At 40.0% G+C, this 72089-nt stretch overlaps 1 protein-coding gene across 1 annotated transcript; it reads left to right on the top strand.

Annotated features, from left to right (window-relative positions):
• Positions 1-31585: 31585 nt before the first annotated feature.
• RAB12 (RAB12, member RAS oncogene family) lies at positions 31586-57217 on the top strand. Its single transcript, XM_030489117.1, has 6 exons — positions 31586-32061; positions 45362-45422; positions 52882-53020; positions 53559-53648; positions 54586-54690; positions 55214-57217. Exons 1-6 carry the CDS (start codon positions 31818-31820, stop codon positions 55325-55327), a joined length of 753 nt encoding a protein of 250 aa, XP_030344977.1. The 5' UTR covers positions 31586-31817; the 3' UTR covers positions 55328-57217.
• Positions 57218-72089: the final 14872 nt, after the last annotated feature.

Consider the following 72089-nt stretch of genomic DNA (forward strand, 5'->3'; position numbering starts at 1 on the left):
TACGAGCCTACTTGTCATGAAATAAATAGGATTGCTTAGGTGCTTAAAATGAAAAACATTATCTATGATGTTATTAAAAGCACATTTTTAAAATAAACCTAAATAGACAGAGGCAGACTGACTCACTCAAAGTGATAAAAACATGGAATTAAATTCTGTGTGGCAGAAAATTTGGGGCAGATACTTGGCCTTCTCTGTATCTGAATTCAGTCAATTGTAGGTGTTGTCTATAACCAGTAGTTACTACACCAAGAAAAAAAATCTCTGCTACTGTTTTTGCTATGCCATGAATGAATGTTACAGGTGCAGCAGAGCTCTGCTTGAGAGCTTTCAGACCTGCACAACTCTACATGCTCTACAAGGAGGTAGCATTTCACTCTGATGAGTTGCTCCCTCAGAAGGCAGAACACCATGCTGGATCACATACTTAATACTCATATTACACATCAGGTTAATGATTGCAGCCTCTGAAAAGATTCTGGGATGCATCCAGTCTTGCTACTCTCTGTATTTGTAACCTTTAGAAGTTGAGCTGAACGCACAGAGAATTACTCTGCTGTTGCGTCCCCTTGAAATTCTGATTTATACGGTATATAAAAATCAGCCTATAATATAGAGCATTTGGGGGTTGAAAAGTCTTCAGAATGAAATATAGTTACTGCCTTGCCACATGAGAAGTGGGATGAAATTTGATGTTGGTCCTTGAAGACTTCATTATCTGCTCATCTGCGTGTTCTCCAGTCTACGTAGTTTGATGGGAATGCCTGTGAAACTCTCGCACAGCCAGGCTTAAGGAGAGTAACCTTTGTTGGCCATGTACAGGAATTTAATCAATATTATACACCACATAAAAAAATGTAACTTTGCTGTTACAGGGGATCAGCACAGCTTCAGCCACGCTGGTGGACTGCAGCATTGTATTTTGGAACAATTAGTCTCCATCTGAAAACACCAGCTTTTGAGCAAATCTACAGAGATAGCATTGCTAAAAAAAACATCTGTTGATGGCTTGCAACTCTTTTGCTTCATGATATTCTGTTGTGTATACACTGACTTTCTCTTGATAGGGTATAAGCAAAATACAAGCCATCCTCCAAACATGACATTCTTTGTATCGTGCACATCTAACCTGCCTGTACCTATCTCTGTCGAGACCTAGCAAGAAGACAGCACATGCACAAATCTCTACCTTTTTCAGTGGCAATAAATAAATGAACTGCTATCAGTCTGCCTTCTGCCTTCTTTAGGCTGCCGAGTGTGGAGCTACACCTCAGCCTGACAGCCAAAAGGGTCGGTAAGTGAGTGCTGTTGTAACTGATTTTAATAAAAGCTTTTGCTGTATTAAACTGTACTGTCTTTCTATCAGACGACAAAGCCTGACGACGAGCTTTACTCTCCTATTGGCACTTCCCTACTCCCTCCCCTCTGCCAACATCCCCTCTTGCCAAATCACACTGACCCACATTCTGAATCTCTGACTACACTTCAAGGATTAGTCTGTGGTCATTCTGCGTCTGTTTTGACAGGCGGCATTGCCAAACACATTTTCTCCAGTGAAGGATCTCATTCATGCTGACAGCATTGCGCTCCTGTCTGCCATCCCACCACATCTGTCAGCACACAGCCTGGGGCAGAGCATTGTCTGCTGAGGGTGGGCAGAGTTTTACTGTCTTGGGTGGTGTTTACCTTCCATGTTTTTAAATAGAGCATTCTCTCCTATCCCAAAACCTCTGCTGAGAACACTCTCTTTCAACACATGCGCTTGTTGCATGGGGTTTCCATTTAGCTGAGACTCTGGAAGAATTAGACACCCTCCCTAACTGGTACTGCTGGTACAACCGCAAATTCATTTGTTACACTTCATCTGGACTACAGAGATATAATTTAGTCCAACCTTGCACATAAAGCTACTAAACACTTTTTGTAACCAAGTAGACAGAACAATATTGCAATGCAATTTTCCACAATCAGCTGTGTCAAATGTACCGCGGTTATGGTGGTTACCTTCCAGAGGCGGTCAGGCAAGAGCAGCGTCTTCCCATTACAACTGATAAATGGCTACATGATTTGGCACCAGATTATTCAAGCAGACAAATTAACTTCAAATATTAATACATTCAGCAGCCAGTCAGACAAATTGCTTGTTCTACAAGTGCCAGAGTGGTCAGGGGGGATTTTCCTTCTGCTATCAGGAAACATAACCTTCAGAGCAGTGGTCGGCCAGACCAGCAAACCCATCCATCAGCTAATGAAGTTGGCAGCAGTTAAACAGATACTCATTTCTCTCTGGAAAAGGGGAGAGGGGAAGAAAAAAATGACTTGGCTGACTTGGCCAATTTGGCCATTGTCCACCAGGATTGTCAGAAAGCTGTATTTCAAATGAAACTCACATGCCAAGGCTCTGACTCAGTCATTAAATCATGGCCACCTGACCAAGGGCCCTGCTAGAAGTGTGCCTGCCCCAAGACTGTTTTCCCATGGAGACAGAGGTGGCCACAGAGTAAGTCGTCCTTCAGGGGGCCCACCTGTCTTCACAGGCTGATGTAGATGGCGTACAGGTAACAAGAGCCACCATCACCTCTCCTCTCCTCTTGTATATTTTACACCTAAATCCTTTCAGGAAGAATGAACCTGCTGGTTAAAGAAATTTGCTGTATGATAATATAACTTAAACAACTGAAGAAATGGAGGTTTATGCATATATATGATTATAGCAGGAGAGTCTGAAATGCTCTTATCAGTTAATGAGAATGAAAAATCCCTGGATCAATTTAACTCTTTCCAGTTTTCAAGCTTTTTTAATGGATTTTTTTAACAATTATGTTCTCTTAAAACTGATGGTAACTAAGTTGAATATGGACTTGGAAACCCGTCTATCGGTGTGGCATATCACTAGACAAATAAACAAAAAAGAAGAAAGATATTGCCACACATGATATGATACTGGCTATGTGAAATAATTACTGTGCCGTTTGTACTCTACTTAATTGTCTGGTTGTAGAGCTCCAAACCCCACTTCTAGTAAGGGAATATTTGAAGAAAGCCTTCAGAGGCAAAAACAAAAGCCAAGCTGACTGTTGCAACACAACCAAGATAAGATTACAAATATAAACTCTGTGTTCAACAGGCAGAAAATGTGTTTATAATTTTATCATTGTACTCAAGGCTTCCTTACAATTTATATCTTCATTGAGTATAAATACATTTTCTATACAACATATGGCACTGAACTGAGCCAATCAGGAGGCACTGTTTGTGCTCTGAGCGCTAAAGCAATTTCATAAATTATGCAATATATTTTGTCAGTAAATGTATAGATGGGAAAGTCATTAAGATCACAAATCACACCTTATTGCTGTATATGTTAGCATATTTTTTACTGTAACTCACAGGTGTGAAGCTCTAAATACACTTCACATGGTGATGAGGTAAGCGCATCCAATTTAGTTTGGCTTCAAGAAGACATTTAACAGTACCAACCCGTGGGGATGGGATTGTGCCACCACTGGACTTGGAATTAGTGGCATTGCTGTTCCAGGCCCAGCAGAAACCTTAATCTAACCAAGCTCTGCTACCCATGTGGTACATTTGCATTACTGAAAGGGGCTTGGCAGTGCCAACACATCCAAGCCATGAATGTGCCTATAAACCTCAACCCTCCTGCATTCATCCCTACACTGAACAAATACAGCTAAGTCCTTTGGGACGAGCGATGTTTAACTACTCCAGACTTGGTCTCCACAATTTAATTTAGATGCGAACAGCAATAATGTAGCTTTAATTTAAACAAAGGCTTTTTATATCCCTAACAGCAGGGATATAGTGTAAAAAATCCTTTATCAGTATCACATGGGCAATGTGTGTGTTTAACTTGATTAAAGAGATTGTGTTCCCTTAGAAGAGACCACAGAATAAAACCTCCATGAATCGTCCTGATTGCTTGAGATTGAAGAGCAGTTTTGGTGCCTCAAGCCTTCATGGCTCCTTTGCTCTCCCCCTGACAAGCCCAGTTTCCCACCTGGAGAAGGCTGTCCAGAAGGACACACAGAGGCAAGCTAGTGCAAACAGCAACTCACAAACACCTCCAGCCTTGCTGAAGTTGGTACACGGAGCAGTAAGAACCGTAGCCTTTTTAGCATATCTTTCCAGACAGATCTGGCTGTTAGTTTATTACCGGACAGACCTTTCATAAGCCAACCCTGCACCGCAGGCTCAGGCACAGTAAGCATAGGACATGGTGTGCTGCTCCACAGGCACCTCCTCTGAGCCCCGCGGCTGCAGCCCTGGCACAGTCCCCTGCCAGAAGAGTGGTGCTATAAAATGGGCAGCAAAAAGTCAAGAGAAGCTGTGGGTCTTCTCGAGGCTGTTAGTCATTAATGGGAGGAGGCTTCCAGCAGCCAGGCCAGCACATGAAACCCACCTTCTGCCTGCTGACCCCAGGCTGCGCTTCTCGCCTGAGGAAAGCGGAGAGATGAAGCCAAGCTGTGCTGCATGCAGTGCTGGACTTCGTTTTCCCTTTGTGGGGTTCATGCCATCACTGCTGTTCTTCTTGGCTCCTTTCTAACTTACTTTCCCAACGGCTGTGTGGATGTTTTACAGAAAGGAGGCATAGCATACAAATTAAGTTCTGTCTCTCTCTGAAAGGTACCACAAGTCACCCTCATCTTCTTGTTTACATTAGACTGTGTGATGCTACCATTTGGGGGTTAAGTTCTTTAAAGGCAGTTCGTTTACCCTGAGTACATCCACATATATCTATATCTGTTTAGATAAGGATTTTTTGCTTACGGAAAAGGGCAACTCCCTAGGAATAGTTTAGCTCATTTGTATTACTTGCTGCCCAGATAACTCTTCATAGATTTGTACAAAAAACAAATCGTAGTGATTTCATTTTTCTTCAAAAAGAAATTATTTTTCACTATAATGTTTCCACTCTACATCCCTCCCCCCTCCCCCCCCCAAACTATTGTAGCCCATGAGCAACTTTTTATTTCTGTTTTTGAAGGAGAACCCACCACCACACTGCGGGCAATGAGAAGGGCTCAGCATTTAGCCTGAAAGCAAAGGCAGTGGGGGAAAACCCATTCAAAATGCAATTGTCAGACCTGGGACAAACTCACATTTCTGATTTCTCTTCCAGGAAGCTGGTGCTAAGCAGCAGCACCAACTTGCTCTTGTATGCAAAACCCAGTCCCATCAATATGTTTCTAACAGATATTCACTGTATTAAACAGTTTTCAAGAGATACCAATCTTCAAAGCCCAGCTTTCATCAGTAAAATGCATTTACAGAAGTAGCCTCTTCTCTGATTCCCTGTCTCGTGGGTTAAGTAGCTTTGAGCCTTGAGTTGAGGTAGAGGAAGAGGGAGGTTAAAACTACCCAACTTCATAAGGACACTTTCCTTCTCTGTATGGCAGAGTGTTTGTAGTTGATGCCAGCCTACTCAGCTGGAACAGCATCACTCATGTGAGCATCGTGCTCCCATTTGTAAGAACTTGTCAGAGTATCTGACAGCAGCAAAGCAACTGGCTCCTCAGCGCCACCCCGCTTCCCAGAGGCACCTGGCTGCAGAGGGCTTCGGTTCCTGCCATGGAGACCCAAACAGCAGGACCTCGTCAGCCACTCAGCCTAAAACAGCTGCAGTGGGTACATGGTGCAAACAACAGCACTGCCACACAAGTGTCCTGGGGTTAATGACTTCACTAATGATGCATCCTTCTGGAGAGCTGCTGGTGCTGGCTGGCACCTACTGCCCTCTGCCACCTGTATCTCACCCTGTGCTGTGGGATGAGGGGAAAAGTTTCCCCTCTTGTGTGCAGCCATGCAGGAAACACTTCTGCCTCTCTGAAGGATGGCTCTGAATGATGAACGGTATAAGCCAAGAATCTTGGCAAATTAAAAACTTTAATTTATGATCCTGCATAATTCTAGCTGCTTAGCAGGTGTGACGTTACTTGCTTATTTGAAAGCCAAAAGAGGTAAATTAGATGAAAATGTGTTTTGTAGGAGGCTGTTAATCAGAAAGGACCACTGGCTCCTTCAATCCCCAGGTGTTTCCACCCACTGCACTGTGCCACCAGCAGAGACCTCCAAACCTCACAGGTTCACGGCTGCCTATGAGGGCTGCTCGCCTTGCTGGTTTTGGCAGCAGCTGACAGGTCTTTAACAAGGCAGCTTTCCCTCAGAAAGGCTCAGCTCCTACCGCCTCTTCCCCCAGCACAAGAGCTGATTCTCAGCAGGAACTGGCACGGCTCCTTGGCTTATTCAGTACCCTACAAATGGCTGCTGAGCAAAGCAATTCTGGAGAAAGAGAGAGAATAACAGTCTGGAACCATTCCCACCCAGTGTCATAGCAAAGTTCATCAGCCAGAAGATTTCTTTTGTTTCCAAAAAGAATAACATTAATCTCTGTAACAGAAGAAAATTAGTCTCTCTGTGTGGCAAGGTTTTACTATCGCTCACAGTTGCTACTACACTTGCTCAAAAATCTAAAAAAAACTGAAAAAATGAATTGCTGAAGGTCCAAGACCTTCAGAATAAAAATTGCTACAATACGTATAAAGGAATAAAAGGCACTTTTCAGGTCTACAAGTGGTTTCAGACAGCCACATTTGGGAGGAAATGTTAATATTATGGAGGAGGAAGGGAATTAAATGGTTATAAGAAGTGAGAAAAATATTGATGTTGGCACTCAGTTGTAAGGCAGCAGAGGCTCAGGGCTCTTTTCTGGGCTATGACAGAACAAGCTGGTCCTTTAGCTTGGTTGTGTCACCTCTCATTTCTCCAGATGTAGGACACAAAGAAAAAGAAGACCATATCTACCCTATTATTTAGTAATTCCTTGGAAGCTGCTAGTATAGATGTCAAGTGCACAGCCATGAGACATCTTTAATTCAGTAGCAGTGAATACAGGAGAAGGAAAAGCAAAGCGACCTTTTATGTGGTGTGACATAGAAACTGTTACGCACTCCCATTCCCTGGCACCAAGCAGGTCAGGGTGCTGCTACCTTGCCTGGTTCATCTGAGGATGTGGGTTACCTGTCTGCTTGTTTTCAAGACATAATCTTTTCAAAAGCTGCAGCTTACCTGAGAGGTGGGAAAAAGATGCTATATATTATTGAAGAGGCATAGAAATGGGAGTAAAAGTACAGCAATGCTGTATTTGAAGCTCAATTTCATCAGCACTCTGCAGACACGGTGACATGGTATGAAACATACCTGTGACATGGCATGAAACATTCCTGCATACTCCTTAAAATACCCTTATTCTGTCCTATATGAGTCAGATTGCTAATTTTTGTTCTCTTCAATTCCCATCTCTATAGGTCTCCGCTGGCTTCTCAGCTTCCCAAGAAGAGCACAGCTGTCAGACAAAGCAAGCTGTGAGAGAAAAGCAACACCCACAGCCTGGAGGGTCCCCAGCTGGACAGTAAGGTGGGTTAGACCAGCAGTCAGCCAGTCAAGAGGTCTCCTTTCATTTTCTGCACCAAGGTCTGTGCCAACCTCACCATGCCACTCCTTCCAGGCACACATTTCAGTCCTGCCGTGTTTCCTTCCCCTTCTCCCAGTGTATTAGGTTTGGTTTTGGTTTTTACAGAGTGTCAGGGGGTTGGGGGGATGGAGGACGTTGTTGCTGAATTAATCTAAGGCTGAGGGGAAATTCACCTTTCTACAAATTCCTGCTCATATTTCTAACTCAGTTGAATCTTCTAATTTACTGCCACCTCCACCTCGCATAACAGCTCCCTAACAGGGCATGAAATACCAGTGAAATGAACACCAGATTTCAGAGAGCCCAGAGCAAATACCTCCTTCTGGTTTGTCATTGTCATTTATTTTCGAACTGTCTTTCCCTCCCCTTAAGTCCTTGATTCAATCCTGAGCTCTTACGGCAGTTTCTTTGCAGCTCAGATGGCTACTCATTTTTCACACCAGATTTTGTGACACACTATATCAAATACCTTACTGAAAGCTCAGAACTGCTTAATCAATTTAACTCCCATCATCCATTAATTTAGTAATTCTATCAAAAAATAATCTAGCTTGGGTGGTATGATTTGTTCTTTGTAAACCTGCACAAATTTTTTTCTGGGGGGTTTCCATCTCCCAGACATGTATGGAGCTCTTTTCCCCTTAGTATTCCATTACTGAATGACAGGCTGATACCAGACTCACCAGACACGCTCTGACAGCCACGGCACGTAGAAAGAGGTTGCAGGATCCTTCCAGCCATTTTACCACAGTATGGTGGGGATCAGTAGACTAGATTTCAAGACAAGTGATGTCCTACAACACATAGGGAATACGGTAGGCTCAGCCCTATCACTGCAAGAGTTCTGATTACTGCTAACCCTCCCAACAGTTTTATATTTAAGTCCCCCTGAAGGTTTTCACCATCTCCTGAAATCCCATGTGTTACAAAGCCTTTGTTTTTAATCCTATAGACTAACACTTGGTGTTCCCAAGCCTGTTTGTATCTCAATCAAACTATCAGCAGACAGCAGTTTTTAAGAGAAACATTTTTAAGAAGAATTATTTCTTGTTTCCTCCCACTGAGAACTGGAGTATACTGGGACAGGATAAACACAGTAAACTTGCAAACAAAGTAGATATTCTTACACATGCTGGTCAAGCAATTTCTTCAGCTTTATCTTCTCAGTAAGTAAAGCACTATAATGCCAGATGGTGCAACTAAACAATGAACTGCTCACAGGCTGTCATTTTCAGTTCATCATATGGGAACCTTTTCTGACCCTGGACTCTTCATTTCTTAGCCATGGCATAAGGCATTAAGCAGCTGGGTTGTTTGACATTCAAGCTTTAACTGGTGTTCACCTGTTGTGATTGCATGGACTGTCCCTCAGCGCTGACCACTGGGCAAGCTAACCTGCAGTGGATGGTTGCTGAGCATGGACAAAGATTTCTTTTCTTCTGGGAGCCCCCAGAGAAGCCACAGGGGATGTATAATTTTCAAGGCCATTTATTCAAGTGGCAGGTTTGAAAAGCAGTTATTGAAGGCTGAAGGTTGTGGTTTACATTGGCATTAAAAAACAGGAGTTGATCACCACCTTTGCTTGTGCGGAAAAAAGCAAGCCCAGGGCTTGGATCTTGCTCTGAACTCTGCTGGGTATGACGTGAGAAAACTGAGGGACTCTCTGAAGTTTTCTTTAATTTTGTCAAAAAGACGACTAGAAAAAATTGGCACTGAGTTAATCCACCAGCTAAAAAAGCAGGACATGACTATTAAGGACGCTTTACCAACTCACTCTCAGGACAGGACAGACTTCAGGAGACTGTGATCATTTTTCCTCTTGAAATACAAGAAGAAAAGAGGTCCTACACATTCTTTGGAGTCACTACCTTTGGATTATTTTTCAGCAGATTCTTTGAGGTGTAGATAAGTAACCCACTCTTAGAGGGAGATTCCTACAGCTCATCCTGATCTTGAATATGTCTGGAAACAGGTGCCACAGGGCAGTGTGGACTTACCAGCTCATATCAGTGTTGTCTTGGGGACCGCCATGCTCCAGTCTCAGGAGCTTTACTTGCCTTATTTCCCTTCCCTGTTATATTTTTCACTGAATATTCCGACAATTTAATTGCCATATGGTTTGCATTAGCTACATTTCTGCTTTACAGAGCCATCTTTAGTCTCTGTTAGTGTGGATAATCAGGAATTGATTGCATGATGCCGTGGGGGACAGAAAAGTTTGAAAACAAATGGTCTGTAACACATACCTTACCCCATCCTTTCCATTTGCCATTTTCTGGTCCCAGTCCAGAAGCTTTTTCCTAGATGTTGTTGGAAACTAGTCAGCTCCAAAAGAGTACCTCAGGCACAGCAGCTAGTGACTGGAAGAGAAAGAGAGCTGAAAGAAGGAGGGAGAGGGAGAAGCAAGTACATGTACTTCTCAACTCTTCTAATAACTGAAAGAAGCTGGGCAAAAGGGTAGAAACTTCACTTGAAATGCTCTGTTAACTTTTTTTTTTTTTCCGAAGGCAAGTTTCCTCTATATCTTACTATAAGATCAGTTATGGTTCATATGTACCACAGAGTCTGTGATCGCAAATCACGTTCACACTGAACAACCATTTTGATTTCAATAGCTGTCTCCTTGTCATACAGAGACACTATCAACACCTGCATGCAGACCATGGACCTCAGCCCAGCAGGAATTCCAGAGATGTTAACAAATCTCATTTAACCTCCACAGTCTCTGCTAGGAAGCTGTGATTTTCAGTGTAAATAACAAAATGGCCTGTACACACTATTTCTGAAATCTGAGTACACCGAGACCACAGAACTGGCTGATGCTTGGCCTGATGTTTGCTACGACTTTCTGTAAAAGATCCACATTGGAAAGAGACTCAGAGTTCTCTTCCTGGGAGGGAGCCATCACAAACACCACACTTGCTTCTTCCTGCCAGAACTTGCTTTCTGAAGCTCCTGAACAGCACCGCTTTGCTTAATTGCACAGCTCATCGCACACCATGACAAGAGGTGCTACCTACCGTTTATATGTCTGCTTCCCCTGAACCTCCTCAGTTAGGTTAAAGCATGTCTCAGAGGCAACAGAAGCAATCTCCTGAGCCTTGTGAGGGTCCCTACAGGGACAAAGAACATTTCCAGGCTATGCTGAACTTACTTTATTATTCCCTCTGCCCCATCTTATCCAGGCCATGACCTGCACAGGGCTTTGCTCCCAAAGACCGTTTTTCTCAGGAAGGTGCAGACAGCAATGCCTGGATTTTCCCATTTTATGTCAGAATGGCTCAGGGCTTGAAATGATTAAAGGTTATTAGTATGACCACTAAGGCATTTACCACAAGCTTGCCAACTGGATCCCATCTGATTTTGGTCAAGAAAAACAAAGCAAACCACCATTTCAGTGACTCAGAATGAGATGCTGATTTATACTTATTTCAGTAGAAAATTTAAGCCTTTACGAAGAGGATAAAGTTCCACTGAGACTGAGTGACAGATCCTAACATAAGAAGCTTTCACATTTTATTAATTTAAAAGAGTGTATTTGTATTCACTGTAATGCATGACAATTCCAAATAACAATCTTTTTTTAATGTGCTTTTACTGAAATAGAAGAAATATGTTAACAGAAGCCTGTGTTCAGAAATCCAGTATTTGCAACATATTTTATGCAAATAGCTATCCTTCAAGGTTACTGTCTGCTCTCTAAAGGTGGGGAGAGAGGTCTTTTACAGTCTTGTGAGACACTGAACCTGCAACCAGCAGAAAAAGGGGGGTTAAATCCTCATTTCACCTTGGTCTAGCTGATACATTGATCTGATGCATTGACCTCAGTGCTGAGAGCCTAACTCAGGTTTAACTAGGTCTGCTGATGTTAAAAAGTGTTTTCCTTGCAGCTGTACTAACATTACCCCTCTCCAGGCTTGCACTGTGCCTCCTGCTCCAGCTCTGCTCTACATTTCCTCCCGCTTTTCTGGTAGCTGTGCTATGGTTTATGACTGAATGAATACAAGGGACAAGTGTGAAAGCCTAATATCCATCATCCAGATCTTCAGAGGTGAAAAGCTAATGTACTAACCAGCATCGCCATGGAGTAGAAGCATCTTGAGAAAAATGAACAGAAAACAAGAGAAACCCAACATTTTGAAAAATTACCTATAACTTCACAAGAGCGTTAATCCCTCTACAGATAAATGTACTGAGGTTAAAGAACACTGGGGATGGGTAATGATTCAGTGGCAGAAATTTCAAGGGTCAAAATGGCAGTAATTGCCCCACTGACATTCATATTTATTGTTGTTGGGGTTTTTTATTATTATTATTATTATTATTATTATTATTGTTTCAAAATTTCCCCTGCAGTTCCTAAAGGGGATGATGACAGACACTACAGGAAAGCTTAAAATAGGTATTTTAACTATAAGGATGTGGAAAAAGAGAAATAGGAGCCAAGTGCAGAAAACCAGCTACATCATCTTTTTTTTTTTGTCTTAGATGCTGAGTTAGATCTCCAGACTAAATGTCTCCAAAAGTTGACCGGAGGATGACATTTCTGTTTTGTGGCTGCTCTTCAGGTTGTGACATTTATTGTTGCTGCTGTGTTTTTTACTCCTTACAAGGAGAAAAACAACCCTTTTCCATTGTTTGCACAAAATGGGGCTGTGCTGAAGCGCCAGTTTTCAGTATCCGATGCCTGCGCCTGTGACTCCTGGCAATGACAGGGCTGCCTTAGGGCACGGGGCTCTTCTCTCTTGCTTTCCAAGGCTTCAGAAAAAGCCTTGCTGAAACGGACACCATCCTGTAAAACATCTGACTGGTGAAGCAGCCTATTTCCTGTATGATAAATGAACAGCACGTACTAACCAGCTCTAATGGGCAGGATACGGGTGAGTGGCTTGAAATTGGTATAAGAATAGGAACAAATGGAATGGACTGAGGGATAGGAAAAATGCCCATTTTCAGTGCATTTCTTGTCACAAGAATAAAGATGGATTTCTCTAAGCACGGTGATATCCCCTCTTGCCCCACTAGTAGCATTTTTGAAGAGGCTGCTGCTGCCCCTGCAGTCTCTGATTCAAATGGGAATAGAATTAAAATGACACCAAGCATATTTAAAATTCACATCCCAAATATTTTTTCTTTGCATATTTACACTCTTGATTGGCATTAGCATGCAGTCTGGTACCAGATGAAAGCACAGACTAAGTTCATCAAAGATAACAAGTAATTCTGAGTAATGACTAAATGGCATTCCCAGGTATCTACTTTTAAAAAAGGAAACGAATAGTTCTGGTTGTAATTACCAACTCGGATTCCATGTACAAAGCTAGCATTTATGAATATCGAACTAGGCTCTATTTGACTATGTTAGGTATGTGTCAGTTTACTTTCCTAATGCAAAAAAAAAATTAGTCATTATCACTAGAACTGTTTGTTAAAGTTGAAAGGACATAAATCATTAATAGGGATGTCATTTATTCATTACAGCTAAAATATATATATCCACTTGTCACTTGGATGAATCTAGTTTCTTGTCTCATCTCAGATTATTGACATCGTAGATGAAAAGAGCTTCCTTACTGCATTCCTGTTGGAGCTTAAGGCCTTTACAATGGTTTATTGATGAACTAGTATTTTGAAAATCAAGACTGCTGAGGCTTAAGATTGTAGAGACAATTACATGGTGTTTCACTGCAAAGCTAACAATTTGCATGGGATTGATGATAGCTTGATATTAAGCAAATAAAGTATTATTATTGTAATTTGGTACAGAGTTTTGTAGAAAACACTGCCTTGGACCAATGCACAAATGTCTACTACAGTGCTATGGTATCTCTTTCATGCAAAAAATTTAACTACTTAAATACCATTCAACTTGGCATCTGTAACTGCACAATGCAAATACAGAACTGCCAAGTCCTGTACGCACTAAGGCATGTGAGTAACTCCTTCAAGTGGATTAGTTCTGCTGCAGATTATTTATCTGTATGAAAGAACTCGTGCACCCCCATGCTTAGAGGACTGACCCTGGAAGACCTGCTATGAGTGTATGTGGTAGCATACCAGCTTGTTGCTAGATGAAGAGATTTTTCATATTCTTTTAACCTATTTATTGCTGCCTCTGCAGCGTCTTAACCTATTTATTGATGCCTCTGTTCATTCAGTGTATCCCCTGAGCGAACATCTTCATCAACATTAGCTCTGAATTATACCTTCCAGTTAAAACTGGGCATGTGCTGGTGGCACTCCTCAGCTTTAATAATGAGAAAAGAAAGGTCTCTGGTGCCCTGCCAGCTGTCTAGGAACACAAACTCCCCCCATGGAGGGGGGAAATAATGTTGCCTCTTCTAATGCTGATTAGCATTAGACATCTTCCCAGGGACTGCCAGATCTAAGAAAATATTGTACACTTTGATAAACCACATGCACCTACATAACCTAGTATCGCATTGGGGGCATGTATAGATTAATGATACAGATCTCACAAGATGAAATACATTGGCTGATGCTTTAATACCCTGAGAATATTATTCACTGCTGACTCGATCGATAGATTATTTTTTTTAAGAAGTGAGTGTTTTTCTCAAACAAGTATCTGCCCTTCCCATCCCCACATTGTCTCCGAAAGCAGTGAGGACATCTCCATAATCTTCCTTCCTGATGTTCCCTATTGTGGCTTTATTTGTTAAGTCCACGTTGATACAATTTCTGTGTTCTCTATGAGCCACTGTTTCGTGCTTTATCACTGAAGACTTTCAAGTATCATTACTTGAGTCACAGACTGTAAATTTCACAACATAGCAGTCCTACATTTGAACACCACAGTTTAAATTTATTGTGTTTTATTTTCATTTATATGGAATTCACTCAAACTGCTGACTGTAGAGCATGCACAGAGTATACTGTTACACTTTGATTTACAAGGCATTGCTATTGTTTTCATTATTAATATTCTATAGCTTAATAATAATAAAGAAATTTTTCCTACACTTACATCTACAAAGATTTGTGAATTTTAACCCAGAACAAGATCATGAGATTTCTACTGTGTTGTACCTTTTTCCAGTTGTCTCCATGATACACCACCTGTAATAATAATTTGTCCTGTGCATCCCAAAACATCACTTGCCAAAGAGCAATACAGCAGATTGCACGTTGCACGGCTGGCACTGCTGGACTGGCAGTGTTTTCATTGCTGTACCATCTAGTTCAGTTCTGACCCCGGTAAGCAGGAATAGATCCTGATTTTCCAGTGTTTCCCCTGCATCCTCTTGGGCAGAAGCTGCTAGGTGAGAAAGCCATGCTAAGTCCCTAAGCCCAAACGAAAGGAGAAGCTGACAAACTCAGCACAGTCTGTCTTGCAAAGGGCTGGTGGAGCTGCTCTTCTCTGTGCTTGCCAAAGTATTTTCAGCAGGTACACGGCTATGACAGGTAGGTGTACAAAGGGTGGAAGTATAGAGTCTGTCTGATCGTTCAAAGATAGGGTTAGAAAAGCCAAAGTTGACTTGGACTTCAGTCTGGCAAGGGATACGAAAGACAACAAGAAGGGATTCTACAAGTTCATAAACAGCAAAAAGATGACCATCGAAAATGTGGGCCTGCTGCTGAATGCAGCAAGGGAACTGGTGACAAATGATATGGAGAAGGCTGAGGTACTCAGTGCCTTCTTTGACTCATTCTTTACAAGGAAAACCATCCTTCAGGAATCCCAGGCACGTGAGAACAGTGGGAAACTGTTGGACAAGGAAGACTCAACGTGGTGGAGGAGGAACAGTTCAGGGAGCGCTTAAACAAACTGGATGTACATGGGGCCTGACAGGCTGCACTCCTGAGTGATTAGGGAGCTGACTGATATTGCAAAGACATTTTTTATTATCTTTGAATAGTTGTAGTAACTAAGAGAGGCTCCTGAAGACTGGAAGAGAGGAAATAACATTCCTATGTTCAAGAAGGCAAGAACAAATCCAGGGTACTACAAGCCAGTCAGTCTCACTTCAGTCTCTGGGAGATGATGTAGGAAATCTTTCTGGAAATCATTTTCGAATACATGGAAACCAGAAGAGACAAGAAGGTGATAGAGAGAGGTCAGCAAGGATTTACAAAGGCAAGAACATGCTTGACCAATCTAATAGCCTTCTACAATGATATGACTAGATTGGTGGACAAGCAGAGAGCAGTCAACACTGTTTACCTTGACTTTAGTAAAGCTTTTGATATCAACTCCTGTAACATCATCATAGACAAGCTGACAAAATATGGGTTAGAAAAGTGGCCAGTGAGATGGATTAAAAGTTAGCTAAATGACCAAGTCCAAAGGGTTGTGATCTGTGGCCTAAAGTCCAGTTGGAGTCAAGTCACTGGTGGCACAAGCCACAGGGCTCAATGCTGGGGCCAATACTGTTCAACATCTTTACTAATGACCTTGATGATGGAATGGAGTGCACCCTCAGCAAGTTCACAGACAATACAAAACAGGAAGGAGTGACTGATAGACCAGATGGTTGTTCTCCTGCTCTCCACTTGTCCACCAACCTAGTCATATCATTAGCAGGAGTGTTGCCAGCAGATAAGGTGATCTCTCGTATGTATTCAGCACCGATGAGATCACACCTGGAGTGCTGAGTCCACTTCTGGGCTTCCTAGTGCAAGACAGATATGGACTTCCTGGAGCAAATCCACCTAAGGGCCATTAAGATGATGAAGGGACTGCAGCATGTCTCATATGAGGAAAGGCTGAGAGAGCTGGGACTGCTGAGCCTGGAGAAGGGAAGGATGAGGGGATCTTATCAATTTATATAATTAACTTATGGAAAAGAGTAAAGAAGGCACAGGCAGGTCCCTATCAGTGGTGCTCAGTAATAGGACAAGAGGCAAAGGACACAAATTACAGCATATGAAATTCCATCTGAACACAGGAAAGCACTTTTCTACTGTGAGGGTGGTCAAACACTAGAGCGGGTTGCCCAAAGAAGTTGTGGCATCTCAATCTGTGGAGCTATTACCCCCACTGGACATGGTCCTGGGAAACCTGCTCTAGGTGGCCCTGCTTGAGCAATGGGGTTGGACCAGACAGTCCCTTCTAACTTCAGCTGTTCTGTGATTCTGTAACAATGGATATAGTCTGACCGGTCCAACCCACAGATCTAGGGATCTTTTTTTTTGTTCCAGTATCACCTAAAATGGGCCATTTTCATCAGATTAAGTTTTGCAACAGATCGTAACTGGAGGTTACCCTTCCAATGAAGAGTGATCAGGGTCTTATAAGAGTAGTAGGGAAGGAATCAGCCATGACTTCCAGTTTAATCCAGCCATTTCAGTGTGTAATACATCTTCTCACTTGGTGTCATTCAATAGACTCAGTCTACGCCATGATTTCACATGGGCAATCAAACAATGGTCCCATGATAACAAATTAGAACTCTGCTAGCATTGTCTGTAACCTTAGCTCACCCCTATGAAAGATGATTTACCTGAAGGGCAGTAACAAAAGAGGCCATCATCTCAGCAACAAGAGCCCTTTATGAGAAACCTGGACAGGGGTAGGGTTGAGGAACTGCAAGGCAGAACTTTTATCACAGTAAATCTGTTGGACTGCTCCACAGTGAGCTGTAGGGAGTGCAAGGGCGCCTCAGAGAGTAGATGCTCCAGGATCTGTAAGTTCATAAATACTTTCCCTGAACCAAAGTCCCCATTCAGAATGCCACTAAACTTTAGCAAAGTCTGGATCCCATTTTATGCAGCTTAGGACCATTTCTTATTAGAGCTGGGAAGACTAGATATAAATCTTTGTCCAAAACAGTAATCCTCTTATATTTCATTACTAGCACCACAAGCCTCTGTGAAGTGGTCTCTATCAGAACCATAATAACAATGGGCTCCAGCTAAGCTCTCTATCCCAAGTTCAGTCACAGCAAACCCACTAACACATTAAATCTGTGCCTGCCTTTGATTTATTACTACTCCCTAAGCCTTTCCACAGTCAGGTATGGGTCTGAGGCAGCAGCTAGCAGCTGAGGGGGAAGGAAAAGAGATTCTAGCATCACATCTCTGCTATGCCTGCCTATGGGAGCACTTCATTTCAGGACATGGTATCTTAACAAGCTACTGAAGATAGTTCAAACTAATCTGTTATTTTGCCTTGCTATGAATACACTATGGATAGTGTATAACTTAGCTGAGAGCTGGTGACTACAAGGGCTCTTCTGCTCCACCTAGGGGAAAATTCAAACAGGTGAATTTTAACTAATCTGATTTTTGTCTTCACATGGAACAGAAGTGCTCACGTGGACAATTACAGAATTACAGCTATCAGCCAAGACTAACTAATGAGCAGCAGTTAAAGACAATTTCTGACTTTCTCCTCTCAGTTCCACATGTCTGGTTTGCTCAGCAAGAATGGGGAACTAAGTCTTAGATGCTGACCCCATTTCTTCCACTATGTTGTTAATTCATACTTAAGTTTCAAGGGGAGTTCAAATGCACTAAACTGGTCAATTTAGACTAGTCTCTTTATCTTGTGGGTGTCCAGGACATGAAGTGTCCTGTTCTGGGACTGTGTAGACCTACCCAATAACTCCAAAAGTGGATGGATGATGCCTTTAAAAGAGCTGAAGTTTGGTTTAGCTTTTCCTCTAGGCAGGGAAACTCTGCTTTTTGACTGTAACCTACGAGATGAAGGACAAAAATACAAAAGATTGGTCCTTCATCTCCAGCAAAGTCAGTGCATACTTCCTGGGAGATGGTCTTTCCTAGTAGTCACTTCTGACTGTACCTGTTTAAGACTATTACTGCATACAAGTTGCGGTTGATACTTTTATTGGGTATGTATTTTCCACATGCATATTCCCTCACCACACTTTTGCATCCAAATCTTTGTTTCCAACAAGCAAACCTGTACACTGGTCAAATAATAGCTATGTACGTACTTTTGTAAAGAAACGGAAGTTTGGGACATGCTTCTCTTCCTTTCAATAGGACAGTAAAGAACAAAATAGCACAAAATAAGAACAAATGCTTCACTTATTCACTCAAAATTGGGTATAAATTATTTTGAAATTATTCTCCAGCTAAAAATGCCATCAAGTTCTTGTGCAATTGCACTCAGCAGCCACTTAACTAATACACCGTTAACTTGTCACAGGTGGGCATGGCTATTTACTGCTGAACCATTAAGCGAGTGCTATTATATTTCACTTGCTTCCTGTGAGCAAATAAAACCATGCAGGAAAAAAACAAGGATGCATGTGGTATTGTCCAGGTGGTTAAACTCTTTCTCTTCAGCTCCACAGGTCTGTGCCAGTGAACTTGATCGCCAGTCAGATCTCAACAACTATTTTTAGCACCAGCTCTGGATTTTGTGACTATTTTTGTTGTTAGACAGCCATCTTGTGGTGCACCTTATTAACAATAAAGAATAAAAACCAGTCTACTACACTTCAGAAATTGTGGTCCACAAAGACTCTGGTGGTTTTGATCTTCCATGGATCTGGTCTTCTCAAAGCTTCTTTTGAAATGGAAATAACCTAATCTCAAATTGCACTTCTGAGTCATAGCAATATTTGTTAGGGGCTGGGGAAGAGGACATATTTCTCTATGCTTTTTTAAAAAACTGAATTGAAAGGGTTTGGAGTGCAAACAAATAGCTACAATTTACAGCACAGTTTTATCCCTTCCCTAACAACTGATGTATTGATCAAGGTAGGAAGCAGGTGGTCTAGCTTTATTAATGTGATATATATAGTTTTTTGCACACACAAGATTTACAAAATATTCTGGAAACCATTTAAATTCAATGGTTGTTGTTACTGGGTTATATCTTTAAAAATACCAAAAGTACATGTTGAAGTGTTGTTTGGGATGCTTGAAGATAGTGACAGTTTTCCAGTGGCAAGGACATTTTACATCACACTTAAAATTCCTGTGTTCAAATCTGTAGTTAACTGAAAAAGACAGACACGCATGAACTAACAGTTCATAAAACAATTCAGAAACTGCTTTAAATTTTGCTAGGTTTCCCTTTCCATAAGATGCAAATCCTCACACTGTGTTAAGTAACAAAATAATGCAGTGTGCAAAATATTACCGAGTCTCTGAAGAACCAGTGTTTAGCAAACAAAACGAAAACCAAGTCTTTCCATAAAACAGAATGCCTCTATGCATTGAAAGTTTTCCCTCTGCAGCTTTGAATGAGACCCTAACATTTTTTTTCTGTATGTATAGAACTGTTCTCTTGTCCATTAATAAGCTGTAATTATCTATTGTCCTTTCCTTGAAAGGAAAAAAGCATTATGTAGCCAAAGATCATTACTGGTCCACCCTCTGCTATTAGAGAAGTCAATGAAAATGAAAAGGTAATTATAGAGGATCTTTATAATAGTATACAATAATTAACATCTTTTCTAAAAAATTCAGGTTTAAATTTTCAAAAACACAGTCTTATGCAACTGCCTCTGCAGAACTTACTTAGCTAATCTCTTTTGCTCATCTTGTCTGACATTTGCTCTAGGTGGGCAACAAGCTTTCATAAAAAGATCACAAGATAAAAACGATTTAGGAATCAAATGGGGAGAGGAAAGCCCAAGGAGAGAAGACCAACTATGGGTTGAACCCTGAAGAACAGACTAAATGAGCCTTGGCAAAAATCTTTCAGTTGGAAGGGACCTACAATGATCATCTAGTACAACTGGGTAGAGAGGAACTGCTTCAGGACACAAACTGGAGAGCAGACAGATGTGATTCTAAGAACAATGCTGAATACTTGTAGCTCAGACTTTTTCTAAGCCAGCAATGAGCAGTCCACACAAGTGAAGCTGTGAACATAAGCCGCTGGTGGACAGGCATTCTGCTTTCTTTCAAAGTCCCCAAAAGTTAGAAGCCAACAGTCCAAGCTGAGACTTATACAGACCTCATCACGACATTGCTTTGTAACCTTCCATATCTTTCAACTCTATCTCCCCGAAGACAGTATTCTAGTAATGCTGTTACTGTTGATACATGTAACGGCAAAGTCTCCTTCCTGTTTCCCTTTGCTCCTTCTTCCTAAAATGTAGCATTAATATTTGATTTTGAGGTGATCACCTGCAGTGAACTGTCAGCTCTTCTTAGAGTCACTCATCTATCAAGAGAGTTAGCAAGCCTGCGCAATGGAATAGACATATCTGAGGTGGCCCAGAAAGAGTTAATTTGAATAGGAAAGACAGCATAGCCAAAACCACATGCCAAGACTAACTAGTCCTGCTGAAGAGTGCTCAGTGCTGTCTCAGATTTTGCTGTGCCCTGTAATGACACCCTAGTTATAGATGAGGCTTTTCTGAATCATAGTTCTTTGGACTGGGTAATTGCATTTAATTAGGTAACTAAGTCCTCTCTGTAAAGCAACTCGTATTCATCATCTACTTCCTGGTCAATCTTTATGTCATCTTTAAACCATTCAGGCAAAGATTCTGTACCATCATCTACACAATTGATTTTAAAAAGAGCGTTGAAGTACTTTAATGACCCCTTTGGAACCTGCTGGAGACACCCAGCTCTGTCAGTCTGGTGTCAGTTGCATTTCAAGGCCTCTCAGTAATCTAGTTTTACATCTGTGCACACTGGTTGTCCCACATGAATCACATCTTTTATTCAGAATGTGCAGTATTATATCAAACCCACCGGAAAAATCCAATACAACTGCCTTGTTCCATCAGATCCACAACTGACTGTAAAATAAATGAGTTTTGAAAGAAAGATCTACTTTCCACAAATGATGCTGATCGACAGTTTATAATTTTATTTTCAACAAAATTAACTGTTTTGTAACTTTGCATGGGATTCAAGCAAATAAGTAGATCCCTGAGTTTCCTTCACTTTCTCTAGCATAATGCTGGAAATCCTCACTGGAATGTCTTCAGGTTTCAAGATAATTTGAAAATTATGGTTTTTTAGTATTATTCCAAGAACAACTTTAACAGCACATGAATTATTGATATAAATATATTTAATTTTAAAGATGCTACCAGATATTCTTCTTTCTACTTTTCTTAGCTAAAGTAAACATTCTGTTCTATCCAGAAAATGAGACGTTTGTTACAGTGATCTTGTCATTTCTGTCATAAAGAAGCCAGTTTCATTGTAACTTGGGCAACTGCGTAATCAGGCACAAGCCGGCATTTATACACTAATTTCTGAACAGTGACACTCACTAAGCATGTCCTTTGGTCAAGCTTGCCATGTGTAACTGAAAATAACACTGTTAAATAGCTGATAGGTTTTCAGGAATCTGGCATTTAAAGTTTTGACACTACACAGCTGGTCACTGCTCACTGGGGCAGGCTCTGCCACCAGTACCTCTTAGTACCCCAGACATGATTTAAATCTGTTTTTCTGGGTGACCTCCTGGAGAAGGGAACAATGCAAACAACTGGAGTCTTCCCTGAATCATGCTCATTTTTACTGCTGAGAAACAAAATGTGCACTACAATAAAGTAGCGACAAGGACCAGATGAGCTCAATTGTTCCCACCTCCAGTACATACCATTTTAGTTTTGACCACATTTGTATAAACCTCACACAGTGCTGCCAGTATGAATAGTTGATGGCAAATCTCGTGTTCTGCAAAGGGAGAGAACATGTGCAACAGAGAGCACTGTGACTGTATGGTCCCAAACCTGGCAGTGGCTGTGGAAAACAAGGGTTTCAGAAACATGGATGGGAATGTTGTGCCTGTTCCACACAACTTGGTAGCAGCCTGCACTTCCCAGCCATTGCTTAACATATACCAACAGGCAAAGCACTGATGGGTGAGGCCTCACTATACTGAAATTGGAGGTGAAAAAATAACCTCCCACTAGCTTAAATGGAATTGGGATTTCCCAGTGACAGATATAACATTGAGTGTGTTTTGATTCACATTACATTTTCTGGACCATAACATCATTCTGGTTTATGTAATTTGTACCTTTCAATTAAAGAGAGGGGAAATCAAAAGCTGAACATGCAGGGTTTTATGGTTTCTAAACTTTGCTTCAGAGTCTTACCATCAGCTTGCTCCCACGGGCACTCTGTCACCTTACTACATATCCTCTTAAGACTATCTTTACAAGAGCTATTAACAGCCAGATATTTTACTGAAGTGATTAATCTCTTGACCTAGGTTACTAATTTACTATATTTTATTATTTACTTGAGCATTATTATTTTTTCCCAGGTTTTGAAAATAATGTGGGTACAGCTTCATTCTTAGGATAATTTTACTGTTAGGGAGAGAAGAACTGTTCTCTTGCAATTTTTTATCTAAATCTTTGCAGAAAATTTTGATAATGCTTAGTCTGCCTTTCAAAATTAGTTTCACATCTCTGTCATTCTTCCTACTGAAAAAAAAAAGTCTATTTGAGTCAAAGGAAGAATGAAATGTCATCTCTTCTTCACTAGAAAAGAGAACAGTGGTAACAAACACACATATCAGCAATAACCCTGCTTTATTCATACTGCACATTTTATTTCAATGTTTCACGTATTATAATATACTAATATAGACACACTATCCATGCACTTTACTTCAATTTCTTGTGCCATGTTTATTTTCAAGCCAGTCAATCTTCTAGAAGATAGGAATACAGATGTGCTAAGCACAGCAAAATCACGAAGGTTTCCAAGCCATTTCATGCAGCCACAAGCTTCCATTTGTCTGTGGGTAGGTGACTCACATGTTGTGATTTCTGTTGGCATTTCACTCCTAAGCATACTTACAACTATCATGGACAGGCTGTTTAAAGCCAGAGATATGTATTATTTCTTTCTATTGTAACCATGCAGAAAAACTTTCTTCTTCCTTTCCTATCTGTCCTCAATCTGCAGTTGCATGTACAGAATTAGCCGGTAATGAAATACATTACGAAGGATTAAGCCCAGCTCTCCATATGTGATTTAAAAAACAATAGATGTCACATTTAAGATTAGAATGGGCATCAGAGCTAAAATGAGATTAGAGACTTTTAAGTGAACCTAAACTACATTTTTCAATTTTTAGTAATTGCTGACAGTAAATCCCTCCTATGCCAGTCAGACCAGAATACAAGGACTTTTTGAGTCTTCCTTTCTTAAAACATTGGAAAGGCTTTTTGCAGGATTTTCTTGACACCTTTTATTCATCATGTCAGTAATTGAGGGCTCAAAACTAACTGGCCATGGAAATGCTTTTCCTAACTACATAACATAAGCCCTCCCTCTACCATATTTTTAGCTTTATTCTCAGTTGTTCAGATTATACTCAAATTCAGTTTGCTACTATGAGTAATTCACCTATTTCCTCTCACTCACTGTAAGACTGTAAGATTTGCTGCAGTGAATAGGCAGCACCTAGTGGTCTTGAAATGCATAAACAGTTCAAGTTCTTAACAGTTTCAAGTTCCTGAAATAAACATTTCATGTACTAAAATCAAGTATTGGTTTTCATACGTGTTAGCATGCACAAGTGTGTGTGTATGCGTTTGCATGGGACAGAAAACATTCAGTTTCTGACTTGCTCTGAGATCTAGATCTTCATCTGGAGGGAATTTATCCTTTAGAATTTCACAGACAAATACAAGGAAGAAAACAAACTAAAACTCTTGAGTTTTTAAAAGCCATTGGTTACAATGGAGCCAACCCATACAAAGCCCCCATGTTTTACAAAAATTCTGATATTCTTTATAGTGAATAAAGTATTTTAATGTGTCCATCTAATTGTAACCCTTCAATTTTAAATTCAAAGCCCCCCCAAGTTAGTCATAATAATTATCAATATTGATTATCAAACCTCAGAGTCTATTTCTGTTGAAATGAATCAAAAATTTGAAAGCTATCGGACAAATAACTCTCCGGAATTGCTAGGAAGAGCATAGCATTAAAAGTAAGGAGGAAACTTGGTCAGTTAAGCTCATTATAACAACCTGAGCTCCATAAGATTGCACACGTTGAAGGTAAGTTTCATGTTTTATCATATTACAGCAGTCAGAGATTATTGGATCATTAGCTTTAATTTTATTCTAAGAATTTGTTTGTAGATCTATTTATCTGCAGGATTTGTTTTTGCTCTCCACTGAGCTTCTCACTTCAAAAGCAAATATATCTAAGACTATTTGAAGCATTGCTAGAAACAGGACTCAGGTAAATATACTTGCATCAGCAAAACCACTTTCTGCATTTTTTAGTGTTCTTCCAAACTTTATTGGAAACTTCAATCCAAGGAAAATAAAAGTATTCCATATGCACCAGTTTGATTCCATAGAAGTCAATGAACAGTTTGTTTCCATTTTTGGGTATCACGAAAGGCCATGACATGGGTCGAACGAGAGAAGAGTGGGAATTGTTTCAAACACTGCTAACCAGAAACTGCAACAACTACCCAAGCCACTTACTGCCCATGCCTGGACTTCTCTGTTTCCCCTCACTACATCCAACAGTTCACCTGGAATAAGCAAGCTTTACCTAGATGGATGGATGGATGGATGGATGGATGGATGGATGGATGGATGGATGGATGGATGGAATGAATTTTGTGTTTCTTATAGATGTAATGAAGCTTTCAAAACTGCCGCCATCTTTTACAATGAATCTCCTGTTACATTTAAAACAAATAAAGAAAGAACTGCAAAGCTGAATATAAAGCATGACTACAGAACTAAGGCCAAATCTGAAGCCACTGTGTAGCTATGAACCCACCCCACTAAAGTCAATGGTGAGAAAGATGTTGCTCTTTTGTGATAATAATTTTCTGTGAACCAAGGAATTTAGAAAAATATAATTCTGAGACCCTTTCATTGGGGATGAGGAGCTGCTTGCCTTCACAGAACAGACCAGAGTTCCTGTGGTAGACCACACAAATCCATGGCAATAGCTAAAGGGTATTAGATGTTCTGTATCTCCAAATTTGTTAAAAAATGAGGGCTAAGCAAGTGCCTGTTTCTCCTGCTTATTTCCTTTCAGTCCTCCCAAGGTTCTCTGCATATATAAAAATCAATCCTGCTTCCAGAAAGATGTGGAAAGCTGTTCACTCCTGCATGAAGAAAGGTACGGATTACATGCTGTCATGCTTTAAGCCCAGCCAGTAACTCAGAACCACGCAGCCACTCGCTCACCCCCATTCTTTCCGCCCACTCCCTGCTCCCTGCTCAGGGGGGGAGAATCAAAAGAATGTAAACGCCACAGATTGAGATAAGAACAGTCCAATAACTAAAGTATAATACAAAACTACGACTACTACTACTACTGATAAGGAAAATAACAAGGGGAAAGAATATAAAACTAAAAAAGGAAGGGGAAAAAAACCCCAACAAACAGCAGTGATGCACAATACAATTGCTCACCACTCGCTGACCAATACCCAGCCTGACCCAAGCAGTGATCTGGGGCTTCCGGGTAACTCCCCCCAGTTTATACACTGGGCATGATGTGCTGTGGTATGGAATACCCCTTTGGCTAGTTTGGGTCAGGTGTCCTGTCTCTGCTTACTCCTGGCTTCTTGCACACCTCCTCACTGACAGAGCATGAGAGACTGAAAAGTCCTTGATCAGGGTTAGCACTACTTAGCAACAACTAAAACATTGGTGTGTAATCAGCATTGTTCTCAGACTAAAGGTGAAACACAGCACTGCACCAGCTACTAGGGAAAAAAATAACTGTTACGGCTGAACCCAGGGACACACGCATACACTCTTCTCTATGTGCACGATCTGCATGATGTGTCAAAGGAAAACTTATTCAGAAGTGACAGTGATCAGAGTACAGCCCATTAGCTCTCACCCTAATGGTACTAGTAAAAAGTCCCTCCCTCACATAAAATCATTTTATTGTCTTTGTACAAATTTTAAGGTACAATGAGGAGTCCATCTTATACTATTGATTTTTCCCAACTCCACACTGAAATCAATAAGGAGACCTGCTTAAAATCAATAGTAAAATAAAGAATCTGCAGAGCTGCTTACAATAGGACTTTCTCTAATTTTTGTTTGTTTTCTTCTTTTAGTTGATCATACTCAATCTGACATGTTGATACTGGATGATAAATAACCCACACGTGTATGGGATTTGTCAAAAATGAGAACAATATGGATACAATAATGTTAATATTGAATTTTCAGGGGGAACAAATATATTAAGGAACTGAAAACAGCGTGTGGTATCACTTAAAATTGTTAACCTTTCAAATCCCAGAATGGGTTCTGATGGCCTAGGAAAAAGGTTCCTTCACAAGGTAAATAAAATATTCAAGTCTGGAGAGGAAAAAGCAAATTAAAAGGGGGGTTTACTGCCCAGATTAAAAGCAGTTTAGAAAGTGTATCTAAAATTCACATGGGAAGCTCAGCTGACCACCCTGAAAAAAGAGGGGAAAATATTCAGAGCTGAATATTTCAGAAGTTTCTGAAAACAAGGCAAAAAAGGTAGCTGCTTATTTACACCAAATAAAAAAGTTTCATACAGATCCAGAGTGTTGATCTTTTCACAAATACAGAGAGTAGAAAAAAGAGCGATGAAGCTAACAGAACCCACCAAGTTCATTTATATTTGAGAAGAGATTGTCTTTGGATATTGATCTGGGAGGGAGAATCTACATTCTGCTATGCACCTTGAAGAGGCTGTATAAAACTTTGAACTCTGTGGAGAAGAGAGATGTTAGCTGTACCCCTGTGCTTTGCATTTTTGACAGAAGTAGCTCAAGACCACTATTTCTCAGACTGCTCTTCTGAGGTGCTAGAACTTTTCCGATGTACAATAGCATAAGCCTTGAAATCTGGCTTTTAGACTACTCTGGCAGTGTGTGCATGTAAGCTTGCAGTCCCTATTTTGTGTTCTTTTTGACTGCTATTGTTTTAAAAATTATTTTACCGTTTTGCCACCCTTTCCAAAGCAGCAATTCTAACCAGTTTATGAAGGAAAACCTCAAGATTTAACACATGTAATAACCACCTATAATTTTTCAAATCAGTCTAAAACAGTACGCAGCCAAAACTATCAGGGCCTCAGTTTCCCATCTGTAATATGGGCATAATGGTATTCATTTAGATGTGTACTGAAAAGATAAATCAATTACAACAGTAACATAGTTCAGATGTTATGGTATAAGTATTGCAGAACACACTGTGAGAAAGATTGGTTAAAGAGACATGTAAATTAACTATACTACTGTACTCAATTCAGTAGCACAAGTTCCTTCCGCTAGAACCATAGCCGGTCTGTCAATATTCCATCAATATCCTTTAAGCTTAGAGACTGGGTTTGACAGCCATGGAGGCTGATCTAGCCAATCAACACTGCTCTCCCCCCTCTCTCCAAAAGAGTACTTCATGTATTTTCTTTTAAATATTTCTCTTGAAATAAATTGAACCTGGGTCAAAACTAGAGGCATACAAGGAATAGTGGAAGGCAAAAAACCGGCATGAAAATAAAAAGTTTATGCCTAGGGCACGATACACGACATATAGGGAATATATACTAAAGGCTGTGCAGCGGAAATTAATGGTACAGACACAAAGTGGCACCTCCAAGCAGCTCATCACATTGAAGCAAGCCTCCTTTCACATTTCTAAACATATACACATGCGGTAGCTGCCCTAAGAGTTCTGGGATATAGACAAGGGATGGAAATATTAACTATGATTTACCCTAAGAACACAGCTTGAAAACATATAAAAATAGTCCTTTTTTTCCCATACAACTGTTTATTAATAAAACAAGACGTTTGAGGACTTTATTTCTTTGCTTTATAAGAGGTCAGAAGCTCTTTTTCCATTTCAACCATGTTGCTGTACCAATCCTGTGAGCATTGCCCCAAGCTTTTTTCTTCTGGCCAATACCAATTTAATTTGTAATGAAAACATTGCAAGTCAGACTATACTACCTACTAGCAAATTGATTATTTTTCACTAAACAATTACAAGGAAATCAAAATCCCATCTCTTTGTCTATTCTTCCAGCTATTTTTTGGTTGGGGTTTTTTTTCTTCCATGTTGATCTTCTATTTGTGTACATAAATGCGTCGAAGTGCAGGTCAGGGTATCCATAGGAGTTGTATAGCTCTACCAAAACTTTTTTATATAGTGATATCAGCACATCCTTTGTGTGTAGGTATGAATCTACTGACACACATTCATTTTACATCACACATACCCACTCCCATTTAGGGAAAGTGTATGAACCATACCAATATAAATCTCTTTATAACAGTGAAAGCATATTCATATTATGAATGGTGACAGTATTTTAGTTTAAAAAAAACATGCCCTCAGTCAAATTGATACGTCATAACTGTGTAGTTCAGATTCCAGCCCCTTCTATCCCTGAAATCAAATACTTTTTTAAAGCAAAGTTAAAATCATCTGAGATAAATGCAACTAATTAAAATAGTATTTAATCTTAATGCAGAATAATTTGTTTATGCCACAGATCATACTTTACAGTTCCTAAATACCATCTCCATTTCCCAAATACCACTTCTTTCCAGCTGAGCCAAAGAACCCAATTTCCATGTTTTTGATAATGACTCTTCCTCTAATGATCACTTTCTGGCACGGGTAGGAGAAGAAGAAATCTAAATGAAAGCATCAATCCCAACCATCTCTCACAGCCACAGAGATTAAAATGCTAATCAGATCACTCAGAGATGGCAAGTAACACTCGCAAACTAATACCGTGCCATATCCAATTTCCTGGAAAAGGAATTACATTCCAGTCAGTGAATGATGTTGTCTGATATAAAAAAGCAAAATTCAGGAGACCATTTTGAAAGTTTATTTGAAAAACTTTCCATCAGCAGCTACTGCTGGTATTGTCTGTTTTCTAAAGAAAATCCAAGCCAAGCTATTGGGTAAATATATAAATAAATCGATAAATAAATAAATAAATATCCTGCAAGAAAAATACTTGTTTGGAGTGAAATAGTTGAGGGTATGATAAACTCATTTCTGCAGTAGCGCAGGTTGTCCACATGCTGCTTCTTCTGCCTGAGATTTGTAATTTGATTTTGACAAATAAGGACCTATTGCTCTACTGGTTGGTTTAGGTTGATGGTAAGTCTTTAGGTCTATTGGTTTGGGTAGAGTCAACAGTGTGCCCTGGCAGCCAAAAGGGCCAACTGTGTCCTGGTATGCACCAAGCACAGCACAGCCAGCTGGTTGACGGAGGCAACTGTCCCACTCTACAGTGACTGGGGTGGCCCCAAGTACTGTGTGCATTTTGGGGCACCTCAATACAAAGACATCAAACTATTAGAGTATGTCTGCAGAGGGGTGACCAAGATGGGGAAAGGCCTTGAGGGCAAGACTTTTGAGGAGCAGCTGGGGTGACTTGGTTAGTTCAGCTTGGAGAAGAGAAGGCTCTGTACTGAATTGACACTGTGACCTCATCGCAGTCTACAACTTCAGCAAGAGGGGCATCGGCGGGAGGGAGAGGTGCTGATCTCTCTCTGGTGACCAGTGGTAGGACATGAGGAAATGGAATGAAGCTGTGTCAGGGAAAGTTCAGCGTGGACTTTAGGAAAAGGCTTTTCACTGAGAGGGCAGTCGGTCACTGGAACAGGCTCTGCAGGGAAGTGGCCACAGCACCCAGTATGTCAAGAGTTCAAGGATCATTTGGATGACTTTTAGTCATATGATTTAGTTTTAGGTAGTCCTGCGAGGAGCAGAGAGTTGGACTTGATGATCCTTATGGGAAGAGCTGATCCCTAGGAAAAGCTGATAGGTCTTGAGGATCTATCAGTGTTGCAAATGGCTCATAGCAAGTGCCCAATTTTGAAGAACATAACTCTAGAGGAACGACCTACGGGGAAACAAAACAGAACAACTCAAAACAAAAAGGTTATCTTGTTATGATCTTCTACTTGCTAGATTATTTCACTCTCAGTGATGGACTGCCCTTTCAAACACCTAATTACGGTGTTTTAGATCATCAGTAAGAGGATGGAGGGACAGTAATGCACAAGAAGTGTTGGGGTTGGTTTGTTAAGCTTTTTGGGTTTTTTCAAGGTTTAGACCATTCTACTTGTTTGAAGAATCACCAATATTTTCTGATGAAAATTAGTGACATTAAGAAAAATATTAAACTAGTTCTAGTTATCTTTTTGTTTGTTTATTATTGTTGGGTTTTAGGTTTTGTTCTTGACAACACAACCTTGCTGTAAAACTGTTTCTTGTTTCTTCAATAAAATTAGCTCTTGAGGATACATTCCAGTATGCCAATGGTTTCTTACGTGTAAAGCCCAATTTGACATTGCCTTCTGGCATTTCCTTATCTTACAAACAGTGGTGGGAATCTAGAAAATGGGACCAAATTTTTGCAAACATCCACTCTCTTTGGCTGCCCTCCCCTGTGATGTTCACAGGAATACTGCATCTACCTGTAGATCTCAGTTAAAACTGTGAATCCTTACTACCTCTGGAAGTCAGGTTTCACTGTTGCTGAAAAATCTGGATTCTGTGAACCCTTAAAATTTCCTCAAAAACCACAGTGAGGAAGGCGCATCCTGATCATTTTCCTTCACATGATTTATGACACTACTTCCTCTAATGCCATTTTTCCCTTTGCTTGGAATTTGAACAGCTAAGCCAGGCGGTTGTTAGGAAAAGCTCCATGCCCAGGACCAAGGATGTCATCCATGCGCGCAGGTACTGGGTTTGGATTTGACAGTGAAATCCACCCCAGCCGACACCAGAACCGCGAGCGCTGCTGCACGCAGGCCCTCCACCCGGGGCTGGAGTCTCTTTGACTGCCTGAAGGCAAACTTAGGGTAGACCCCACTGCCCCTGCAGGGACCGCCCGCATGGGGCTCCGAAGCGCGGCCTGACTGCGCAGGCTCCGGGCACGCCAGGCCAGAGGCCACCACAGATCACCTCACCGAAGGGGCCGAGGCAGCGCGGGGCCAGCCCCGCTCCGGGCGGCCGACGGGCCACCCTCCCTACCCCGCGCCCGGGGCGCACATTGGCGAGAGCCCGGCGGGCGGCGACGACGGGGCGGCGGGAACCCGAGGCCGGCCCAAGCCCAGCGGAAGGGCGGCGCGGGAGCGCGGCCGTTCCCCGCCCCCGGCACTGCGGCGCGGGGCCGCGGCTCCGGCGCTGTAGGGGGCGCTGCGCGGCTTGGCGAGGAGCTGGGCGCGCCGCTCCCGGCGGCGGCGCAGTTCCCGTTCCTGTCGGTGTTGGTGTTGCCGTTCCCCTCGGGTCGGGTCGGGCCAGGCGCAGGGCCGGGCGGCGGCCGCGTCTCGTCCTCGCTGCCCCCCTCCTCCCCCTGCCTCGCAGTGTCGGCGCCGGTGGCGGGGAGGGCGGGAGCGCGGGGCGCGGCGAGGGAGCGCGGCGCCAGCGCGGCGCCGCCGCATGCGTCGCTGATGGAGCCGGGCTCGGGGCTGCCGCAGCGTAGGGTGGGGGGCGGCGGGCTGGACCTCGGGGCGGGCTCGGCGGCGGGGTCGCCGGCACTCTCCGGGGGGCAGTCCCGCCGCAGGAAGCAGCCGCCGCGCCCGGCCGACTTCAAGCTGCAGGTGATCATCATCGGGTCGCGGGGGGTGGGCAAGACCAGCCTCATGGAGCGCTTCACAGACGACACCTTCTGCGAGGCCTGCAAGTCCACTGTGGGTAAGGGAGCCCGCCGGGCCGCGCCCGTCCCGTCCCGGCGGAGGGGGGTGTCCTCTCCCGGTGCCCACCCTGCCACAGGGCCCGGCCGAGGGAACGCGGGGCTCCGTGTGGCGGCCGCCTTCCCTGGACCCTCGACCGCCTTTCCGCAGGCATGGCCGTCTCTCCGACTGCCGGCCTGAGATGTCCCCTCGGGGCCTCCCAGGCCTCGTCCCCTTCAGGGTGCGTAGCGGTGGTCCCCGTTCCCTTTCCGCCCTCCGGACCGAGATTTAGTCACGCCTGCTGGGTTCCTCGAACTTCCACAGTGGGAACCTCATGGGCTGTGTGGGAAGGGAGCCCTTGGTGCCAAACTTCCCATCTCTTGTCAGGAAGATCATGGATGTCCTAGTTATCATTGCACGCTTTGAGAAGGTGTTGGGTATCCTGTTTCAGCCTTACTAAAGACAAAGAGCACAGGTTAAAAAAAATAGTAAAGTAGGGGTGGTTGGTAAAACGAGGTTTTGTGCTTAAGTCTTAGTTGTTGCGTATAGGGAAACAGAAGTATTTTGGGAGTTGAAAAGTTGCACAGTGTGCATTCAGCATAGTCGATGGGACTTCAAACACTCTTCCAAACCATAGTCTGATTAACTCCAGATTGCTGTTAAGCCTTCATCAAGAAACCCCCGCCATGATGTTAGGTCTGAGGAAGTTAATGTTTTGCTTCTTGAAGAGTAGTACCTCCTGAGCACACAGTGTGTTTTGCTCTTCACGCAGCTAACTGGAGAGCAACTTCCTAGTTCTGTAGTATGCTGTCTTATTCATAGTTTAGTCATCTGTATGAATCTTGGGGGTAATTTAATGCCTGCTGTCTTTTAATGATACACAAACGGGTAAAAGGAGGAAAATAAGCAAGTTAGTCTGCGTTGTTGTTAGAGTCCTATGCTTGGAGTTGAACTCTGAGTGTTGCAGCAAGGTGCTTGTTAAGTCTGTGTCACTGGAAAGTATGTATGCTTAGATTAATTGTAGCTTAGAATGTGAGGAAGCTTACAGCATCTGATGGAAAGTGATTGTATTGCATTTTAGAAGCCGAATTATTACTCTTCAAAACTGTCTTCCTGTGTCAAAACAGTATACAGTTACTCTCACTTTAGTTTTACGTGTATTTTATCAGTTATTTCACTCTTTCTTAGGTCCTCTAAAAATCAACATCTGGTAGTGCAGATTAGCACGGTTAGTGTCAATATATTTTTGTTTTGAAGTTGGTGACTTTGTAGAAGTTAGAAAGACAATGGTAGTGTATCAGAAGCATTAATCCTCAAGTGATACGTTGCAGTTAATAAATACTGGTGACTTCTGTAGATGGACAGATTTCATTAAAGATATGGTACAGCTGAGGAGGTAGAGCTAATAGTGAAATATGTTATTTATAAATTCTCCAGGTCTGTATGTTGTTTTGAACTCACATGCATCTTCTTTAGATTGACCAGCATTAAGGGTTCCTTTAAGGTCAGGCTGCTGTCTGTAGCTAGGGTTAGTTTCCTGATACAAATCTTGAGAAGTGAGAGGAGGTGCTCTAGACCCCAGTCCAGACTTCCAGGCTGGTGCCTTGTAAGCAAAACTGATTTACTAGATAACTCAGACAGTGATTGAAGCAGAGAAGCTTCCTTATTTTAGAAAAGAAACAGGAAAGAAATGTGGTATGCTGCTAGACAGAGGATTACATAATGTTTGATGTACAACGTGTGCCAACATAAAGCACCATAGGGAAACAACTTCTACCAAAATACATCTAGAAAGACCTGCAGTAACGGCATTCTTTCAAGATCCTCTGACTGAATTTGAGAGCTGTTGAGATTCCCCCAGATCCTTTGACTGCCAAATCAAGAGCTTTTCACAGTCATCTTGCACCTTACTTTTTTGCACTACAGAGTAAGAAAAAGTAACCTCTGCTATTAACATTTCATGTAAATTGAAAATAACCCACACTCCAAAAGGACCTGAGGTCAGACTTTGATACACAGTTGAAATCATAAAGCTCTTTCTTTGCCACCACTTGCTGCAGTGGTTTTCAAGAATTACAAGTGGAGAATGTGTTTTGAAATGTTATTGAAAACCCTGTGACTGATCTGATTCCAGGGGAAGCTTCGTAAACCGAGTATACCTCAGCATTAAATTTGAAAAGGCGATGTAACCAAACAAACAACTAAAATTTGTTGTATCTACCTTATATTAGTGAAGCTGTATTTTAAGTGCCATGCTAGAATACATATTTACTCTCTTACCTTGATCATGGTTTCCCCCTTTTCTGATTTAATTCTAAACCCGTGGAAGTGTAGGCCAAACAGAACAACTTTCAACACTTAACCTTTTGTATGAAAGTGTACAGGCTACTCGAAGGTCTCTGACAGTGGAAGAAATACAAATGTCTAAAATCTTTGGCCATCTCCTGCCCCTAAGTGCTGTTTAGGATAAGAATGGTGTGTCTTTGAAAAGTGGAGTGTATCTGCTGAAAAGGGGAGGTGTGGATTCAATTGAGAAAGATACAAAATTTTAGTGCTAGTTTAAGATGACTACATTGCCAGATTGGTAAAGTAAATTCTGTAATAAAAACACATCAACATGTCTTCAGTCTTGTCTCAAATACTGAAGTTCTTTGAAAGTGTTCAAAAATAGCTTGGCAGATTTCAGCACATTATTCGTAACGGCACACAATGTGCTGTTGATCTAAAATTCTTTTGATGTATTTATTTTGGGCATTAAATTAGTTGCATAGAATATTGTGTCTACTTAATCTGCTGTTTACATAGTACTGAGAATACTCAATATGCTCAAATGTTTACTGATTTTTGCATGTGCTTGTCAGAAATAATGTTGCTGTTTCCAATTTTATGTGCTAGGTCTGAATGTTTGTTCTTACTACTAGGTTATAACTATTTTTATTAATGGTTTGTGGTTTTTAGATATGTTCCTCTGTATTTGCAGTGATGTAAAATTACTCTCTTCTTGCCAGTGTTAAATCCAGAGGAGTTATGGGAACTTCTTTTCTATAATGGAATAATGCTTGTGCAAGGGTAATATTGGCATCATGTTAGCTTTGTCAGCAAACACAAATATACATCTTTTTATTAAATACAGTTTGTTCTCTGTTTATGATTTGTTACCTGACCCCCATGCACCTGCATTATTCATACAGGAGCAGAACCCAAAACTGTCACTTGGAGGTTTTTCAGACTTGACAATTAAAAATAGGAATGACGAATTTGGCATGAAAAAGGATGATCTTTCCAAAAGTAGTGGATAAATACTCACTGCCGCATTTGTGAAAAGATTCAAGGATGGGTAGTGAAGGAAGAATGCTTACCTTTGCTTCTTCCCACTCCTTACCCTACCCCAAGTAGTTCTTATTCTGAAAGAAATTAATCTTAATTCAGATCTCCATAGTGGTGATGTTATAATTTATCTATTAATTTTTTTAAATGGTGCTGTCTCACCCTCTTTTTCATCAGAATCCCTTTATTTAATAGTCAAAGTTCTCTGTTCTCTTCCCAGCATCTGTCCAAGTCTCACAGTTGTCTGTCTTACCTGCGTACACCAAATCTTAGCTCATTCCCAATCTCTCTCCTCTCTTTTTCTTCTATGACAGATCTAAAAATTCCTGTACTCAGCAGTATTTCCTGTCTACCTAATTTTGCCGTGGGCACTACCCTTCTCTCTGGGTTTTAATCTCTGACCCTGAGGTTCCTGCTCACCCAAACCTGAGGCCTTGCACTGACTCACCTCTCAGACAGCTGGCTCTCCCACTTCCTCAAATAAAGTTGAGCTTCTTGGCTTTTCTTTTACATGCTGGCTTAATATGTGAAGTTTCTGAGGCCTAGTTGTATCCTTCGGCTCTTTTCCACCAAGTCTGAAAGCATCCCAGGAAAGAGGCCTTGTCCTTGGTAATGTCAGAGCTATTCACAGGAAACTACAGTTGGACTTGTAAACACTAAAGGTTTCTTCGGTTCTGGTTTACAAGCAAAATCACAGGTGGAGCTACTCAGCTAAGTTTGTAATGGAAAGATTTGTTGTGGATCAGGATGGAAATGTGGCAACCTGTGATCTGTTTTGGACTAATTGTAGCCTGTTGGATCCAGATCAGTGGCATGTAAATGCACTGCAGTGTAAGACTCATTTGACTCACAGAAATACTCTTTGACCTTGTTTCACCTTACTTTGATGTTAGTGTGAGATGGTATGTAAGTTGGGAACTCATTAGGCTTACAGCACTCCGTAGCGTTTTTCTTTCAAGCAGTCTTCTCTCTATCAGTTCTTTTTTAAATACCCATGTCCATGCAAAATGCCTAGTGTCCATCAAATAAACAATAGCAATAGTGAAAACTCTAGGTTTATATTTTATCAGAGTAATCTTAAAGAAGGCAGCTTCTGGTTTTAATCCATACACACATATATATGTTATACATATATATGAATATATATATGCATACATATATTTGGGGGTTCTGACACAATTCAAACCCTTTCCTCTTTCTCCTTATCCTTAAAGAATGTGGACTAACAACATAAATGTTAAGTTCCATTCCCATAGGCTTGTCATATAACATAATTATATTAACTTAAAAGTATCAGCCTATTCATTTAGAAAGTATTAATTAGTAATTTTTCAGAAATGCCCTTGAAGTTGCTCCTTAGTTTTTCAGTTACCTACTCAGTATTTATTCTCAGAAGCACTGTAAACATGGCATGTGGCTTTGAAAAATAATTTTTCTGTAAATCATAATCAAAATTGTTTTGTAAACAAGTTTAGTAACTTGATGTAGTCTGAGATGAAGAACAATCTATATAAAATTTTCAGAAAAACATTCCGTATCTGCTGAAACAGCATTTATCTGTTTGCTGTGCTTGTATGTGCCTGTGGGCTCTTTCTGATAGTTTTAATTTTTTTTTTTAAGTTTGTTTTTTCCCTTCCATAAGACAGCACTGAAAACTTAGTTGGGGTGGGGAAAGGGAAGAAAAGGTAGAAATAGGTGTCTCTTGCTTTACCACATCATGACAAAATAGCAGAAAGATGCTCTTGCTTTACACACAAAATCAGCTCTGAACTCAGACTGAGAAATTTTTGCTGTTGTACAAACAAAGGAAGAAAGTTCTGGTCAGTGATAAGTATTTCTGTGAGAATCGACCATTCTTATCCTTGCATGTCCAGGGTGTTAATACATATCTGTTCTTATATATTGGCTTTTTGGCTAGTGCGGTATAGTGTAAATAAACAATTATTTTCATTAATGGTGCTGCACTTACTTGGCAAACTGCAAATATAAGAGCAGGAGGTTGGAAACTCACACAGAAAACAATTTTGACTTACACAAAATCTTAAGATAGTTAGGGAGTATGTATGAACTTGTTTGTTTTCAGTTCTGTAACCATGAGTTTAGGAAATGCAACTTGTGGTAGAAGCCTGTGTTGCCTGGAAGCTGTGTTTTACCTTTAGGAGCAGCGTAGTCACTTGTGGTTGACATGAGAGATTACAGCAACCGAAAGCACCTGGCAAGTCATGGTTTGCCTCTTGTCAACTAAGTGTATTTTACAGCATTTGGTGTAGTCAGCAATTGTTTTCTGTGCATAATCGTTTCAATCCTCATAAGGTAACAAAACTATATTCTAGAATAAGAATATGTAGTAGGTAGGTGATGCAGATTATCAGGGTTCAGGAACAGAGTTTTGGGGAGGTATGGCGATTTTAATTAAGAAGAGCTTGCAAAGAAAAGTAAATATGAAATTGACTTTGTTTTCTTCATTTGTAAACTAGATGTTAACTTCAGTTGATAGAAATATTTAGGTACTGGGTTATATCAACACTACAGAACTGTCAGAGCACCTTCCAGACCCTAGTTAGTACATGTATGAGAATGCACAAGTAAAACAACATGCAAAATGAAGACGCCACTTGAACGGCGTTGAATGCAGAGTTTAGTTTGCAAGGAGAGTGGAATGCAGCTGTCAAACTCAGTCTCTGCTGTGAACAGCTGAGCACGTCAGTAGCAAAGGGAAGAAATACAGTCAGGCCGTATGAGTCTCGGTTATGGACTTTCTTATTTCTTTAAGGGAGCTGTGAGCTTAAATGTTCATTTAGTGAAAATAGTGCATGCACTATGCAGAATAATTGTAGTTTAGCTATACTAAAAAATGGAAGAGACAGGATTTTTAGAGTGCTTTCCATCACAAACGTGCTGAAGTCTTTGTAAACTATCTTCGCTAGGCTGTCCTTAAACAAGAGGATTAATATTTCCAGTTGTTAAGATTGCAACTGTTTAACAGCATATAGCAACACCTTTATGACTTATTTCTTCTGATATGCCAAGGATTGGGAAACTTAATACCCAAACAAAACACTACATTCAGCCTTATTTTGAAATAGATTCCACCTTTTTAAAATCTGGATAGTGCTGCTCATTAAATAAGTTTAGGGTTTTTTTCACATTCAATTTTCTGTTCAGGTCAGGTAGTGGTAGACCAGTAGCTCACTACATTTTCCTGTCTGTAATCAGAAGTTTTGAAATTAAGACTTGTTCAAGAAGACACAGAGATTCTTATTCCTTCCAAGTTCCCCTTCCACCTCATTCTGTTTATCAAAATTCTGGTGCGCACTTTGAACTTTGTGCCATAAATAGTGTCAAAAGCCTACATTTTGTGAAAGGCTGTAATTTACTGTCCACAAGAATGTAAAGAAGTGGTAACTTTTTCCATTCTCATGGAGTTTGGAAGTACTAACGATCCAGGATGTTTAGAGGCTGTATGTTGGACATGCAAAAATCACCTTAGTTTCCTAAAAACTCATTTAAATTACACCTTCAAAATTTAGTCATGACATGTATATTAATAAATTTTTTTTTCCTGTTGTTGGTTTATCTGTTCCACTCTGGTCTGTAGCACAGTTGCCAGTCGAGATATGGGTACACTTTTATTTTAGGCAAGCAGTTCTCAAATGTCTGCATGTCAATCATTCTAGAATTACATGCTGAAGCTTTATGGACAACGTGCTTTACCTGCCTCTAAAATAATACCCAAACTGGCTCGTATCTGACTAATACTTAATCTTCCAAATCTTTAAATTTGTAACACGCAGTTTGAAAGAGGTATTTCTGCTTTAGGGTATGTTAAACTTAACTGCATGTCCTACAGCTTAAGTTAAAATAAGATATAATGTGTTTGGGTTTGGTTTTTTATTGAAGCAGTTTTTGTACCTTCTTGTCTCCCCTGCCATGTACCTTTTGTTGTTGCTGGCTTCCCCCATCTCAAGCAAGATGGTACAAATCAGTATCAAAGCTATTGAGCATCTTCTCATTGACTTTGGTAGTTTCTGGATAGGTCTAAGTGTTGTACTGTATATAGTAACAGACCAGGACTAACGAAGCTGGTTCTTACCTCAAGAAGCATGTGACCTCAGTCATCAGTTGTAGCAGAAGTTAAGAAAATTTGTCTGTATAATGCTGTCAGATGTCCAAATTAAATAAACTGTTGCGGTCTTTGAATTATATGTTTGTTCTAACGGTTAATTAATATACAACCTCTGATTGTTTAAACTGATTGTGTTTCTTTAAATACAGTCTGATTACTTTTCAGTGATTGAATTGCTTTGATGCAAATCACTAGCAGGCCTCTGCAAATTTAATCTATTGGAATTGATTTTAGTTGGAGGGGGGTTTTGTGCTCTGTTTGCATCTGTTTTCCCAGTTTTTCCTTTAACTTTATTATCAGAAAATCTTGGCCTCAGAAAGGTCACTGTGTGCATTCAGCAAAACAGTTTCCACTTCCTTTTTCTGGCACTTAGTGGGGGGGGGGGAAAGGTATTGAAAACATAAATGCAAAATGCGTTGTAAGAAGTTTCTTCACTCTTTATTTCTAAACTAATTCTTTTAGCTTTAAAGAGAGAGGCTAGACCCAGATGTGTGTGTTTCGGTTTGTGCTTTCATAGTTAACTTTTAGTTCCTGTTTGGGGCAGGAAAATAATATACTATAATCTTTTCTAGGCTAAACTCCATTTTAATTGGATTTCAGTCTCAAGTTTGGAACGATCTCAAGTTTGGTTCAGTGACAAGATACATCACCCTCACCGACTTGCCCTTATCTAGAACTTCATTACTGCACTTCTATTTTGAGTGTCTGTTTTCTTTCCTTTGAGGCTGTTTATTTTTGAAAGGAGTGCAGACAGTTTGCTTAACAGGGTGTTTAATATACTTTTAAAAAACCCCTTCTATTCTACTAGCCCTTTATTTTCCCTGGAAAAAAAACAGTTTCAGTTGAGCGCACGTCATAATAGGTGTTCTCATTTGCATGAAGCGTATTTTTAATCTGAAGTTCACGTGCTATTAACAAAAACAATGTGCTTTGTATAAAACTTCAAAAATCCTTACCTAATAATCTTACCTTACACACACCACATAAGTGCTGCTGTAGTGAATGCCTTACTTGATGTGTATCTGGCCTGCAGGGAAAGGGCAGTAGCTCATTTGCAGTTCGAAGTGGTAGGGCAAGTATATTTTGAAATGCTCAACACATAAAAATCAGAAACTCAAACTAGAGGCTGAGATCTAAAAGGCTATTTCTGTGCCTTTTTCATTAGTTTTTATATGTGTATGGAATGTCTGCTTGGATTATTGGAAAAAAAAAACCAAACCTTTCCAGAGAAAAATGGGGGTCAAATTCTGACATTCAAAATGCACACCTTTAAATCATAAAAAGACAGGTGGTGATCTGGATTTACTAATGGTGCAAGTGTAATGATTTTAGGAAAACTGAATGCACTGATTGCCTGTGGTCCATATAAGCCTGATGCGTGGACAGAAGGCTGAATTTGTAATTGGAGGGGAGATTGTGATAAGCCTTTTGGGTTCCCCTCACATCACTGTGACCTGGCAAAGGGCACACTTCAGTATGATCATAAGCACATGCACTTGTTGGCTCCACTGACATGGATACAGTTGGTTATTCATTAACAATAAATTAGCCAGCAGGCATTTAAAATGCAAACTAGGTAGCATGCGAACCAGCAATAGTTTGATGGTGTTGTAGCAGCTGAAGAGAGCCTTCTAAAATTCTTGCTTTTTGTAAGACATGCTGTTCAGATTTAATGCAGTTGTCGACAGTAATTATTTATTCTTCTGTTTTGTTGAACTGTATATAAACCCATGCCCTCAGTTCTATTTGCATCATTAAGGACACAAGATGCTTAAGTGGCTTGTGCTAGCTGGTGTTGACATCCTTTCAGGCGATACCCGCCATAACTGGAGGCACACGGTGGGGAACTTGGTGTAGCTGTGCTAGTAGAGTGGTATACCAGTCCTTCTGACAGTCCACGTGTCTTAGCACATCACTGTTCATGCAGCTGTATAGGTTCAAGTAGCCTCTAGTGGGATTGAACACAGAACAAATGCACAATTTTGTTAAACTTGGGTATTAGTTGTGTTTTGGGATCTGGCTTACAGGAGTAGTAAGGACTACAACTACAACTATCATTACAAACATCATGAAACTTGAAAAATTCTGACAATTTGCCTCTACTTAACAGGTCTTAGAATTAGGTTTAACAAGACTGAGAAACATATATCCTGCTTAGAGCAACTGTAAATTAAGAGTTTGTCAAATCAAGGATTTTAAAGAATTTGTCAAGTGTTGCTGACATCAACATTGTATGGATTGAAGTATTACAAAGCACTTAAAAAAAACCCAAACACCATTTTCTAAGAGCAGACTTAATACCTTCTCTATCCTGTGCCAAATAGAGATACTTAAAAGAGTTGTTTGCAGTTATTTTGCTGAAGAATGGGAGTTTTCAGCAGTTAGTCCAAATCTTCTGTTCTACAGCTGCAAGTACAAACAGTGAAAAGATGCAGTTGTGTAACTCTGAATGTCATGTGTGACTAATAAGTATTTGTTATCTATAATGGAAAGTATTAGTTTTCTGACTGACTTTCAGAGAACATTAATAGTTTTTCATCCTGTTTTTAATAGCTGGAGTAATTTTATGGATAGCAAAACTTCATTGAGATATTTTCATTGACTTTAATCAAGCTAAGTAATGTGTTTCATTGAACTTTTTCTTAACTCAAGATGATACTCGAAATTCAAGTGGAAAACAAATTACTGTGTTGCTGTTTAAATTACTAATTTGTATGTAAACTCAAAGCACTACCTTTGGCAGGTCTATGGCGAAACATGATAATGAAACCTGACAGGCTTAGGAATTTGCTTCTTCATGTGCAAAAGAGAAGTTGCCAAATTTTCAGTATTGGCATACATGAAGCTTTTGGTATTGTGTTGATGCTTGCAGAACATTACTGATTATAAAAAGCAGTTGAGCAACCTTTGTTTAGTTCTGGCAAGCTATCTGACTTAAGTGTTAAATGATTCAAACAGTTCTGTAGAAGAATCTGCATTTCCAAAACTGTTACTGGTTTGCACTGTTCATTGCAGAATTTGACAGAGAGGAAATGTTTCATGGTCTCACTTTAAGATAGAAAGATCTGCCTTTGAAATAAGCATGCTGTTAACATATTTTTAAACCATCTCTTTAATATGTGGGCTTTTTTCTACTTCATTCATACGTTGTGCCTGCTAGTCCCAGTAAGTCTCAAGTTGAAAATTTGTTACAACAGGTGGTTTTTCTCTCTATAGTTCATTATTTATTTTTCCTTTTAAAAAATACAACAAAACCATTTTGTTCTGTGGTTTGTGTAAAACAGCAGTGTATAAACCACTTCTACAGGAATAAAAATATTTTTTGGTGGAGTTGGTGAAACTTGCATGAAATTCCTGTGATGGCTTTTATTACACAATTTTGGATCAGAAATGGTTTAGACTCCTTCTGTTGTGTGACAGTGGGGCTTTTTTTTCACACAGCAGAGCTGTATTCTCTCTCTGCTCAGATCAAGCTCCTCTACCAGTGTAATTGTTAGCCTAAGACAAGTATACCCACCTGTATACCCACCTTCTTTCAGCTTACGTTTCTGTGGGAGAGAAGAGCAAGATTATTTTTTGTTTTAACCTGAGTTCTCAGATGACTGGCAAATGGTATGCTATGTTGTGTAGGAGTTAATGGCAGGATTGGGAATTGGGGTTGAGACATGTGGGCAATTAATTCAAACTTCCTTAAGAAAAGAGAGATTTGAAGCAATTTCAGTTAATACCTACTATATCCTTAGCAAATAAAGTTCCTGTCTTTGTTGTAGACAAAGCTATGACAATTAAGGCAATTGTATCTCATAGTCTAAATGCATTTATGTAGAGAAGGCTTATAACAGTAGAAATGGTTGTGTGTCTCTTTAAAAAAAATCTCAGTAATAGAATTCTTGTAATTCTTTTCTTATTTCCCATATTTTGGATAGTAGAGCATAGCTGGACCATTTCACTTTCTTCTGCTGTTACACTAACACAGATGGTGGTTTTTCAAAAGAGTAGAAAATATTTCTTAATGTTAGGATTAATAAATGCTCTGAAATGTTAATCATTCTATTTTTTTTTTTCAATTTGCATGTGAATAGTTTAAAATTGCCATTAAAATTGTAGACTGTAGTACAAATCAGTTTAACTCTTTAGTTGCTGTACTGCCTAAGAACCTGACTGGGGTTTGAATGGGATACATTTTAGTAAATGAAGTATAGGCATCATACGTCCTGAATAGTTCTCCTAGAATTGGTGAATAAGTGTGCTAGACACTTCTAAGGACACGGAGAAGGAGGACAAATGTTATGGTGATAACCAGTACTTTTATCACAATGTGATGTGCAAATGCAAGCTGTTTAAAGGGATGTTTGTTAAGGAGAATGAAGATCAGTGATCCTTCCATTTATTTAGTCTAGCTGAACAGTGGCAACCTGTTTTGCGAGATAAAAATAGAATTGATTGTATCCTTTATATTTCAACTAGTAAACTGTATCTAGTTTTTTAAAACTTAGTCCATTTTAGTGTCTCATATCAACAACTTTACAGACATAACTGTCTTTAAAACATTTTGAAATTTATGTCAAGTCAATAGTGTGTAGCTGGTTTTCAGGATGTAAAATGCACTTTTTTTCCCTCTACCTAAATTTTTAGGAGCTTTTAAAAGCTTGGCATAAGGGCCAAGTTCAGTCCTTTCTGTCAAAGTTACAATCCAGTCTTGATTCTAACATCAACAGGGACACTCAGTTTTTACCAAGGGTAGACATTAGGAAAATGTGTAGTTAGGGAAAATAAAATTCTCTTTCCTCTTCACTTTCATCCCTATCCTTGCTATACAATTGTATGTGAAGTAGTGAAAGTGTTTCACACTATGCTTCTGTACTTTTGTGTGAGTTTTAAGTGTACCAATCTGAACCATGTTCTCTAGTCTATTTCCCCCTATTTGATTTAACACTGTTAGGAGGGATGATGTTCAGAAACAACTGAAGCAAAAATCTTCATACACATATATACTAAAATCAACAGGTTCACAATCTACAAATGCTGTGATATTGTAGAACATTTATACCCTGAAATATTCTTGTAATTGAGGTGATCATCTTTTGTGTCTGGGTATTGTTTGACCATAGTATGTCTTACGTGCTGATGGCCAGCATAGGGATTTTTTTTTTCATAGAAGAAAAATCTTTCTGTATAACAAGGTCTTCATGGTTTTATCTTATATTTATATTTAGCATGCATTCAAAATACGGCTGGAGTTTTGAGATGATGGATAAAAGTACCATACAGGTATAAAAGAAATTATATAAGTCAAATACTTTCTCTAAATCTAAGCAGATTGCTAATAAATATTTGCAGGAATTAAGAGTGACAGTGCTGACAAACTTCATAAACCAGCCACTATTCCAGCACTTCTACTAAAGCGCTTTACAGAAGCTAAGCATCCAGCTTGGAAACCAGATGTGTATTGTTCCCTCTTAACAGAGACCAAAACTGATGTGGAGGGATTGGTTCGCTCCACGCCTCCAGGGCATCTGTGCCAGTTGGAGGGAGAGCAAGCTTGTCCTTGATAGTCAAGGTGAATAGGGGAGAAACAAACATACCCTGCCTGTTGTTTTACTGTTCCGTTGGGTTTACCTGCTGCTAGAAGTGTTGCACAAAGTGGAAGGTTTATGGCGTGATGCTGCCAAACTGGATGGCTCACTGACTATGTAGTGGCTGTCAAATCCCCGTGATGCTCCTAAGGTGACCCGTAGTGGTGCAAACCCTTACTGTTATAAGTTGATACTACAATTATTAAAAAAAAAAAAAAAAAAGAAAAGAAAATACACCCTCATTACTTTTGCTTCTTATTCCTCCTTTTCTGTTTACTGTATTTTATTTATAGGTGTTGATTTTAAAATCAAAACAGTAGAGCTAAGAGGAAAGAAAATTAGATTACAAATCTGGTAAGTAAAACAAATGTGCAACCAGCAGTATGTTTTAATTTTTATGTTCTAGCATGAATTAATATGCTTGTCTAATACTATTAACTGTAATAAGCTGGTTTAGCTCTTACCCTGTTCCTCCTCTCTGCCATTCCCATAAGACTTAAGCAAAACCAAATAGCTCGTAGATTTTCATGAGGGGAAAGGGGAAGAAAGGGAGATAAAGTTAGAAATAGGACATGAATGTAATTACTGAAATGTTAATGCATCACAGAGGTCTCAAGCCCCTTTTCCTAGAAGAATGACATCTACGTAGGAAACAGTTCTACAAACAACGAAAGGTGACTGTGTTAAATAGGCAGTATTTAAAAGTACGCTTTGCTGCTGTTGTTGTTGGTTTGTTGGTTTTGGTTTATTTTATTTTCTGGACTGTTTAAAACTGACCTTAATTGTGACAACAATTCTAAAACAACTGTAAAGTGTTTTCTAAACTGTTTTTCTAAAACTTGGTATAGGTAGTGCTGTCTCTTTGGAACTATGTTGAAGAACTTTAAAGTATCGGGCATTCAAGACTAAGTAAATTATATCCACTCTAAACAGCACTGAGAAGTAATATGATCCCATACAAAAAAGACTATACCTTAACTGGTACCAATGTCCTATGACAGAATGCTCAAAGTCTGAGCTAAGTTTTTCCTTTCTGGAGTAGTTTACATGTTTTCTGATAACGATTCTCCATGTCAATAATAAATACAGTTTTTATTGTTTAGAAATTATTGAGCTTAAGAGCTCCTTCATTTTGCAAAGTAATAAACAAAGTAATACATAAACATTATTATGAGAGAATAAACCAGCTATGTTCTGTACATTAATCTTACATACTACTATGTAGAAGCTTAGCTTTGGTTTATTAACAGTGCATAATGATGCATAATTTGCATTGTAGTTAAACTATTAAAGCTGCTAACAATTCATAGTGGGGAGGAACCTCTAAATATACTCATTGTTAGACTTTTGGGATATTCTGGTGGTTTCTCATTAATCACATGGATGTAGTAAATTCAGCTTACTAACTCCTCTTGGCAGGTCACCGTCAACTCTGTTTGTCACACCATGTGTCTGTCTTGCTTCCCTCTGCATTAACTGCTGCTTCATCTTTGGTATCATCAGTCACCTAACACTTCAATGTTAGTGGCATGTCTTCATCCATCATCTGTCCCTGTTTGGAAACCTGTGACCACAAGGCTGGCAGTTGAGCCAGCAATTGTTAGCCAGGGTCTTCTGGAACTGACAGAGGTAACAAAAAATTCTGATATGGAGATGCTACTGTATGCCCGATATGAATTCTTACTATGAAATGTGCTAAACTTATTAAACAATTTCTTCATGTTGAATAAATACTTTATAGGAAAGATGTCTTGTTGGGAAAGACATGTTTAAACCATTATTTTCCACATATTGAGAATATGCTAGTAGTATCTAGGAAACTTTTAAAATTGAAAATTGATAGGTTGCTAAAATGTGACCATTACTCCTGTGTGAAGCCCTGCTGAAATGGTGCAGAAAATACAATATAAAAAGGTAGTATTTTAGAATATGATTAAATGCATTAATACAACATTCTGCCAGTAAGTGTCACCTTCTTTCCAACAGTAGCTGTTAAAAATGCCTGTTAAAATGCTGTTCTTATACTTAATCCTTAAAACTGTCTTGACATACTTATTTTTTTGGAAAAGCAATTAGATAAGCACTCCTTTTGCTAATTTATCCTGAATTATGTTGTGTATATTGTTGGGACTATTTATAAACTCTTATTATCATAGAATCACAGAATCATTTAGGTTGGAAAAGACCGAGTCCAACTGTAAACCCAAAACTACCAAGTCTACCATTAAACACACAACATTTACATGTCTTCTGAATACCTGCAGGGATAGTGACTCAACCACTGCCTGTTCCAAGGCTTGGCAAACCTTTCAGGGCAAATTTTTCCAAATATTCAATCTAAACCTCCCTGGTGCAACTTGAGGCCATTTCCTCTTGTCCTATCGCTTGTTACCTGGGAGAAGAGACCAAAACCCGCCTTGCCACAACCTCCTTTCAGGTAGTCATAGAGAACAAATAAGGTCCCCCTTCAGCCTCTTTTTCTCCATGCTAAACAGCCCCAGTTCCCTCAGCTCCTTATTGTAACTTCAATTGTTAGATTAAAAGAGGAAAGCAATTTACCAAGTAAAACACTTACACCAAGTCAAACATGTATCAAGCAGTTAAGTGTGCAAAGCATCCTTTTGAAAGCAGCTTTCACACCTGCTACTGTTATTAGAGTAGTATACAAATTGGACTTGTCTCTTGTATCCCTTTGACGATGGAATACTGTGCGCTAAGGAACACAGAGGCATCTGCTCTCACCTCTAGCTTACCTATTCCTATAAGTCAGGAAACATTATAACAGGAGCATGATCCTGCTCCTTAGGTTATGAAATGGTAGAGCAGCACTGAAAGCACACAGTAGTGCCCATATTTTCTGTGCCACCTGGAACAGTAGTAGTGTGTCTTGGGCTGCCGGAGGTAGTAAATGCAGTAAATTTGCTTCCAGATTGCAGTTCATGGCTGAAACAAGCTCATATATTCTGTGAGAAATATGCACGGATGCAGATCAGGCTGTGGGGTAAAGTAACCACAACTATTGGATAGCATAAGTGTCCAAGTGAATCCAAGCATCTGTGAATCAGTCAGTGCTTTTCCAAAGCTTGCTAGACAAAATAATAGGAACCCCCCTTTCATGCTTTGAGGCGTAGGTGTGCCAGCAGTTGCTCAGCAGGACAGTAGTGTGTCTGACTTTGCCCTCTTACCTGGGTCTTTTGGGCACTTGGCTGACACAAGCAGCTCTCACTTCTGGCTTCCCCTCTGAAAGGACCTGGTTGCTGGAAGCTGTGGTTCCCTACCGCTACACCCAGTTCTGTGCTGGGGAGCCAGAGGGGCTCTCTGGTACTTCTGTAGGTTTAATGCCAAGGAAGCCAGTCACCTGGCAAGGAAGCAGTCTTGATTTGCTTCTGAAGGTTGTTTAAACTTCCGAAGGTTGTTTAAATTGGTTCCTTCTCATAAAAAGTTCACATTCTGCCAGCTCGGCATTTTCTAATAGACAGTTATTGTCTTGGAAAATTTCTGGGGTGAGGAGTAGCTTGAGGAAAAGATCAGCTATCTTGGAATATAACAGAATATAGTTCCTTCTGTTCAGGTCCTCTGAAATAATTTCATATAATAAAAGATTTTAACTGTATTTGTGTTTTATGGGAGGAAAAAAGCTCAGCTTGACAACTAGAATCAACCTCGAAAATAACTTTAAAACATTTTTAAAAATACTGCTTGTAAGGTCCGTAAAAACACAGAGGATGTGAAAGTGTTAAATTAGTGTTAAAATTTTATGTGTTTTAAAAATTTTCCTTTCTATTGCCACTTCACACCACCAGTCATAAAAAACTGATTAAACTTCAGAGCCAAAGACAGTTTTGAGTCTGTCCATGTGTTTGTTTTGTGCAGTTGGTTTAGAGAGAACATTTATGTAAAGCAAAAATTATCCAAACCTATTTTCATTAAGATCAACTGTATTTGTATTGTACTTTACGCAGTCTTAAATAGTGAGAATATGACATGTCAACACTTGAAAATGGTCTTTGTGTGTTTTCTTTATTTGCTTTTGTTTGGTGTAATGTTTGTATTTTTGGAGTGATGTCTAGTTTCTGTTTTGGAAGCAGAAAAACTCATGCAGTGAGATTTTATTATTGCAGATGATAGATAGTCAAGGAGTCATACACTGTATGTTTCTGATTACAATTTATAAATACCAGTGTTTTTCCATTAGAACAATTTATCAAAAAAAAAAAACAAAACCTGCTTTTAGCATTAAAAAAGGAGTAATCTGTTGTTTGGGGTTTTTTTTTTTTGGTGATGCCAAAGCATTGATCAAGTTGTAGTAATTTATTATTTGGAATTCTGGAGTTTGAATTAAATTGAACTGTCTTATTATGTTATGTCGATTTTGACCAGAGCAAATAATTAACTAGCAGCACTTAGTATCACTTACAAAGTTAATGACATTGCATACTGTTAGCCCCGTTAAATAGTGCTTAACTCTTCTTCCAGCATTCAACTAGTGCTTCAATAGCTATTCTTACTAAAATTCTCCAGCTGCAGGAGTGTAATACATCGACAAAAATGATATAACCAATTTAGTTGCTCCAGCACTGCACAAGAAAGAAGGCGTTTTAAGTTCGATATGCTTTTAATATTAGCTCTGCATTAGGGTAATTTTCCCCTCCATATTATAAGAATTTACTGCACATTTTCATGAAAAAATAAGATAGGAACTGGTACCAGATGAGATTTTCCACATGAAGGATCAACTTGATACTCTTCTCAAACTGCAACTTATTTAGGTACCTTGGGGTTGCATTCTAAAATTATTGCAGAAATAGTTTTTCAATTTTCACCTTACTATTTAAAGGCTAGTACAATGTTAATGTAACGTTAGAGACCACAAATTCATCTTAATTTTGTCTATTTTTCAAAGGAAATTATTATCATGCTTACAATCAGAAACCTGTTGACTGGTTTCATTTAAACTTGCTGCATCAGTAGAGGCATTGGTTGCTTGAAGTGTGGGGAAATCAATGACTTAAAGTAAGGCCAAGTCAGCCAACCACAATCCACTGTAATTAGCCAGACTGTCTGTCCATGGGTGTTTTAAACTGGCGGCAGTATGTGGTGTGTCTCAAATAGCCAGCAAGCCAGCCTACAAGTTTTGTGTGATATTTGGGTGAACAACCTACACAAAGGCGAGTGGGGGTACAGGAGCTGAGAGGAGCAACAGCCTGGGAATACTATAAACTTATAAAGAGCCTGAGAGTGTTGTGGGGTGAGGAGAGGCTGATAGGGCCAGACTTGGAGATACAGTACTCAGCAGGCATGGGGAAATGCGGAGTTGGAGATAGCTGGAGTGAAACAGTGCAATGTTGTGTGATTGGCTCCTTCGCCTACCCCTAGGCTTATCCAGTCTTCAGGGAGGGTAGTTGAACATTGTTGTGTTTATTTCCTCTTTGTTTTTCTAATGTATGAACTGAGTGATCTGGTAGCCTCTCAGAGATAGAGTTGCTGTAAGTCCTTAGAAGTGACACAAAGGCACAGCCAGGTGAGTCTAAAATATCCCCTTTAGTTCTGTGTTCTGGTAGGGGCACAGAGAAGAGGGAGAAGACTGGCCAGGGGAGGAGAAAAAAAAAACCAAAAAAACCAAAAACCACCAAAATGAAAAAAGCATCATTTTTCTTTTCCCATCATTCTGGCCAAAGCTAAAAATTGATGCATTCTTCTACATTAGATACACCTTTCCACCTGCCATCTAGTTGTGTCTGCACAGAATGATGGAACTAAAAGGATCCCATCCTTAATACACTTGGTCAGTAGGATGGATTAGCAAGAGATGGCAGGGGCTGCTCTACAAGGTCTTTATTCTGAGTAGTATGTTCATAAGTACTAAAGCAATGTTATCCATATGTGGAAAATCAACGGTTCATACTAGAATTTTTAAATTTTTCATGACTTGAACATCGAAAGGACCTTTCAAAAATTAAATCTGACCATAGCAAAGAAGTAATAGAAGAGAAAGTAAACTAAGTAAGTATTACTAGCTCTGAGGAATACTTACATATGTAATTTCAGCTGCCAGAACTTGTATTGCTCTAATAAAAATGCCTCATTAGTGTTAAGAAAGCAACCAATTAACCATGTAAAATTGGTCTGAATTACTACTAGAGCTTGAGCTTACTGAAACAGGCTACCTGTTTTCACCTTCTGTAGAGTCCCAAAGATTTGTAAGAATGTAATTCTGAAGTTCCGAGTAGAGAATGGGATTTGGATAAAATACAAACAGATGTGATTGTTCTCTTCTGACCCTTCCTGCAATGCCATTGGCTTGCAGTGAAGTATTAGTCAATATTTTTCCACAGACTATGAAGCAGAGGTTTCAAATCTTTTTCGAATGGACACTGCTTTACTTTGTGAAATCACTAGCAAAAATTTGTTGCTATCAAGTACGCTTGTGGCAATTTCAGAAGAAAGTTAATTACTCCACTTTTAAGCCTGCTTAGTTGAAATTCTTAAAGATTTTTTGAAGATCAAGATAGCTTTGTGGTACTTTATTCTAGTGCTTGTTGTGCATAGACTCTAAAAGAATGAATTCTTCAGGACAGTGAATGTGGCATTTTGTGAACATGACTTTTTTTTTTTGGGTAACAAGTGTTTCAGGTCTCCATTGTTAATCTCATTCCTAAATTCATCCTCCTCCTCCTTTTGTCTAAAATGTGACTGCTGAAGAGAGTTCCTTTTGAGTGCCAACACACACAAACACTTTTTCCCCCACCCATTCTTAATTTTGGTCCATCTTTTGACTTGCTCTAACAGTGAAATTTCAAAATTATCCACTGATTCTGGAGGCTGAACTCAAGCAGCAAATGCTTGATTGCTTTGGAGCACCACATAACTTACTTTCCAGCTGTAATACCAGTCACATTTTAAGACTTAGGGTTATGCACCAGCTACTTTTTTTAGTATAACTGTCAAAAATCTTCCGTAAGTAGGCTTGATGATGTGATTAAAAGCAGTTCACAGGTTTTCATGGTTCAGTAAAAAATAACCCTTCTGTCTCATCTACTTTGGAACATAAGCCATAGCTAGTACAGGCAACATGGTGTAATTGCTGGAAAATAGTCTTCAGCGTAAACACACCTTGTCTGAAATGCCTACAGTGATGAAAATGAGAATGGAGATGTTATTTGAACACCTGCATTAGTAGATGTAAGCGTGAAAGCCAGGTATCTGCTTTCAAAAGCCATATCACATAGTGGTTGCTTACTCTTTTCATTCACTTCTGCCAGAAGCATTAGTTTTAGAACCATGGTTGAACTGCTGTGGTTGATCCAAAAAGGCTCTGAAAGCTCAAATCATAGTGATCAGTGCATTGCTTATTTTATAGTTGGGTGTCTGGCTGTGTTTGATAAGCATGTATCCATTTATTTTTTCTTTTTTTTTCAGAGCTATTAAAACAAAACAAACAAAAAAAACCCCAAACAAAAAAACCCCACAAACAAACAAAAACAACCCACAAACAAAACCCAACAACACAAAACCAGCTTCATCTGCTGGTGCATTTTCATTGGACGGCTTCATTCTCAGACACATGTAGAACTGTTCGGTGGCCTTTCTAGGTGAAGTTAGTATGGGATAAGTAGTTCTGATACAAAAATTTCTATGATTGAAAGTGCTGCTCCATTATATCTTTTTTTCCTGAAATTCACACCTATAGAAGGAAAAGTTGGAGATAGAGTCTAACGAGTGTGGGGATGTTTTTATTAAAATGTAAACAAAGTTATCCTGTACTTTGCAAATTGGTGAAATATTTGTGCCAATGTTTGCTGCTGCTTCGTAGGGACACAGCAGGTCAGGAGAGATTCAACAGCATTACCTCAGCTTATTACAGAAGTGCCAAGGGAATTATTTTGGTGTATGATATCACCAAGAAGGAAACATTTGATGATTTACCAAAATGGATGAAAATGATTGATAAGGTAGGCCTTAAGTATTTTCTTTTTATGTAGTTTTTATAAGAAGCAATATTTTTCCTCAAAAGTACTCCGTAAGATTTTCGACAGCATTGATATAGGATTGTTAAACTAATGCTGACTAATTTTCACCAGATTCTTTTAGCCAGGATTTAACATTAATGTGTTGATATTGCAAAATGGTTGTCCATTCCCACTTCCTTGAACTAGAATTGTCCCAGTTGTAAGTCTCAATGGAAATCTGTTACATTATTCATTTGCCTGTTCACTGGGGGCTAGTTTTATTTCCTGTCTGTGAAATAAGGTCGTTCTGTTCATTCTTAGATAAACTAGAACAGCTAGTTCTAAAGTCTTGCTTTAAAAATGGAATTTAAAAACTGAAGTTGAAAATTTTTGAAATACCATTTGGGGAGAACGTTTGCATATAAACTGTGTAGGTGTGGTTCCTTATTTAGTAGAGAAATTGCCCTTTTTTCATGTTGTGTTTACATTACGAAATCTTTACATTTCTAGATTTAGTTCATTAAAAATGTTCTAATTGCAGTATGCTTCAGAAGATGCAGAGCTTCTATTAGTTGGCAATAAACTGGACTGTGAAGTTGATCGAGAGATTACTCGACAGCAGGGAGAAAAGGTAAGAACAGGTCTAACCAAATTCTTAGTTACTATTAGAAGCAAAACTGCTGTGGAGTTGCTGCTGATGGTCCATGGCTAATCTTGTTCAGACTGTTAAACCTAAGAAGCATATTGAGAGTGGTGGCGTTCTGTCAAAATCCATATAGTATTTACTTCTATGGAATGTGCAGTTATATGTGTTGCTGTTGGAGCAGCATGTCTTTGATCTAAAGAAAGAGTAAACTACAAGTTGGCTTGCACTACACAGTAGTGCAGGGGATACTCCTTTTTGGGCTCTGAAAGAGGATTTAGTGGAGATGTGACTCATGGATGCTCAGCACATCTTTGTGAGCCTTCTTCCAAACGTTTGCTTTTCAGTAGTATCTTAGGACAGGCAACAGTCCTGCTTGATTACTTAGCTCACCTTTATTTTAATGTTTCTTTTGTTGTCTTCCAACTCCCAAAGTGGTAAGGAACCTGACGAGAGGATATGTCTTAGTGTGACCCTCATAGCACCATCTTCATCAGGACACCATCAGTATTGACATACACAAACGTTTTCCTTCAGCTACCTGTCATCTGTTAGAGAGAGTCAAGGCTAATTCTTACATCTGTATTTCTCTTTTCTGAATTTTAATAATAAGATTGAGTGAAAAGTTCCTACTTCTTGGCAATCTACAACAATCATGTCAACTGAAGACATGAGTTTCTCAGATTTAAGTCTGGAAAAATGCAGCACACTTTTCCAGTAAACAGACTTTAAGTGAAAATTATGTACATGTGGCAATATTTGCTGTACCTTAGAGATTCAGAATTATTAATTGAATTAGACTTTAGTCACAGATTTGAGGAAAGTTGTGGGTTTTGTTTTCTTTAAAGGTTTTATGAGGAGTGTTTGTTTTGCTGTTTGTTGCTATTTGTGCATATCTTCATGTAGTTATTTTCTTTTCCATCAGTTTGCACAGCAAATAACTGGGATGCGGTTCTGTGAAGCAAGTGCCAAGGATAATTTTAATGTGGATGAAATATTTCTAAAACTTGTTGATGACATTCTGAAAAAGGTAAAATATTCAGGTGGTGGCACCTCTGACCACAGAAATGGTCAGTGTTTAAATAGTGACTGCTGATACTTGTTGGGAGGACATAGAGGGCGAGTGCACAGAGTCAGGTGAAATTTTTGATTAATACACAGTGGGCGTGAGGTAGTTCACAGACTCTGCTGAACACTTTTGTTAATAAATACTGCTTTTGAATTTGGTAAACATCTGCTCCTATTTGCTAAACTTTCTCTTTGCTATAACTTCAGTATATATCAGCAGCTGACTACGTTTGCCTGCTTTCATTTGTGGGCAGTTCTGTTGTGGTTTGTTGTAATTAGTTTAGGAAGTGGCTTTATTTGCACCAATGCCTTGTAACTTTTTTCTGAAAGAAGTTCTTGACACAGTTTACTCAAATGTAGTTCACTCATACAAGCCAAAAGATCCTTGAATTAAGGCTTTGGCTGACAATGAACTCTTGAAACGAGTTCTTTTTGCTGAGTTCTGTGCAGATGACTGTTCACAGATGATTTTTCTTTTCTTTAAGATGCCACTGGATGTTATAAGAAATGAGTTGTCCAACAGTATCCTGTCCCTGCAACCAGAGCCAGAAATCCCACCAGAACTGCCTCCTCCAAGGCCACATGTCCGTTGCTGTTGACTTGTTACTCCATACAGAGTGAAAAATAGGAGCAGGAGGGTAAAGAAAGTATCTGTACTACTCTGCACTACAATCATTCGGCAGTTTCTCGTTGCACTTTGTTATTCGAGTCAGAGCTACACACTAACTTGTAAATATGCAAATATGTAATCCTATGTAGGATTCAGCTATAACATTTAATTATTACCCCTCTCCCTCACAATGATGTTTCATTCATTGCCCCAGTGTTATAAATACTGTACAGTCGGTGGGGGGTTTACCACACTTCCGGTCGAGGAGGAGGAAAAATTAAATCTATACCTATTCTTGACATAAACGTTGTAATAGTTCTTTGTTATTATAAACAGGCAGGCAGAAGCTCTTCTGGTATGAAGATAAGTATATGGTGCTTTGCTAACTATTTTAAAGACAAATTTTTTAAAAACAGAGGACTTTATGTACAAAGCTTCCATAATCAGCATTATGTTTCCTTTTAATGTAGTGAAAACACTTTTGGCTGTGGCATCCTCTGCTGACTGGATTTATTGAAAAGATAAGTTTAATTTTTTGGCAGTCTTTTATTTATTTTGTTTAATGCTGCACCCTTTCTTTGTGTACCAAGACATCACATCTGGTGCAGATCTAAGATTGTACTCTGAGATAGCATATATAATTTTCTGCGTAAGCATAAACTTGGTTGCAAGAATCATTAAGTTTCAATAGAAGAATGGAGATATATTCAAGTTCTAAAAGAAGGTATAAAAAGCAATGCTGCTGTCCTAGACAAATTCTTAAAAGAAAAAAAAAAAGATACATTTTCCTGTGGTAAGGAATATATATGTGTATTTGTCTGGACATCTGTAGGGTTGGGGGGAAGGGAATCTAAGGTAAAATTATTTTCTTTCCTAATGATGGAAATTATTCCCATCAAGCAAATACTGTGTTAGGTTTTGGTCTGATAATGAATTTGTGAATTATATCTTTGGTATATCTTTTATTAAAATGCACTGTTTAGTTTAGCTGTGGTAAATCAATAGTTACATATTTGAATAACTTGGTGTGTCCTGAATGTTGTGGTATTGAAAAACATTGTGGTCTTTCTAAACTAATGAAGTGCAAATAAAATTTTGTATTTATGAATGACAGTGGAACTGCACCTGTTATTAGAATGGCAAGTATCATATGAAGGGTGAAAGGTAGAATCTGGACTATGGAACAACACTTGTTTTAATTTTGTTAAGATTTAATTTTCAGTTTGACAGTTCCTTTAGGTGTAGTTAGAAAAGCAGCAGATGTTAGTTGTTCACCTTGATCACTGCTCTGTTGGGAGAGCAGCTGATACCTTCAAATAGCATGTGACTGTTTGTCATGCTATCTTAGCAGGTGGTCGTCAAACTATTAATTACACTGGCAACACAAGTATGAACCAGTCTTTTTCACACTACAGCTTCTCTGCTTCTCATTCTCTGGTGCTGGAACCCATCTTGTCACTTTTGCCACTCTTCTAGCCAGAACACTGGCGTTGACCAGTAAAGTATACCGCTGACTTAAACAGCTTCTCTCTGTTTTCTAGAAGGAAAAAAGACACAGCAAACTGTTAACATTTTAATAAATAAATAAAAGATGAGCCTTTATTTCACTGAGTAAGCTCTGACATTTTGAATACAATACCATGCAGGTCCTTAGCACACCTGGATTTCAACTGACAATGTAAGGAAGCGTGGTTGATATTTGTGCTTATGTCTTCTGCCACCTTGTGCCTAAAGGTTTGCTTTTTTACATAGTAAACTTTCGGTTTACTATCATACTGATAAGATGAAATCAATTTCTAAAGTGCTTATAGGATTTCTGATGGTACTGTGGGCAATAGCAAGGAGGGGAAAATTATGGAAATGAGTTTTAATTTGACAACTATTTTATTTTAGCCGATTTGTTTTTATTTGTACTTAGAAACTTGTGATTTTTTTCCTGCAGTTTTGAATTTAATAAAAATTAAGAAATTTGACTTAGATAAACTTTCTTTTTGTAATTCTGTGCTGTTTGTATATAGGTAGATTGGGATCCCAGTCTCTTGTACCAAAAATTAAAAATTATTGCATTTGAGAAAGACATTTATGTAAGAGTGCTTGAATGTATTTGATTATTCATTGGAAATCATAAAAAGTTCAGGAAACCTGTTTGCTTTGCATCCATTGTACTATGAGACCAAAGAGAGTTTTCTCTCCTAACTTTATCTCTGCAACTTTTGTGTCGGTCAAAAAAAAAAAAGTTCATTTATGTCCTTGTTCTACCTAGTAGGCGTTTGCAGTGTGTCATGGAAAAATGGGTGGGGAAAAAAGTTATTCTTGCTGCTTTGTTGCCTCATCTGGAAGTTCAGCAGCCAGCCTAACCCTTATTGACATCTAATGATGGACTGTTTGAATGGTCTGCACAACCACTGAGAGATCACAGGATGAAAAAAAAGGGAAGATGAGCACTAGCTGCAGCTTTACGTCTGTTTTAACTTGTGTTAGCAAATGGCTGTTCTTTAGGAGTGCTGGTTAAGGGTAACCCATTCCCACTCTTCATGGGGTGTGTGGGGATTGTTTCCTTCTAATACCAAGCCCAATCTGCTTTATTACCAGATTCATCAGATGCTGCCAAGGTCCTCTAGTCTGTGACAGTTTCTTCATGCTGACAAAAATACACAGGAGCATCTTTTGATAAGCAAGCATGGCAAGCAGAAATCACAGGAGTGTCAGAAATAGGATATTAACATCTGCTCCTAAGTAGTGGTGGTTTCTTGACTTTAATGAATTAATGGTAGATAGGTCATGGCCATTGAACAGTGGTTTGCCACTGATTTCAGTGTGGTTAGGATTTAAACCACTGAATTCCTGCAGTTGCACAATTTCAGTGGTGTGTCCAGTTAGCACTGTGTCTTGTACCAAAACCGAAGTTCATATCCATCAGAAGACTCATACAATGTTTGGTTGGGTCCATAAAGTTTTAGGTCTACCTATAATGGACATTCAACCAGTGGGTTAACAGATCACTTTATAGGTGAGCAGAAGGAAAGCAGGGAGACAGGAAATGTCTCTCTTGTGTAATAGTGAGTCATGATACAGAAGTAGCTGAAAACCACTGGCTTACCAGGACCTCTTGAATTACGTACTGGTGCTGTGTGTGCTAGGGCAATAGTGACAGCCACATCTTCCTTTCACCCAACATTCTGCTCCTTCAGAGCAGAGATACACAACTAATGTCAACATTTGGTACTTTTGATGAAGGAGGATGAGAAGAATGTGAGGGGAAAAAAAAAAGAAAAAAGGACTGGAAGTTAAAAGCCAGGATACAGGGACTTGCTAAAGCAAATTGAGAGCTGTGTGTTTGTGTCCTTGCTGGAGATTTCAACATTCCCTCATTTATAGAGTCATAGAACTGGTTAGGTTGGGAAAGACTTTTAGGATGGTTGAGTCCAAACATTAACCTAACACTGCCAAGTCACCACTAAACCATATCCCTAAGCTCCGCATCTGTACATCTTTTAAATATATTCAGGGGTGGCGACTCCACCACTTTCCTGGGCAGCCTGTTCCAATGCTTAACAACCCTTTTGGTGGAGAAATTTTTTCTAATATTCAATCTAAACCTGCCCTGGCACAACTTGAGGCCATTTCCTCCTGTCCTATCACTTGTTACTTGGGAGAAGACACCAACACCCACCTTGCTACAACCTCCTTTCAGGTAGTCGTAGGGAGCCATAAGTTATCCCCTGAGCCTTCTCTTCTCCAGACTAAACAACCCCAGTTTCCTCAGCTGCTCCTCATAACACATTCTCCAGACCCTTCACCAGTTTTGTTGCCCTTTTCTGGACCCCCTCCAGCACCTCAATGTCTCTCTTGTAGCGAGGAGCTCAGAACTGAACATAGTACTTGAGGTGTGGCCTCACCAGTGCGGAGTACAGGGGGATGATCACTGCCCTGGCCCTGCTGTCCACACTACTGCTGGTATGGGCCAGGGTGCCATTGGCCTCCTTGGCCACCTGGGCACAAGCAGGCTGATGTTCAACTGGCTGTTGACCAACCTTTCCAGGTCCCTCTCTGCCGGGCAGCTGTCCAGCCACTCTTCCCCAAGCCTGTAGCATTGCATGGGGTTGTTGTGACCCAAGTGCAGGACCTGGCACTGGGCCTTGTTGAACGTCATGCAACTGGCCTTGACCCATCAATCCCACCTGCGCAGATCCCTCTGTGGAGCCTTCCTACCTTCAAGGAGATCAATACTCCTGCCCAACTTGGTGGTGTCTGCAAACTGTCTGCAGCCAGTGTTTTATCCAGCAAACAGTACACCCATCCAAACCATGAGCAGCCAGTTTCTCCAGGAGAATGCTGTGGGAAACTGTGTCAAAGGCTCTACTAAAAAAGGCGAGGTAGACAACAGCCACATCCCTTCCCTCATCCAATAAGGGTGTCACCTTGTCATAGAAGGAGATCAGGTTAGTCAAGCAGGACCTCCCTTTCACAAACCCTTGTTGGCTGGGCCTGATCGCCTGATTGTTCTATGCGTGCTGCATGATGGCACTCAAGACAGTCTGCTCTATAACCTTCCCCAGCACTGAGGTCAGGCTTACAGGCCTGTAGTTCCCTGGATCCTTCTTCCAGCCCTTCTTGTAGATGGGAGTCACATTTGCTCACTTCCAGTCAATGGGGACCTCCCCGTTTAGCCAGGACAGCTGAGAAATGATGGAAAGTGGCTCAGTGAGCCCTTCCACAAGCTCCCTCAGTACCCTTGGGTGGATCCTATTGGCCCCATAGACTTATGTGTGTCTAAGTGTCGTAGCAGGTTACTGACCATTTCCTCTTGGATTATGGGAGCTTCATTCTGCTCCCTTTAGCTTGGGGGGGGCTGGGTAGCCAGAGAACAACTGGTCTTACTGTTAAAGACTCAGGCAAAAGGGCAGTAAGCACCTCAGTCTTTTCCTCATTCTTTGTCACTGTGTTCCCCCAACATTCAATAAATGATGGAGATTCTCCTTAGCCCTCCTTTTATTGCTAATGTATTCATAGAAACATTTTGGATTGTCTTATATGGCAGTAGCCAGATTAAGTTCTAGCTGGGCTTTGGTCCTAATTTTCTCCCTGCATAACCTCATGACATCCTTGTAGTCCTCCTGAGTTGCCTGCCTCTTCTTCCAAAGGTCATAAACTCTTGGGGTTTTTTCCTGAGTTTCAGCCAAAGCTCTCTCTTAAGGCAGGCCAGTCTTCTTCCATGCTGGTTCATGTTTTGGCATATGGGGACATCCTGCTCCTGCACCTTTAAGATTTCCTTCTTGAAGAATGCCCAGCTTTCCTAGACCCTTTTGCCTTTCGAGGACTGCCTCCCAAGGGACTCTGACAACCAGAGATTAATTTAATTTAATTTTATCTGTTACTTATGTCATCACACTGAAGGATCAGGAATTTCTGGCAGCAAAGGGCTTGCCTTAATTGGTTTGCCTTTTTATCATTTTTATTTGTGAAGGTGATATCATAAACTGGTCATTACTTAGAATGCTAGATTTAAGCAGGATTGGGAATTCAGTAGGTCTTTTGAACTTGGGCAAGGATTTCTTGTTAGTCCAGTTAGCCTTGGAAGCCAATAGTTGTCTTACAGACTAGTGCAGTTGTCTAAATGGGACTGTTCTGCTAGCTGGCAGTGCTAGCGTCAGCTCTGTGATCCTTTTGTTCCACACCTTTACCTTTCTGTGTGTCAAAATCTCACTGAGATAGGAAGATTTATATGAGGTACATTTTTGAGGTGTGAAGGAAAGAAAGGTACATAGGAAAATGGGAACGGAGCAACCAAGCTAGTAAAGAAAGAACATGAACAAAAACATTTTCTAAAAGGGGAGTAGGGAACATAGCCCATTTCCAGCATGGTCACAGTCCTGTACTGGGAGTTCATTCACATGAGTTCATCTCGGCAGTTTGTGAAAGACAAAAAGAAACTGCACCAACCAGCATGAATTCATTCTCCCTTCTTGTGTTGGCAGTTTTTCATTCAGTGGAAGTGGTAGTAGTTTTGCTGAAGCAAAGAATCCTTTCCCTGTAATGAAAATGGCTCATTACTGTACTAACGGCAGGTATGTCTCACTTTGGGGAGAAAAGGCAGAAATACTTGGACTGTGCCTTTCCAATTACTACTGTCATTTATACAGACTCTTGATTGTGCTGATTGCAAATCTTCCTTTTCAAACAGTTTAAATGGATCAATTTGAGATATTGGTCCTTAATATTTTTTATTTCTTGTTGCAAGATGTAAAACCAGTTGGCTCTTTTTAAAAAAGTTGAATTTGCTTTGTCCTATCTAGTTGTCAGAATATCTGAATTACACGTCGGATTTGCTCACCTTTCTCTTCCTTCTGATTTAGAACATTTCAAATGGTCTAGATACGAAGGTGGCAGACTAGTAGGTACAGCCATCTTAAGTGTGAGCTATAAATTAGGTTCATGCTAAATAATGAAAAGCCGAAGTGCCAGAGGCCATATTAGGCTGAAAGGAGAAGTTTCATGGCATGTCTTGGATGTCCTGCAAGGGCAGGCGCACCGATGGAAGATGTCCATTAGGGGTCACTGAAGCTCTGCCAGTGAAGGAGTCTTTTACCTGGCCTGTTGGATTAGCAATTGTTTCTTGCTGCTTCCTACCGGCTGAAGGTCTCTTTTGTCAAAACTCCTGCTTTTTCCAAAGCAGCAACTTAAAGTACAATAGTGGTGAATAGCTGTGGGCAATTAAAATATAGCCAAAGAAATGCACGAGTGTGTTGTGTTGGTATAAGGAAGGAAGTAGTGGGGGATTAAAAATAGACACTTCTCTTTCTGTATGCAAAGCTGTGCTTGCTTAAGTATCTTTTCTAACAGAAAGGATATCTTTAGCTAACTTCCAGTGGTCTGCATGATAGATGCAATTTATTTTAGCTGTACTTCTTGAGGATCCCCTTCCATGACCTATTCAAACATCATTAGGTACCCAGATGTGCCTTCTTCATTTCCTAATAAATAAATCAAAATGGAAGAAAAAACCGAACAGTGTGTTTTATTACTTGTGTTTCTATCAGGACTCATAATATCTTTTCTAATTCTTAGATTAGCCACTAAAATCCGTTCTTTGTACTATTACTTGATTAGGTGGTCTTGAGTGAAATTATTTTTCCTTCCAAGTCTGGCCAAATTGTCTCTGGGGAAGGATGTTTTTCCTTAGAATCGTAAAGGTCAAATTTTGATTTTATTTCTAAGTATTTCAGAGGTCAGATTCTATAAATTTTCTTCAAGGATGCTGTTTATCACAGAGGATTACAGGGTCAATGCTATTAAAACAAAATTTAATGTCAGTGTGGGTATGTGCCAGCCCTTGCAAAAGAACCCATCTTTCTGCAGATCCTAACAAATAGTTATGAGACATTTAGGTTTTATTTTATTTATAATTTAAAGTTTTTATTTCCTGAAGATAATTTTGGTCCTGGAATCAAACAGGAGGAATCCTGTTCGGTGTTGGCTGTGATTTTTGTTGTGATGAGGGAATTCAGATCCTTTTTTAGATTAAAATCATTATGTTTTCCTCTAACCCAGAGTTCCTTACCACTTCCTCTAAAGCCTTCTCATGTTGTGTTTAAGGGTTGTAAAGTTTACCATATGTATCTCAATGTGTTACATTGAGCACAATCCTAGAGATACCTTTAGTAGCAGGCACCAAATGACAGGTCCCTAAAAGCTGGCTGGTACTGAAGAAAGCAGTTTTCTTTCTCAGGGACAGTGATGCAAATTAACAGTAGCGATATAAACACAGGTTTTATGGAATTGTCCAAGCTTACATGAAAAGTGGGAGGGAAGGCAGTAGGGCAACCACAGTGTGTTACCTGCCAAATCAAGAATTTAATTACTTTGTGCTACAAGTTTCTGACTTTAGTCACTTCTTGGAGGATACTGCAGGTGCCCCTAATGGGGTTTCTAGTGGCATGTCAGAAGGGGAACAAAATCCAAAGAGCTCTGATAACCGCTGGGAGAAAGAAGAAACCAAAACATCCGTCTGTAGCCGCTGATGACCTCTGCATTAGGGCATTGCTTTGTTTGCTCCAGTGCAGTTTAAATTTTTAAGAACAGAGAAGTGGAAGGGGCTGCTCAGGCCTTTTTAACTTAATCCCCCGTGATTATAGGCAAACATCAATAGAGGCTTTTTCCCCACTGCCATCCTATAATAGACAAGGATTTAAAGAAAATACAGGTTTTCCCCTGCTGGGTAGGAAATCTTGATGGTGAACTTTTGCTGTCCGTGAGCTGATGAATCCTAATAGCACAAGGGATTTTTCTTCCAAGAATTGGTCTGATTGATTGATTGTATTTTTTTAGATCCATGTGGCTTATTGATATCTTCAGTATAGTGTCGTAGTAAGTTCTACAGCCAAACAACACACTACAGGAAAAAGTTCTTCCCTTTGCTTTCAACGTATCATCTGCTAATTCATTTCATTCCCCAGCATTCTTTTACCAGAATAAACAGTTGAACAATTGTTTCCTTTTTACCTTTTCTATGCTTCCCATAAATTTAAGATCCTTTATCAAGTGTTTCCATCAGTCATATCCTTTGCAGGCTTGACAATTCCAAATATCTTCAATTGTTCTTCTTATCAAAGCCATTTCATACCTTTAAGCATACTACAGCCCTGCTCTGTACATTTTTTCTATTACTGTGTTTTTTCAAGAAGGCCAGCACTGCATTCAAAAATGTGTTTTCAGCATAGTTTACACAATAGCTCTTTATCATTTAATCAGTGGTTTATCCACTAGAGGACTTTTTTTTATCCCATGGCATCTTAGTGTCTCTAAGAGCCTTCAATGAGGGATGTGGTTGAATGGCTTTTATAAATCCAGAGAAATTAGATCACGTGGATCTCCCTTTTCATGCAGCCCATGATGGCTAGTTATCACAAATATTCTTAGATCCCCAATATAATTTTTCTATGTGTCTTCTATTCTTTAATTTCAGTACCTACCAACTACCCCATATCAATGTCAGTCTGATGTCCCTTCAAGAATTCCATTCAGTGGAATGTGTAAGGGAGGACAGACAAGATGAATGGGTTTTGCACTAGATGTGTATAGTCACTGCTCTAAGGAAAGCAGGGGAAGGTTGCACTATTTCTGTCAGCTTAAGAACAGATAGAAAGCAGTTTAAAAGCAGTGAAAATTTCCATGTTCATACACTTAAAAGTTTAAACTTGGTTATGTTTAACTTGCACCACTGGTGTTTTTCTGGATACAAATCTATACTGAAATAACTCACTTTTGCAGGTTCTTGTGAACTCTGTGCATCCACACAAAAATTGCTCAAAATGGCAACAAAATAAATCTTAATTGAAATCAGCTTGTTATTCTCAATATCTTGTTATAGGCAAAAATGGGGACATGCCTTGTGTGCAGAGCCAAGAATTGTTGGTATAACCAAAGTTTTAGTAGACTTAAATAAAATGCAGTAAACAGTTACTACTGTTAGTCCAGTTACTAGATTTCGCATTCCCAATTATCTAATTCAATGAATACTTCTCACTATTTAGAAAAATATCAGTTTGAATTGTTGCAGAGAAGCACAAATGAGCGCACACACTGGGTGGAGTGTGATGTCGATGGTTGGGTTTCATTCTCTTCTTTGCCAGGAGGAATATGATGTTGGCCACCTCATCACTCTAGATTTCACTTGGGGCTATTTTCATGTTTGCTGACTCTCTCATACACCTTGTTCTTTCTTCACTGGTCTGCAAGTACATTACATCCATACACAGTGCATTTTACATGTGTTGAATACTGCTTTTTATTCTTTTACTCCTAACGCTGGTTTTGCCCAGCTCCAGATTGTGCGTATTTTTAATTGACCATGAGTGAGTACTTGTATCCTTAGTGTTATCTGGAGGCAAGGCCTTTGTTTGTCTAGATTGCATCTAGTGTCCCCACTTTGGAGGCCTTTGCTGTCATACCTTGCCTCTACTCCTATGTAATTACATTTCAAGTCCTAAACATGTCTTTCTGTGTAGAATAACCAACTGCCACTACTATATCTATAAAAATTATTACATCACATGATTAAAATAAGCAAAAGTACACAGAGTGGGTAGTAGCTGTCTGATCACTAGAGAAAAAGTGTTGTTACAGGTAAGCAAGTTCAACCAAGGGTTCCAGTCAGATCTAGAAAAGTTCAGCCAAAGAGGAGAACCAGACAACTACTCTAATAAGTCAAACATCACATTAAAGAGACATCACTTACAACAAAAAAAAAAATAGCAAAAACCCATATTGTTTTCTATAGATAGCTGTAGATCCTCTGCAGGTGCTTGCAAGGCATCACCAAATTAAAACAGGAGAAAGTTGTGTATGATTAAGTGTGCTGTGGATGTCATGTTAGTCTTAACAAGTAACGTGTTAAAATGAATAGATCTTGAATCGGTGCTGGGGATCTGCACAGACATTGCTAGGGTGGGGATTGCTTTGGGCTTACTCTGGTCTGGCCTTAGGTACTGATGCCCAGAGCAGTCAGAATTTGTTACTTTGTGCTCTTGAAGAACATCCTCTGGTTTAGACTCCTCATTTTCTGTGACACAATTCTGCAATGTGAATGAGAGTGCAGTAAAAAGGGGTGATCTTGATCTGAATTAAAATACTAACATAGGCATGCCTTGTATGAGATCAGAACCATGGTGATTAAAGCTCTTAACTGGCATTTTTTGCTTACTGGAACATCTTCCAGTAGTGAAGGAAGAAAGTAGGAAATTAGGAGTGGAACCAGGAAACTAAACAAAACAAGTTAAATGTGAGAGGAATATGAGGTTGAATAATGAATGCACTCAAGCAACCAGTGAGATATCTCTGCAAGGGCCATGAAGTATGAAATGTAGCTGTAAGAGACCAGGGTCACCTACACTTAGATCAAGCTGATAAATGCAAAAGCTCTGTCTGCAAACCTGGAAAAGCATACAGTCATGGATCAATGGGAGATAAAAAATGGAAAGTAACAATGTTGAAAGACAAGTGCACTTCAAACTGAATCTCATTCTGCTAACTCCAGTCCTTATTTGTGATGTCTTGATCTCTTTCGTGGCAGCTGGGGCAAGGCACACTAGGCTGTATAAAATGCCAGTGAACATCTTGAAATACACAAGTCAGGGAGAAAAACAAGATCTGATTCTGTGGTGAAACCATCCACTCAGAGAACGCTTTTCAATGCAAAAGTAATAACTGTATGCTATTAAATGTAACCGTAAACCTAAGATAATATAATATTCTGTTTATTCCCACTGGGTGGGTTCCTGTGAGTCTGATCTTTTGCATCTCCTTAATCCCTGCACATGCTACTTTATGCATTTTCCTTTCTAATACTCTGCTTTGCTACCTGCTGTCTGTGCACCACATAAAATTTTTGTAAGCATGTGGGATTATCTTTCTAGCAGTAGTTAGGCACTGGCTGGCATTTGCATGCTACCCTCATTTGATTCAATTACTGATTGTCCACAGGGCAGTAATTGCAGTTTCAGGAAGCTAAGGTTAATGGGTAAATTGAGTTTTATGTCTTCCTGGGTCATAAGATACTGATGGGTAAAGTGTATTTGGATAGGATAGATTTAAATTGTGGCAGGCTGTGCTAGCAGCACATAAAGAAAGTTTAGGTGTCTGCTGAAATGGAAAATGTCGTTATTGATAATGGAACCCAAAGGATGGAAGAGAGCTGTCCTGGCCAGTGCAACTTCTCTTTCCCAGTAAATAGACACAGCATGCAATTAGGTTGGTGAGAAAATGAGAATTTCTGGTTTTCTCCAATAAAATCAACTTTTCCTGTGCATTGCACAACTCTAAGTAAACATCATTGTTTGAGAGACAAAAGGCTTAGAAGAGGGTTTTGTCTAATGTAGGGGTCCAAATGAAAATTGGACATTTGCCTCCAGGTGCCTGCCCATCTTTGGAGAGGTCAGAAAGCAGCCCCTGGAGTACATCAGTTATCAGCTTGATCAACAGGCATGACGGCTGATTAACTGTATCAGCCAGTTCTAATCAGCCACTATCTAGAAACGAAATTCCCATCAAATTAATATGGGGCTTTTATGTATGTTTCAGTTTTTAAAAAACCTTTTCAAGTCAGTGGTTCCAGAGAAAGACTAATTTGTCCCAGCTCTGCCATGTGGAGAGAAACAGGTTATGCTGCTGTAATGGCTTTCTGAAAGCAGTATGCCTTTTAATAAAACATTAAGGTTCATGTTTTCCTGTATGGCAAAAGGTTAAGAGTAACTAAAATGAATAAGAGGGAGAATGCAAATGTAAGTAGGGATGTGGAACAGCCAAGCCTCACGTCTCAAATGTTACACACCAAGTAGTAATTCAGCTGAGAGTCAGATCTGCCCTGTGTTGCTTGGGGCATTCAATGCCTTATGCTTTCCATCTTTCTTTACATCCCCTCAGTCTTCTGTGGGGGACTTCCACGAAGGCTGACTGCAGGGATCTGGACCTATTTTCTTCCTCCTCTGGCACACTGCAACTTTAACCCATCTGGCCTCATCTTTGACCTCCCTTAAAAGCTCTTCATTAGAAAGTGTGTCTCAGCCATGGCTAGAACCTTGACCATTCTCTTGACCCACACCCTTCTTTCTCATTTGACCCCATACAAGGCTGTGTTAGCCAGGGCCCGGAAGGTCAGTAACTGCTTATCTGGGCTTTAACTTCTCAGTGCACTTGGCCACTGTTGCTTTAGGCAAGAGAATTAGAGGAGTGCTTGAGGAGAAAATGAAAAGAAAGTGGAGAATGGATGGAGGTATATCACTATAGAGTGAAAGGGGGGGAGCAAAAGGAGAAGATATGAGAATTATCAAGCAAATATTACTGAGGTACTGGAAGAGGAAATTGCGCTCATTAGCATTAAACCTGTATTGTCAGCCTGTCAGAGTCAGTAGGGGTGAAGCCTACCTTGTCAGCACTAGCTGAGCTCAGCTGAGCTCCTGGTGTGCTCAGGTGAGCCATCAAAGCAGTGTCTTGCCAGTCAGAAGTGGGGGTAACTGAACACCATACAAGTTGCACACCAGTGCTACCTGGACAGCCTGGTGAGCAAGCAGAGCTCAGATCCTTGGGGCAAGATCATGCCATAGCATGAAAGTCTTGTGCACATTTCATTTCTACAGGATGGGACTGACAGGAACCTGCAGAACGCAATGAGTGCAGAAGAATTAGAAGGGATAAAGAAGAAGGAAGAAAGAAGCAGACAGACTGAAATGGAAGAGGAAAACTGAAACAAATGTTGATAATATTAAAAGCATAGTCTAGATCTTGCCAACAAAATTGTTAGCATGTGAGTGGAAGCATCTTTCAACTAGAATCCGCCTGTATGTACTTTGGTTATTTCTAAAATATATATGTAGGTCTGTTTTTGTGGTGGCACAGGAAACCAGCCCTCTGCTTTTTTTTGAATCTGTGCCAATAACAGCAGCAAAACCTCTTTTTCTAGCATTGCAATGCTGGGACTTGGCATCCCATGTGATGCACAAGATAGCAGAACCAAAAGGGAGGTGGTAGGTATTTTCTGCACTGGTTTCATCTGGGATAGAGTAAATTTTCTTCCTAGTAGCTGCTAACGTGCTATGTTTTGGATTTAGTATAAGCATAATGTTGATAACACACTGATGTTATAGTTGTTGCTGAGCAGTGCTTACCCTAAGTGAAGGACTTTCCAGCTTCTCATGCCCTGCCAGCAAGGAGGCTGGGGGCACAAGAAACTGGGAGGGGACACAGCCAGGACAGCCGATCCAAAGTGACCAAAGGGATATTCCATACCATATGGCATCATGCTCAGCATATAAACTGGGGGAAAGCTGCTTGGGAACCACTATTCGGGAACTGGCTGGGAATCGGTCAGCAAGTGGTGAGCAATAGCACTGTGCATCACTTGTCTTGTATGTTCTAGTTCTTCTAACATTATCATCATCACTATTTTCTTCCTTTTCTTTCCCATTAAACTGTCTTTATCTCAACCCACAAGTTTGAGTCTTACAATTCTCTCCCCCATCCTGCTGTGAGAGGGAGTGAGAGTGCGGCTGTGTGGTGCTTAGTGGCCAGCTGGGGTTAAATCACGATGATTGGATAAACCTATTTAATGCCATTACACTATACCTTCTTATTCCTCCCCTGTGGAAACACAAGCACCTAAGCATATGGCAAATAGTTTGAAAACGTTGCTGGCATTTAGAAGGCCTGTGTCCTTGACCATCCACCTCTTGCAGAGTCATAATTAAAGTTAATTCCTCAAATTCTGAATTGGAATCATGAGAGTATTTTATCCCGTTTATTTACATTTTATGGTAGTGCAACACATCAGCGGTATATCTTGGCCTTTCTTTGCCTTCACATCATTTTTTTTTTCCAATTTCCACATAATATTGCCTATATTCCACTCGTTCTCTTAGCATATGGTCAGCTGAGGGTGCTCTCTCCTAATGACTAGTAGTTATTTTCTGATAATTCCAGTATTTCCATAACCAAGATGGATATTTCTAAGCAAATGACTACGTGAGTGCTTGCAGCTGTGTTCAAAACATAGTAGAGCCAAAGACTGTCATGAGCGTATGTTACACACCCAAAATTCAGTTCCAAACAATGTTGGGGCTGCATTTTAAGAGCTCATTTTAGTTCCTGGGCCTCTCCATGAAAATCAAAATTCTTGATGTTTTAGGATTAGTCAGTGGCAAAACTCATCTGGAAGATGATTTTTTTCTCCCACTGAAACTGTGGGTGGAGATCTGGTTTTGCATCCTTACTCTCTAACTATTCTCTGTTCCTGGCCAAAGCAGAATTGGTTGGGATTGTGATCCTGAACCTATTTAAATGGTCCTTTAATAAAGGTTCAGGTTTTCTCATTATAGACACAGATTTCAGATCTGAGGTTCTGGTGTCGCCATAGCTCTTTCCTAGGCTCTACAAGATTATATTAGCTCATGGTTCTAGCCCTGAAGAGAGTGTAATTTCATCCTCACATTTCAAAAGGTTAATCTCTTCTCATTAGCAATAAAGGGTCACATCACATGGCTAAAAAAATAGCAACATACATCTGAATTTCCTACCCATGTGAGCAGTGGAAAAATGAACAGGAGTGGGAAGGAGTCATCACATCATATACGTAACATCTAAATCTGGATGCTTAAATTAGGTTCCTCCACCAAGTGGAGTCAGGAGGAGTCATCTTTCCCTATTAGGAAAGTTAAAAGAGCTCCTCATTTATGTATCAAAATATTTGATTTTATTTGATTATGTATCAAATACCTTAAAAAGGTGCTGTGAATACCTAGCCTTCCTCCCAGACTCTCAACTTTTTAGGCTGCTAACTTACTGCTCCTGCTTTTCAGAAGTACACCACAACATCATCTTTTGGGCTCTAGACCAACAAGAAACAGAAAAAAAAAAAAACAACCCAAACTTGAAGAAAGCCAAGAAGGAAATATTTTTAGAAAAAAATCCAGAGCTGAAGAGAAGGAGCCACAGATATGTGTCACAGCCACAACAATAGCTGCAGCGTTTGGAGATAGATAAACTCTCAGCCTACATGAACTGTGAGATGTGAGAGCTTAATAAGCAAAACTGGCCATGTGCTTAATAAATATTTGGGCCGAAGGGCTGAAGAAGGTCATGTTTTCAAGACCTAACTACAGACAATCCAATCGTAATGGGGGTAACAAGGTATTTCTAGGAGGCAAAAGTGTCGCTTCAGCAAAGCCAGGTAGGCAGGAGCTGTCAGAAGAAGGACTACCAAGATCACAGCCCTCACAAGCCAATGCCAGCATTCCCTGTGGGTCTGTAAGGGCCCCACTGCTGTGATAGCTTCCCTGCCCTTGGCTTCATCAGCCCAAAGGCTGCAGAAACCTTTAATCTAAATCTAGCTAGATGTGAGATGCTGCAGGTACACCTACCCATGCCATAATGGCAACTTTGATTACAGTGTAGGTATCTTTGAAAGCAGAAGATCTTGAGAACAGAGGTCAGGGTGTGATTATAAGAATTACAGGCTTTCCTAAAAGCGCTGAGGAAAATAAGAACACAAACAAACTGAAAAATCCATTGATTCTTCTATTTTAATCCTGATGACCAGCTACATCAAAATGATCTGCCGGGAGCCATTGCAGCCAAATCCATAATAAAGGAAACACCATTTGGATTGGCAGCAGACATCAGAAACCTTCCCAGAGGAGAGAAGAGGTAAGGAATGTAGTACTGGCCTTGCCACTTCTCTTGTGGCAAATGACTAGCTCTCAAAAACCCTCATTAAGTTTCTGTCTTTAAAATGTGATTTCCATTTGCTCCCTAAGGTTTAAAAGTAGTAAAAAGATTTCAGCAATTGATGACACTCTCAGTTGTACCAAATTAGAGCGTAGAGGAATTAGAAGCTGCTGCTATTGGTTTCACATCGTAATGGTCTCTCCTTTTCTTCTTGCCCTTGCACCAGGATGCTGTTCCCCAACGCCATCCTCCTTGGCAGCAGCTACATGCCAGAGAGGTAAATCACCTGCCAGTGCTGCTTGATGGTCAGAGTAAGTTTTCTAGCACTTAAGGATCTGTGTAGCCTTTGGAGCCCTTGTGTCAGGTTATCCCATAGGCCTGCACCTCTGTCTTTCTTCACATATGCAGTCTTGTGAAAGTGGAAACAATTTTGCCTTTATGAGTGTTTTTGACAGCAGCTTAACTTTAGTGGCTGTGGTGGAAATGCTCTAGATTTGCAGTGCTGTGAACTAAGCTGGACTCAGGGAATCCATGTG

The sequence above is a fragment of the Strigops habroptila genome, chromosome 1 (assembly GCF_004027225.2).
Source record: "Strigops habroptila isolate Jane chromosome 1, bStrHab1.2.pri, whole genome shotgun sequence".
NCBI lineage: Eukaryota > Metazoa > Chordata > Aves > Psittaciformes > Psittacidae > Strigops > Strigops habroptila.

Excerpts from the sequence above, each read along its gene's own strand:
- RAB12 (XM_030489117.1), top strand. The coding sequence starts at position 31,818 with ATGGAGCCGGGCTCGGGGCTGCCGCAGCGTAGGGTGGGGGGCGGCGGG. Across the intron at positions 32,062-45,361 it reads GGCCTGCAAGTCCACTGTGG|GTGTTGATTTTAAAATCAAA; the intron begins GTAAGGGAGCCC and ends TTTTATTTATAG. Across the intron at positions 53,021-53,558 it reads GGATGAAAATGATTGATAAG|TATGCTTCAGAAGATGCAGA; the intron begins GTAGGCCTTAAG and ends TTCTAATTGCAG.